This window comes from Microcebus murinus, chromosome 12 (assembly GCF_040939455.1).
Source record: "Microcebus murinus isolate Inina chromosome 12, M.murinus_Inina_mat1.0, whole genome shotgun sequence".
NCBI classification, from domain to species: domain Eukaryota; kingdom Metazoa; phylum Chordata; class Mammalia; order Primates; family Cheirogaleidae; genus Microcebus; species Microcebus murinus.
In genome coordinates, this window is record NC_134115.1 from 5256302 (window position 1) to 5328390 (window position 72089).

Sequence of the window (72089 nt, forward strand, 5' to 3'; positions counted from 1 at the left end):
TCTGTGTTGGGAAGCCGTGCTTTGATTCGCTTCCCACGCTGCACTGTGAGTCGGGTGACATGTTCCAAATAAGGGCTCATAACTCAGCAGAGTCTCCCCGGCTCCCGGCTTCACCTCCCGTGGCATCGCTCAGAGGCCTCTGAGGGAAAGCGCCAAGGCGCAGCGCCCCGAGCCAGTGCGCCCCCCGCGCCCACCGCACTCCAGGGTGGCTTCCCCAGCCGGCACACAGCGCCCCTCCAGGCTGCGAGAGACAAGGAAGTGGCTGGATACTGTCCTGGCTCCCGAGTGCTCACATTTCGAAGTTGATAAAAAGATGCCATGCACGGACTCACAGCACTGTGACCAAGTCAGTCACCACTAATGAGGCACATCCAGCCCTGGCCTCAGTTTCTCCAATTGTAAAGAGGAGATTCTAAGCTTATCTTCGCTATCTTCCTCCCTGGTTTCTCGTGAAACTCAAATAAGAGCACACATCTGGGCCGGCTTCATCCCCAGCGCCCTCCGTGCTCTGAGAGATGGAGCCACCTATTTGCAGGGGACTTGGAGCGAGCAGGCCAGCGGCGCAGGACGGCGGCGATCCCTTTTGTCCCATCCTTGCGCCGGCCCGGCTCTCCCGCAGGAGCCGGTCTCCAGGCCGGACAGCTCAGCGGCAGGTGGTTCCCGGTGGGCCGGTGGTAAGCGGGCTTTGCGGGCTGGAAAGGCGAGGCTGTCTCCGCGAGGGATGCGCATCAGCGCGTCCACAGCGAAGCCACTCGCTCCACAGCCACAGCGAGACGGGCTTCTGCTCGGAGTCCGCACGTCAGTGCCCGGCCCAGCAGCGAGAGCAGCCTCCCCGTGCTCAAGGCCGCCGTGTGGGGGCGCGGCTGATGGGAGGCTTGTCTGTGTCACCCATCAAAGCACCCTGAGGCCTCCAGTGCACCCTCAGCCCTCTCGCTACCAAAGCAAGACAAAATGTGAGGGTCCTTTCTCTGGAAACTGGCTGCTTGACTCTGTCGAGAGAAAGAAAGCCACCGGCCTCCCCTCATGGCGCCGCACCGCAGCCTGCCAGGCAGAGAGGCTGCGGCGGGTCGGCTGGGCGGCGAGGCCGTGTCACACGCAGCGATGCAGGCAACTGAGGGAGCTGCCCACGAACGGCGCCCTCTGAAGCCACTGGCCCGGCACAGCAGCTGCCTTCACCCATGCAGGTGCGTTTGGACGAGACTTGCTGAGGACTGACCCCCTTCCCAACTCCGTGTCTTTGGTCTCATGAAAGATCCTCTCTGAAGTGAACCTTGCCATTCTGCATCACACCTGCCCACAGCCTGAAATCCTGAGCTTATGTGTGAAAGGGAAAATAGCACTAAAGGGGTTGGCACATTCCCAGTTTGTCTCCAGATGGTGCGCAGGGGGATCTGGGCTCGCGTGTGGGGCGAGGGAGGGGACGTGAGAGGTGAACGAGCCTGTGGAAACGCGTGTGGGGAGAGATCAAGGAGGGGGTCCCAGTTTTTCCTCCCCTGGAGTAGATCCATAAATGTAATGTCACTTCATGATGTCTGAGATTTGTTTTAAAATATTGCAGAAGAAGGGGAAGAGATGAAGCAAGCGTGGCAAAATCGTGATTCATTTCTGAGTCTAGCCTGGTCTTGGTGTGAGTTCCCCAAAGCTGACTCTGACACAGGAATCAGGAGGTGACCCGGAAGCACATGAGGGAGGCAGGAAGTAAGGCAGAGCAGAAAAGGAAGCCAAATGTTGGGGCTAAGGAGTGGGCACCTGGATGCTCTGAGGGACTGTGGGACCGTGGGCCATCTCCTGAGTGGGAGGGAGCAGCAGTCTGCCAACTGCACGCCACTCCCTGCCTTGAGCTCAGGCTGCCCCCAGCGGGCGGGCCCCCGGCGTCTGAAAGGACTCTGCAGGGCACTCGGGAGACCCAGGGCTGGGCACTGTGGCCTCTGCTACAGCAGCAACACCCGCATCCATTGTGTCATCCTCTCTACTTCGGTATGTGACTGAAACTTCTCCAGACAGAGAAGCAAAGCAAGAACCACAGTGATAACACGTTTCTCTAGGGAATGGGCTAACACTGGTAGGAGGCAGCGGCTTTAATCCAAACCCATTTGCCACACTTACCCGTGCCATGTCCCAAGGTGCATTTGTCAGACTGCTGCTGTCTCTCCCATGTCAGCTGAGTTTTTCTTCCTAATCATTTATTCGCTTTTAAATAGAAACAAATGCTTATGAAGCTTCCCCATCATCCCAGTAGCTGGATTCATCAGAAGCCAGGATGGGTCTCCATCCCGCTGACAAGTGTGCACTGAGTGCCCCTGTGCTGCGAAACAACGTGGGGAGGCCAAGGTCCTTGCCCTGAAAGATCACCACTTTAGTTGGGGAAATAAGGGACCTACAGGGACAGCAAAAGGATCACAGAGTTTTTAGAATACAAATCTTTGTTCTAGTTCAACTCATTCATTCCATTTGTGAGAAAACACTGACATTGTCTCCTGGACCCAATTCTACTGGGACCCCCAAACCCTTTCTCAACTAGGCCTGACTTTTAGACTCCCGTTTTCATCTCGGCACTGTCCAGTTTTAGGAAGAATCTTGCTAAATTGGCTTTGCCAGAACCTCCCACTCTCAATCATCTGATCACCCACAACATCTGACCAAATCCCTCATCCCCCACCACGCCAGGCGCTGTCTGCTCACCCTGGCCCGGCTCCAGCAAGGACGCTGTAAGGTAGGTTGAGCCAGAAGCCTCCTCACTTCTGATGTTTCCTCTTCGTCATTTTCCTCCAGTGACCTCCCCTCCAGGCTTTGCTCCTTGGCTGCAGATTCCCACTTCTCCTTATTGTGTTTGGAGTTGGGCTCAATCTCTCCCCCCACTGCAAGACCCCATTGCCGTGATCCCTACTCCTACTGCGGCTGTCAAAGCCTGCCCCACCATGCTTCAGCAAGGAAAGGAATACCTTTTTCCTTGACAACACAGGCCCAATTATTTGCTAATATGAAGCTGGGTCTTGAGTCTAGAGCCCGCATGCTGTACACTGGCATGGGTAAGGTGATACAGAAAGGGATACAAAGTGGGGCACAGATTAGGAAAAATAGGTGCTTTATGACTTTTCTTGTGAGTTGTTTTGTCTTGGGATAGCAGGATGTCCAACCAGAGGGCATGGGTGGCTTATAGGCTATGAGAAGACCAAACCAGGTGGGGTGACAATTCCAGGTCAAGGACAGGATCTCACTGACCTCTTCCCCATCAGCTCCACCCCACCCTCTCAGCTGACCTTACAGCTGTCCCTGCTACCCTGCCACAGTCTTTTTGGGGTACTGTGAGTTGCCACCCTAGCTGACTGGAAGGGTTCAAAGGATTAATTAGGGACTTCCTGGGAAGCTTGCAGCCCTGTTTGTACAGTTCCCACAGCTTTATGAGCTCCTCAGTGTCATTCATTCATTCACTAGTCACAGATTCCCCCAGTCACCTCGGTGTGGCCAAGACTAAGGCAGAAGGACACTCAATGAGTCCCATATGGCTCTGCCCAGCCACAGAGAACACAGGACCAGCACAAACCAGGGAGGCCCCGGCATGCTTGTTGGCTCATGCTGTCATGTTTCCTGGGGAGGGGGCGCACCACGGTGACCAGGGAGGCCCCGTTCTCTCTCTGAGACTGTGTCTACCCAGTGGAATCAGTTGACTGAGTCAAATTTTTGACAGTCAAATTATGTTTTGTTTGGAGAAGGACTTGGAATTTGAATAAATTCTCTAGAGAACTCTTATCTAACAAAAGTGGCTTAAAATATAAAAGCACCCCTCTTTCTGTTCCTGTGAAAATCCAGCTTTGCGTGATCTGCTTTGCTTGGGGCAGGGGGCACCACTCATCAGCTCCTGCCGATTTTCCTCTGTAGGCAAATGATTTAGAGTACCTGGAAAGGCAAGTCATGTTCAGCCCAAGTGCTCGACTCAACTATCTTCAGCCTGACGTTGTGCTTTCGAGCCTCTTTGTCTTTCCTGATGTCTGTGTCACGTTTCTCTAAGTTAAAACCGTCACTTAACCATAGTTGTCTGTAACAGAAGAATGACAGACACATTAAAGGTTGCCCATTAAATTACCCATAAACATCTGATAACCATCATGATAATCCCAGCCCATATATCCCCACATCAGGGAATGACTATTTAAGAAGTTGGAATCTTAAACAATAGACTAAGGAGAATGTTTACAGTAAGTACAAAACAAAAATGTTCAATATGTTTATTATATGAAGATCACATCCTCTTTCATTAAAAAAAATCCATTCCTTTAACTTGAAAATTGTCTCAAGTAGTTAGCCCAGCCCAGGATATCCCTATGCAACCCCGATACATGAGACACCCAGAAATCTCAGGGTGAAGCATCTCATTAGTCCCCACAGTCCTCAATGTCCCCATGGTCCTCACTGGCTCCCATGATCCTCATTGGCCCCCATAGTCCTCATTGACGCCCATGATCTTCTCTGGCCCCCATGATCTTCATTGACTCCCATGATCCTCACTGGTCCCCATGATCCTCACTGGCTCCCATGGTCCTCATTGACTCCCATGATCCTCTCTGGCCCTATGGTCCTCAATGACTGCCTTACTCATCTCTTTCCCACCCAGCTCCAGATCTGGGATCCATTGCCTTTTTAGGGTGCCACTACTGCTGGGAACCTGACATTTGTATAAGACCTCTCTGGCTCCACAATCACCACTGGAGTTGGGAATTCTTCCTTTGCTTCGCAGAGACACCACTCAAGATAGAATCTCAGAGTATACTCTTGACTAGGTTTCCCTGATTCTCCACAAAAATGGGGGTGGAAAATGTTTCAGTGATTGATAACATATGATCAAAAGAGTGTTAAACCTTGAAAATGAGCTCAACATCATTAGTCATCTGGGAAATGCAATGAAAACCAAAATGAGATATTACTATACAGCACTAGGATGGCTAAAAGTAAAAGACTGATAATATAAAATGTTGGTGAGGATGTAGAGCTATCAGAGCCCCCCAAACATTGCCAGTGGAAGTGTAAAATGATTCAACCACTTTGAGGAAAGGTCTGGCAGCTTTATACAAAACTAAACATAAACCTATCATATGACAACAGCAATTTCAATCCTTGACATAAACCCAAGATATACAAAAAATATATATTCACAAAAAGATTTATGTAAGAATGTTCTTAGCAGCTGTATTCATAATAGACAAAAACAACCAGATATCCATGCATAGAATATAAATAAACTGTGATATATTCATACAATGAAATGTTTCTCGACTGTGAAACCGAACAAACAACTGATTCACACAACATGAATGGATTCCAAAAGCATTGTGCTGACTGAAAGAAGCAGACAGAAGAGAGCACATTCTCTGTGATTCCATATTTATGAATTTCCTGAACAAGCAAAAATAATCTATGGAGGAAAAATCAGATCACTGGTTGCTTGTGCTGGAATGAAACAGAGATTGACTAGAGAGGAGCAAGGGGGACTCTGGGTGACATAAACGCCCACTGACGAAGTTCAAGTCACTTGGGTAGATGCGCATGTCAAACTCCTTGACTGGTACACTTGGAGTAAAGCATTTTGTGACATGAAATTTCCCCCCAAAAAAGAGCTATAAATAAATATTCAATTCTAATTAATGATAGACATACTAAAGTACTTAGGGATAAGACTATTAATGTCTGCAATTCACTTCAAGATGCAGCAGAAAAGGCGGATTGACTGGGCAGAGGAACATATGGGTGGCTAGACAGATGAAGTGACTATAATACAACGTTAATGGTAGGGTCTAGATTGTTATGGGTGTTTACTATAAAATTTTCAAATTTCCTGTAGTTTGAAAATTTTTATAATGGAATATTGGATGGAGAAGAATCTAGTAAAAAGTTTAAAGAGCCTCCTGGTTTATGATTCCTTATTAGTAATTGATTTTTCTCTCTGTGTGCTGTGTCTATCCACATGGTCCCAGGAAGGACCAGAGGATGGGATGTAAGGAAGTCCTTTCAGAGAGTGGTGGGGAGAGGGGTCGAGAAGCAGGAGGCAGATGGCAAGGGTGCCAGGGTGCATATCAGTCAGGGTTCAGCCAGAAAAGCAGAACAAGAGGGATATGCATATTAAGAGATTTATCACAGGGAAGTGACTTACACCATCATGGGGGCTGGCTAGGCAGGTCCCAAATCCGCTGGGCAGGCATCGCAGAAGGGCAGGCTGGAGCTCTGGCGCCGGGCCCAGGCTGCTGTCCATGGGCAGAATCTCCCTTCTCAGGAAGCCTCTGCTCTGCTCTTGAGGCCTTTCCACTGTCTGAACCAGACCTGCCCGGGTCACATGGGATCATCCCCATTACTTAAGGTCAACTGACGATGGACTTTAACTGCACCTACAAAATCCCTTCCTGGCAACACCTATATCTAAGGTTGATTGGATAACTGGGGACTGTGATCTGTCAAGTTGACACACAAATCTGATCATCACGGTGAGGTTAAATGGAAGCTGAGTTCAAAGAGCTTTTGTGTCCGTTCCCATTTAAGACTCTAGAAGGCGACTGCACATTGAACATCAGAGAAAAACCATGGCCCAGCTGGGTGCCCCCGATACCTCAGTTGGCCTGTAGGGTGAGAGGCAGCGTGATCTCCCGTTACTCTCAGAGTGAGGGAGTGAGGGCTGACACGGACATGGCAAATGGTCAACACGGCGAGCACGTGGCAGAACAGGCTCTGTGGGGTGCAAACGGGCACAGCTCTTGCAGAAGCGGCTTGGTGACATGTGTGAAACACCAAGCCTCGGGGAAGGGTCCTGCCTTCTGGCCCATAGCTTCATGCACAAAGGTTTTGGCTGCACCATTATTGCTAGTAGCAGAAAATAGGTGGCATCCTGATCACCCGCCAAGGGAGAATAGTTAAGGAACTAGATATACGTGCAATGGAATATAAGAGAGAAGTAAAACAATAATCATAATGATGTATAAAAACATGAAAAAATGTACAATATGTTGTGAAGTAACAGAGTGCACATTTTATATTGTGTGAATATTTTCATGATCATATAAATACAAATATATATACACCTCTACATAATAGTCTTTTCATTTTTGTAAGAAGAACACTGAGTGTCCAATAAAATGCTAAAAGTTATATTGGGGGGAGCTATGAGTAACTATTGTCTGTTTTCCAAACATTCTGAGAGGCGGATTTTATTGCTTTTATAACATGGAAAAGAAATTTTGAGCCTGCCTAGCTCATTATAGCTTTGTGTGGTTTTGTGCCTGTTGGATCACTAAAGCCAAACTTCAGCTGAGGCCCATGAAATTCAAATTGCATTTTACATTAAGTGCAGGAAACCTTGAATGCATATTTGGTCTCAAATTCGGTCAAGAGGAACCAGATGCAAAGCTTCAATCAAGCTCTCATTGCCTAGTGGTCTGGTACCCATTTCTTCATTTGCTCACCGAGCTAAAAATATTTGATTCATCTGCATCTTTTTGTTCATTAATAGCTTGGCTACATTAGTAAGATATGCCTAAGATATTTTCTCCCTGTGTAGTAAAAATGAACTTGCACTCACTAACATGGGAACACAAGAAATGTCTGCTATTTTTTCTGAAAGCAAATGAAACCTGAGTCCGAATCCCCCTCCACTCTGCAGCTGTTTTGTTCAATCTCCAGCCTGATGGGAACCTCCTTCCAGCTCTCCACGGTCCTAGGGGCCTAGTGACAAGCAGAATATTCGGAAAGGTCTTCCATTTTCCTGTCCACACCCCTCACTGCAGGGACACACACCTTCCCAGCCAGGACAGGCCACGGGTGAACAGCCGCGCGGGAGTGTGAGCAAGCTGGACCCCCCAAGAGGGCTTCTCCCACTGGCCTGGCCTCCCTGTCCGAGGGAATGGCACCCCCTGCACAGTCACAGCTGCCTCCTCTGTCCCAAGATACCCGGCCCTCTGCCTGCAGCCTCTTTCCTGGGAGGGCCCGACAAATAATCCTCAACAAGTCTGGTGTAAAACATACACCCCCTCCACACACACACAGCCCATTCTATACACATGCCATACAACATGCACACACACACACACAACATACGCCACACACACCAGGAAGATAGAGCTCGGCAGCTCATTTCCATCTAGGCAATGGCCCTTAGGCAAAGCCTTTGGAGTTGGAAGGGCAACTATGAGCCCAAAGTAAAAATTACATTTTAACGAATTATCCAGTCATGCTAGTAGAATCATCTTTTTCTCACTAACACTGCAAACTTGTTCCTTGTGCACAATATTACCTGGTAGTTAATCCTCTTGGTGTTAATCCTCTTGGCATATTAGCCTTAGAAAAGTGACTTTTTCTCCTCAGGCCTCCATGTCTCACTGTAGTTCCCCTCCTAAGAATATGATAAGAGTTAAATGAATGATGCAGGGAGAGTACTGTGTCTAGTGCCTGGCACACAGTATGTGCTCAATAAATGGTAACATTATAAAAAAAGCCGCACAGCCAGCCATGGTCTCTCACACCAGTAATCCTAGCACTTTGGGAGGCCAAGGCAGGAAAATTACTTGAGCCCAGGAGATCAAGACCAGCCTGGGCAATACAGCAAGATCCCATCTCTAAAAATAAATAAATAATACACACACACACACACACACACACACACGCATGTGCCAGGCATGGTGGTGGCGCCTGTAATCCCAGCTACTCAGGAGGCTAAGGCAAGAGGATCACTTGGGCCCAAGAGTTCAAGGCTCAAGGCTGCAGTGAGCTATATGATTGTTCCACTGTGCTCCATCCTGGGTAACAGAATCAGACACTGTCTCTAATTAAAAAAAAAAAAAAAAAAAAAAAAAAAAGGCCAGGCGCGGTGGCTCACACCTGTAATCCTAGCTCTCTGGGAGGCCGAGGCAGGCGGATCGTTCGAGCTCAGGAGTTCGAAACCAACCTGAGCAAGAGCGAGACCCCGTCTCTACTATAAATACAAAGAAATTAGTTGGCCAACTAATATATATAGAAAAAATTAGCCAGGCATGCTGGCGCATGCCTGTAGTCCCAGCTACTCGGGAGGCTGAGGCAGGAGGATCACTTGAGCCCAGGAGTTTGAGGTTGCCGTGAGCCAGGCTGACGCCACGGCACTCACTCTAGCCTGGGCAACAGAGTGAGACTCTGTCTCAAAAAATAAATAAATAAATAAGATGGGAAGGAAGGAAGGAAGGAAGGAAGGAAGGAAGGAAGGAAGGGAGGGAGGGAGGGAGGGAGGGAGGGAGGGAGGGAGGGAGGGAGGGAGGGAGGGAGGAAGGAAGGAAGGAAGGAAAAAAGGAAGGAAAGGGCCACACAGTTCAGCCTTAAATAGCAAGTCCCACCACATGCCCATGAATAATTTTAATCTAGGAAAGAAAGTGCAGAAAGAATTGATATATTTTGTTAAAAATCATCCAGAGAACTGACAGACAACTCGTAGAAGGAATGCAAAGGGATGGTAGTAATCAGAGAAGGTAAATTAAAGCAATAGGATCATTATTCTTTGACTAGACTGACAAGAATGTAAAGGACATTAGTATCTAGTGTTGAGTGAGGGAAAGTGCTGGAGTACAAACTGAAACCTTTTACAGGGTAATTTTGCAATGATTTAACTCCAGGGACACATGGTTCAGGAATATCTGCACATGTTCTCCAGGCTGTAGACAGCAAATTGTTAATTGTCTATAAAGGCAGAAATATGGAGACAACTTTGATGTCTGTCCATGAGTCCTCTGTTTAATAAGGATTCAGTCATTCTGTGTGATGCTAGCAGCTCTAAAAGGAATGAGAGAAATAATGTCATGACAATGACATTATATTATCAATAAAGTGACAATATATACGGTTGAGTTTTTGAAAAAGTGAATTGAAAAACAATGTGCAGAGTTTCACTTTTGTAAAACATAAGCAAGGCACATGTTTGTGCATGCACGAGAATTGTTTGCATATGCATGCATATCTGTATAATTTGCATATCTGTATAGTTTGCATATGCATGCATATCTGTATAATTTGCATATCTGTATAGTTTGCATATGCATGCATATCTGTATAATATGCATATCTGTATAACAAAGAACAATTACAGGAGGAAATACATCTGCTTGTAATAGTTAGTCTAGGAATGTGGAAATCAGAGAAAGGAAATACAGGAAGTTTTTACTCTGTTTATCAACACTGCCGGGAGTTGCCCTCGTGCCCCCCACAGTTCCGGGGGCCTCATGCCGTGCATGGCAGCACAATCCATATATCGCATCGCCTTGCCGAGCCCACCCAGCCCCAGCACACCGCAGACCGGATGTGCTGGGGAATTCACATCTGAGAGCAATTCTCAATGAGTGACTGATGGAGGCTGGTGTGTAAATGCCCCAGCTCCCCAGCCCCTAGGGTCACACAACTCACTGTTTGTTTGCACCAGATCCCGGGGTCCACCTGCCCCCTATGGAATTTGGTTTGGGAACCCATCTTCACGGACTTCCTTCACTGCCTGCCTCACTTCCCCACTCCCCTGCCAACAAGGCCCGGGATCACATTCTCAGCAAACTCGTTCCTGGGGGTGCCTGTCTAGGGGAACCCAAACTAAAACTCAGTGCTTCTCCTTGTCTCAATCTTTATAATAATCTGCTTTGCGTTTAGTTTGTTTTTTTATCTTTGATAAGATTCATAGAGCTGCTGTAACCGTGCCCCTTAGTTCCTGGCACATGCTGTCAATGACTCCTGCAGGACTCGTCCTTGGTGCACCTGACCCATTACTTTCCCTCCATCTCACACCCAGGTCTGGCTCTGTCCTCTAGTGCACACCCCCATTTGTGTGTGAACACGTGTTCTCCCAACCCTCAGCCACCCTTTTATGTGGATGCAGACTCTTAGCAGAGATACAGAGTGTTGTTTTCATGTCTTAGTCTCATACTGTCTCTTCAGTGTATTTTGTTTGTTTATTGTGAGACAGAGTCTGGCTCTGTCACCTGGGCTCGAGAGCAGTGGCATCATCCTAGCTCACTGTAGCCTCAAACTCCTGGGCTCTGGAGATCCTCTCTGCTGGCATAAACAAGCCACCGTTAAAGTGACAAAACTGTGCCAATAGTTTAGGTGCGGACTCTGATTAATTGTATTGCTTCTTGTTTGAGATATAATAAACTAAACTTTTGATTAAAAAAAAAGCGATCCTCCCGCTGAGACTACAGACGTACCACCAAGCCTGGCTAATTTTTCTTTTTCTTTTTTCTTGTAGAAATGAGGTCTCACCAGGCACATAGTCTTCTGGCCACAAACCACATTTGTCACCTGTCTTGCAGCTAGGGGGGCCTGGCCTGAGTTGCGACCTTCCAAGCAAGATATGTTCCTTACTAAAGAAGCCAGTTTCCAAGCTCACTTCCCCTTCCTGGGGCCAGAGTGTGGACCAGGTGCTGAAGAACCCCTCTGACCATCTGGAGGAGGCCCATGGGGACAGAGGAGCAGCAAGGTGGAAGCAACCAGAGCCCAAGAAGGTGCAATGAAAAAAACACAATCACAGAGAACCCTCTTCTCTGGGGATGGTGCCGTCACAGAGAGGTCGTTTTTTAAACCACTGAATTTGAGAGTCATTTTTATAGGAGCTTTGCCCAAACCCTAATACATTTTTTCTATTGTATATGGTGAGAAGAATTGCATGCACATTAACGTTTCGCTTGATTTTCTCAGAAACAGCATTGCTGTGGCACGTTGCAGAAACTGCAGTGCAGGGCGTCACTCCTGCTCAAATGCCCACATCTTATGAACAGTCCTGGACTTCAAAATCAAAACAAGCTCGGCCGGGCGTGGTGGCTCACGCCTGTAATCCTAGCACTTTGGGAGGCCGAGGCGGGCGGATTGCTCAAGGTCAGGAGTTCGAAACCAGCCTGAGCGACACCCCGTCTCTACCAAAAATAGAAATAAATTAATTGACCAACTAAAAATATATATACAAAAAATTAGCTGGGCCTGGTGGCGCATGCCTGTAGTCCCAGCTACTCGGGAGGCTGAGGCAGTAGGATCGCTGAGCCCCGGAGTTTGAGGTTGCTGTGAGCCAGGCTGACGCCATGGCACTCACTCTAGCCTGGGCAACAAAGTGAGACTCTGTCTCAAAAAAAAAAAAAAAAAAAAAAATCAAAACAAGCTTTTTCTACTCTACAAGTGGATTCAAAGTTTTATTTATTAATTTGATGTTTTAATTTAGGATTTTTGTTTTTTACTGATGAAACTTTTTTTCTTCTTCCCAACAAAATTTAACATGGACCTCTGATAAAAAACATGTCAAACCAGTGAAGGAAAAGCCGTTCCATTTGAAGTTGGGGTGAGGCCCTAGAGACCCACCTACCCCCTTCTTCTCCACATGGCTGCTGCGATCTCTGCAGACCAGGCCTTGCCATCGAGGAGAAGCTACACAGTCACCAGCAGCACAGTCACCACAGGCCTGCACACAGCTCAGCCTGCACCTGGCGCAGTTTCATGGTTCACCTTTTGCCTTGAGATATGAAAGTCTCTGCTGCCAAATTGCTACCTGAGCTCTCCAGGAACTCACCAAGCGGGGATATTCTCTAAATGCGGCATCAGACTCTTTGAGTGAGTTGCACACAGTAAATGTTCCGCTGGACTCGGTAAGAGTGGTCATTTCTGAACGCCCTCTGGAGCCCCCACTCCCAAATACGGTGCCACCAATACGGGCTTCCTCTCATGGGACCACCTTCACAGCCAGTTTACAGGTCATGGATGAAATAACAGTCTTCTTGTTTTACTTTACTTTGATTATGCAGTTTCATGATTAGCCTTCTTATTAAGGTTTGATATATATGATGCTTGACTATTTTAAGACTCAAACTCGTCTTACAGAACAAAGGTGAACTGTCAGCCAATTCGAACCATCATGCAGATTCTGAAGGTAATTTCCAAAGCTGGTTCCAGGAGTGCTGTGGGCCATGCTAGCAGCTTTGGCGGGAGTGCTCAGCCTGCTTGGACAGCCGTGTGGGGGACAGGCATTTATTGGCAAGTGCAGGCTGTAGGATGCTTATCAAAAATCACTCATTTCTGTACAGGGGCAGCCGTGTAGAATGCCAATACCCCACCTCTCCTACACTAACACAATAATGGAAAAAGCAAATCAGTACAAAAGGATTTAAAGGTTATTTACATATCTTTTTTTCTCCAGAATTGATAAGCCAAATCAAATTGACAACCTTAATCTAGAATAAAAGATTGAATTATTGAAGAATCTGGAAAGACTTATCTCCTGTGTTTTATAACCCACCTGGGCGGTTTCTTTTAGTGCCTCAACTGAACTGTCCCTGATGGTTAGACCCCTCAGGTGCTGGTTCCAGATAGCAAGAAGGGATTTTTATGTAAAAGAACGTCAGGGCTCCTGGAGAATTGTCCCGTTTCCCGGGCTCACAGGCAGAGGTGACCGGTTGTGCTGACGGAAGCACGGCAGGGTTACCCCTTCACTGCTCTGAACTGACCTCGATGGTTGGTGTCCTGCCATATCCATCAAATGGAACCAAGAAGACGTAAACTCTTGACAAGCAATTCTCCTTTTCTATGGAATGATGTTGAGAGCTGGCCAGAAATGATTCTTTAATTTATGTACTGCATTTTTGCCATTGAACAGGCAGGTTCAGCGCAATAACTAAGTCCCCAGAGCACAGGACAAAATAGTTTCCTATCTCCAAGGCTGAGAAGTGTTTCCAAGATCGCTAATGAACATGTGCCCTTCTCCAAAAAAACAAGAAGTATTTGGAAATGTAACTGTGCTGCGCATATGTGGGGTTAGCACAGCAGCCTGACATTCATTTTAAAGGTGCACTAAAGAGGAAGAAACCAAAAGAGACAACTGCCACATTGAGGATATTACCAGACTAGCTCATCTATAACCCAATCACTTCCCTGGTTCATATGCAAGGGACGATGGTGACAGTGATGAGGCCGGTAGCTTCTGTGCGGCGACACAGACACGATTCTCCCAGGCAGTGCCTCTTGGGTGGCCAGAGGCTTGGAGGGCAAAGCAGTTCCTGAAACGTTCAACTCTGAGCCTTCAAGACTCACCACACACAAACGTTGCTATGGCCCACGTTCCTGTTTACTTTCCTACGCTGGAATCCCATTCAATCCGATCAGTATTAACTTAAAATGCTTAAACAATGGTGTTTGAGGAGCAATGACTTTTCTGCAAAACCACAAAGAAGAGAAATGCTTTTCTTAAGAGGAGGGAATTGATTTTCTTTTCTCAAAAACGTTTCTCATTTCCTTTAGCTACTATCAGTGGAAGGGGGTGCACATATATATATTTATACACATAGATGTATGTATATGATATACAAACTTTGGGTCTATATTGACAACTTAGTGCTTCGGGTCACCACCTGCCAGTGGTCACCTCCAGTGACAGTCGTCAATGGAGAGAGCTGGGACTATGCAAAGTCTGAGCATTGGCTGAATCTGAGCATTTGTACCACTATTGCCTAGTGTCTAGGCTCATGCTCAGTTGTTGTGTGGCTAATCATAGGCCCAGCTCAGAGCTAATCTGAGAAAGGGGACGTGTGTCCATCACCACACGGCACCCAGCACCTAGTAAGTGCCTCCTGTACAAGGGTTCACACGTTCAGTGTTTTCAAAGCCAATTGGCTCCTTGGAGCATCTCTATACTCCAGTGAGAAGATAAGCGGAATTTATACAGAATTTTGTTGTTGTTGCTGCTGCTGTTGTTTTTCAAAACAGGGTCTCACTGTCTTACCCAGGCTGGTCTGAAACTCCTAGGCTCAAGTGATCCTCCCACCTCAGCCTCCAGAGTAGCTGGCATGCGCCACCATCCCTGGCTCATACAGAATTATTCATATAAAAATTATTTCTCGGCCGGGCGCGGTGGCTCACGCCTGTAATCCTAGCTCTCTGGGAGGCCGAGCCGGGCGGATCGTTTGAGTTCAGGAGTTCGAAACCAACCTGAGCAAGAGCCAGACCCCGTCTCTACTATAAATAGAAAAATTAATTGGCCAACTAATATATATAGAAAAAATTAGCCGGGCATGGTGGCGCATGCCTGTAGTCCCAGCTACTCGGGAGGCTGAGGCAAGAGGATTGCTTGAGCCCAGGAGTTTGAGGTTGCTGTGAGCTAGGCTGATGCCACGGCACTCACTGTAGCCTGGGCAACAAAGCGAGACTCTGTCTCAAAAAAAAAAAAAAAAAAAAAAAATTATTTCTCATATCTGTTATTTCACCTTGCTTTTATCGATGACATGCCTGTTTTTAAAAACCTAGTGCTACAATGTTTTCCTTGGTTTACTGAGGCTACTGGTTCACTGGTTTATTGATACTCATGGATGTATCTGGAGAACAAATAGCTGGAAAGAAGCAAGTAGCTTTTATAGAGATTTTTTCAAAGTGTGAGTGCTTTACTAAGGGCTCTACATAAATCCCCTTGTTTAATCCTCACTATGAGTCTGTGAGGAAATCAGTAGCCATAGTAAGAAAAGCATGAAGGCATTTTCCTGGTTGGCCCTATTTGACATCACCACCTTTCGCGGCAGAAAGTCAATGCAAACATACTGCAGGTGAACACGCACCCACAAAGAAGAGCAAGTCACTGGGCGACTGGTGCAGGGTGTGACTCTAAAAGAGGGAAAGTCCTAAATCCATTCTCTATGCATTTTCTTCAATCCTGCATTTCATTTTAGGAAATTATAAACTCCTAAAGGAAAATAAATGTTTTGTGATGTTGTAACATTACTGAGAAATTCGACCATAGTAGTAATAAAAGACACTCAACACCAAAACCTTTTCCACTGTTGGGCCGGGGCTGTGTCAACGCTGCCCACACTCCCTCTGCACCAACGAGGTGCTGTGTGCTGCGTGCACTGCTGCGTGCGAGTGTTCGCCACACAGCAACATCTTCATGGGCACCGAGTTCAGTCCAGATGGCCACTTCTACAGTTTATTCTAAAAAACAATCAGGCAAATCTGAAAAAAATAGATAAAGTGATTTGCATTGCAGCATTGTTTTATAATAATCTTCAAAATGGGGAAAAGCCACACCTGGAAACTATCAACTTTTCTCTAAATCCAATTCCACCTTGTTGATCTAAGCCAGCATCATCCTCACCCGGTACACTCATAATGGTTCTCTCACTCTTGCCTCCTGGAACCCCTACCTTCCTTGCCACCAATAGCCGTTCAAGATCACTGAGAGCCTAACAAGCGCAAGCCCGGCCCGGCCCCCCTGTGTCTCCAGCACTGGGCTCTGGTCGTGCCAGCCTTTCCTCTGTTCTAAGAAACAGGCCACTCCCTCCCCGTGGCAGGGCTCTTTCTGTCCCTTCCCACTCCAGACCCGGCTAGTTCTCTTTCGGGCCTCTGTGACTATGGTCTCTACCAGGCCATTCATGAGGCCAAGGACCCTGTCTCCTTGTTTTACGTCCACATCCCTCACCAGGGCACAGTATGCATGCCACAAATACTTGTTGAAATATGGCTAAATCATAGACAGCAGGCTCCTTCTCTCTCCCTCTCTCCCTCTCAACTCTGCGCTTTTAGCAATAGCTGCGTTCCAAGCAGGAAGAAGGAGGTACAGGTTGAGTATCTCTTATCCAAAAATGCCTGGGACCAGAAGTCTTTCAGACTTCAGGTTTTTCCAGATTTTGGAATATTTGCATCATACTTACCAGCTCAGCATCCCTAATCCAAAGATCTGAAATGTTCCAATGAGCAATTCCTCTGAGCCTCACAGTGGTACTCAAAAAGTTTTGAATTTTGGGGCATTTCAGATTTCGGATTAAGGACGCCCGGCCTGTATGAGAAAAGGCTCAGCCAGAAGCCCCGTCCCTCCCTGCACTGAGCGCGGCCACGGCAGCTTCCACCTTTCCAGCCGCCGCAGCACAGAAAGGTGAGCCAAAGGGGTTGGACCCAAACCGAGACTTCTACGCCACCTTCCTCTATCCCATCGAAATGAAAACGCAAGTCCATGAGCATTTATTGCTGCATTGTTCCAAGTAGCAAAAAGCAGGAACTCAAGCAAACACCTACTGACAGAGGAATGCCTAATAAATCCTGATCCATCCAGACCACAGCTATGGAAAAGAACGAATTAGAGTCACACTGATGACTGTGGGAGATTTCCATGAGCGATTACAGAGTAAATAAAACCAAATGCAGAAAAATGCCTATTCTATTATCAGTTTTAAAACAATGAGGAAAAGCACTCCAACCTCTGTGCGCACACACGCAGGCCCGCGTGTGTAGGGGAAGTCACAGGCCACACGCTGGCATCACAAGCTACCTGTCCAGGAGGCAGGGAGGGCGTTTGGGAGGGCAACAAGGAGAAGACAAGCAAAAAACAAAACGAAATGTTTTAAAAGCAACATTATAATGTGATCCATTAATGTATTAATTTAAAAATATGTGTATTTATATTTAGAAAGGGAAAATTTATATGCTGTATCTTCCGTTAGGCTTCCAAGACAATGGCAAATTCCCACTCATTTGGATTCCTCAGAAAATGTTCTCTCTCCAAAAAGTGGATAGAAATTGGCAGGATATCATTTCATAAATGGACTTCTATATTCAAACACTCAATTGCCATTTGAATCTCATCAAATAAAATTTTAGTTTTTCTTTCTAGCTTGTGCTGTTTTTCCCTGGAGAAACAAGTCTATAAATGTTTAAAATTGGCACTACTTCTCATACTGAATAAAATATTGTTGCAAAGACAATTGGCTCCAGGAAATTAAAAATCAATACACTCTGAGAACTAAAATAGGATGGAAAAAGTTGCTTTGTCCACATGGCAATAGCCAGGCAATGCAAAACAAAAAGAATCACTATTATAAAAATAAAATGACAAGAGAGAGCATTTGTCATCCTTGTATGAGAAATACAATTGGGTGAATGAGAAAAATTACCCTTGCCTATTTTACTCAAGTGGCCGACTATGCAACTTATTGCTAATTTGCCTCCTTGGAATTCCTGGTGACAAAATCATTTGCTGGAAATGATCCCAGCCTTGCTTTTTCATAGTTTTCTAATTAATCCCTCACTACATGTTCTGACTTTGACTTCATTTCCAAGTTACTTTAGTTTTTAAAGCTTGATTCAATATCTTCAATCATATTTAAAGAATGTAAATATGTTTTATGTTTATGTTAATAACTATCCCAACTTAGGGATATTTTAAATAACAGTCAATAATATGGCTTTTACAAATTGTCAGGATGGTTGCTAATCTCTGGCTTTCATCTCCAAAGAGGACTTGGGAGGCTTTGGAAGACAGCTTGCCCGTCCAGCCCAGGGCTGGCGCCTAGCTGCGGATTCCAGGGCTGGGCAGGCTGCTGACGGGTGGATCGGCAGAAGCTGCCTTGTCTTCCAGTTCCATTCTCTCTCCACTCCAGGCCTTGGGGTTACTCTGGAAGACTCGGATTCCCATGTGCAAGCCTCAGTTAAAGGCCACTGAGCTCTTATCTGTGGAAATTTCAGAAATGGACTGTATAGGTGAGCCGTGCCTTGTTTATGGCTAAGGAATCTGGGGGAATCCAAACCTTGGATGACACGGTCTCCCATGGGTCATTTCCTTGCCACCTCCTGACACCCCAGTGACCAGCAGAGGCAGTCTATCTGTCTGTGTCGGAAACGCTGTGGCTTGTGCGACCTGGGAAAGCTTGCCCAGAGCCAGCCCCTGTGGGCGAGTCAGCCCTCTGCCTCCCTCATCAACTGTCTCATCCCAAATGTGACTCCGTTTAGGGGCAGGCAAAGCTGTGGGGATCCAGGCAGGAGAGGAGGGGCAGACACTCACCTGACACACAGATCTGCTCCAGATTTACCCAAACCGAGGAGACAGAGACGGAACAGAGCTTGAATCCTCTCCAGGCTGTTCACTGGAGACTCCCATTGGGATATGGCACTGGATTTGACTAGTGTTCTCCAAGAATGAACCAAAAGCGTCATCTGTCCCACTGTGCACTGAGAATTGTGGCATATTCTAGCTATGTCGAATTTATTTTCTTGTTATAAAAGCTTGTATACTCTCGTTTTGCATCTCCACTAATGCTTTACAAACATTCCTCATTCCAAGCCTCACCAAGACCCAAAAGAGGAAACAAAGCCACAGAGCAGTAAGCAACTTGCCCACTCACATCGCTAGAAACGGGCAGCTCTGTGTCAAGCCCAGCAAGTTGACCTCTTAGCTACACCGCCTCTAATGAACTAGCGGTTCTCAACTGTGTTCCCTGCACCAGCAACAGCCGCATCACTCAGGAACTTGACAGAAATGACAAATCCTGGGCTCCAACCTCGACTTCCCGCACCAGAAACTCTGGGAAGTGCACCCAGAAATCTGTGCTTGGACAAGCTTGTCAGGTGACTCTGATGCACATTAAAGTTTGAGGACTATCGAGCCAGGCCTTTGCAATGAGGTTTTTCATTACTGAATGTTTTAGGGAAATTCTTAGGCAAATATCAGAAGAGATTCACTAGAGTCCCTGCCAAGTACAAGGTAATGAATAGATTTCCTTTCTAAGGTACTATGTACAATGTTCAGATATCTGAGATAAAGTATATTTAAGAACATAGTAGTAAGAAATATATTCACTCTGAAAATAATATCCCCTAGAAAGGGGTCTGTGTGAACTTGGTGGTTGATCTGGCAGGGTACAGACAGGAAGGGGCAGCAGACACCCCACCTCACGTGTCTCAGGTCAGCCCACCTCTTTCCATCTCTGCTCCACTCCTGGCCCAAAACATGCACCTCTCTCACTCAGAGTTCTACAGTAGTTTCCTAACTTGTCTACCCTTCTATTCTGAAATTCATGCAAGCTGTTCTTTGCATTGAAGCCGCAATGGTTTTTCTGAAAATCTGAGCTTATTTAAAACCTTTAAAGGATTACTACTGCTTACAGGATAAGAACCAAAATGCCTACCAAAGCTCCTGAAGAAGGAAGGGCATGGCCTGCCCATGCCTTCACCCCAAAGACATATGATTCTCCATTTCATTATTTGTTCCAGTCACACCAACACTCTTTTATTTTCTCAAAAACATGAAGCCTAATATGCCACAGGACCTTTGCACATGCTGATCCTTCTTCTTAAATGCTTTTTCCCTCATTTTATTCTTTAATCCATATATATCCTTCAAAATTCAGTTGAGCCTCATTCAAGAAACTCTTTCCAGATTCAGCAGAGAATTGACTGGGCCTGGCATCCAATCAAAGATTACAAGGCATGGAAAGAAGCAGGGGAAAAAAAAAAACATAATGAAGAGAAATATCAACCAACTGAAACAGTCCCAGAACCGGCACAGGTGTCAGAATTAGCAGATGAGCACATTAAAACAATCGTTATAACTATATTCCATCAGTTCAAAAACTTAACTGAACACATATATTTTTTAAAAGACCCAAATTGAACTTCTAATATGAAAACTCAGTGTCTATGATGAAAAATACACTGGATTGGATTAAGAGCAATTGTGTATTATAGAAGAAAAGATCACTGGACCAGAAGACTTAGCAATAGAAACTATTCAAAATGAAAAAGAGAGGAAAAGAATTAAAAAGAAAAACATAGGAAGAGCATCAGGACAGTTTAAAGTGACTTTCATGTTACTTGCACTAGGGGTTCAATAGGCTTCTTTGATCTGTGGGGTTATCATTTCATCAGATTTGAAAATTTTTCAGTCATTATTTCTTCAAATATTTGTTTTTGCCCTCCCTATAGTTTCTCTTCTTCGGGGACTCTAGTTATATATACACAATAAGATATGTCAAAGGAAGTCTTCCAAGCAGAAGGAAAATGACATCAGATAAAAGGGAATAAGCTGTACCAAAAAAGACAACTGCACTGGTAAATATATGATACTTAAGCAAGACTAACACTAATGCCTTAGGGGTTTATAGCATATAAAGCAGTCAAGTGCATGGACACTTACCTGGCTCTACCACTTACCAACTGTTGAGACCCGGACTCGTGCTTCACCAGTGTCTTCCGCTGTAAATCAGGACTGATGACACCTCATCACGTTTGTGTGATGACAAACAGAGATGATATATTGAGGAGCTTATGTGAGTGGCACACAGGGAGATGCTGCCCTGGGGCTGTCCAGCCTTCCAGTCTTCCCCACCGTGTGTCCAGAGCAGAGCTCTGCAAGGCAACCCCACTTGGTGAACGACAATGGCACGAATGAGATCAGGGGAGGCAAGAAACCATTTTGGTTGGGTTTACAATGCAAGAAGTTACAGAAGCCAGACCCTCCAAACTAAGAATGTGCTAGCTGCATGAGTATACCAGGGTCCTCCCTGGGACTTAGCCAGGATTCAAACTGTCAAGGACAATCAGGTGAGCAGGGGGGATGGTCGAGTGATTCCATCTATGTGAATAAACTTGTGAGATGGTACCTACTTGTCCAGAGCACTGAGTGGTGCTGGGAGCATTGTGATGTGGAAACCCTAGGTGTCACCCCTGACATCAGTTTTCTCCCAGAAGACAGCCACGCCCTCTGAGGGCTTCTCAGAGGGCAGAGCTCAGCCCGTAGGAGGACAATCCATGATCCCAGGCTGGCCTCCCTCTGGGGTGGGCATGCACTAGCAGAAAGGAGACATTCTGCATTATGTGGGTGCGTACAAAAGCCAAAGAAAACATCTGCCATAAGCACTCTGACCTCGTTGGAACCCACAGGCTAGAGACGCCAGGAAGTTAAGGCTGCAAAAGCATAAAGGAACATAAGGGCTGTGTTCTCTCGCCCTGGGGCAGCGCTTTCCCCACACTCCGTGCTGACTTCTCCGGGCGGCTGCGAGAGCCGGGCGATTTCCCGGTGAGACGCTGCAGTTGCGCACGCGCGCTCGCCCTCGCCAAGGGCTGACTCCCCGCGGCCCTCGTCCCCGCAGGCTCGCGTCCGGGACGGAGGGGCCCGGCGAGACGGGGGCCAGAGCTCGTGTTTGCCTTGGCGACGAGGAGGCACAGCCTCATCTTCCCTCTGAATGGGCACCGATGCGTGCCCCGTCCCGAGGTTACTTTACACGGACCGAGCCCGCCTAACATGGCCGCGCTGCGGTGGCGCGGCTCTCGGCACCGCCGCCTCCCGGCCTGGCGGGGGCGCTGTGCGGGCGCGGGCGCGGCCACCCGCGGGCCTCGCCGCCCGCCGCGCCTTCCCTGCCGCCGCTCCGGCGCCGCCGCTCCGCCCTGCGTTTTCTGCCGCTGCCTTTTTCTTTGCTTTTGTTCTGTTTCCAGTTCGAATCACTTTCATAACGAGCACGTGCCCTGAGCCGAGCGTAGCCCACTGCTCCACGCCCCTTGTCTGGCAGCAGGCTGCCATCTCAGGGGCACTGCGGACACTTCACAGACTGCCGCTCTCTAAATCTCTTCAGAGAATTGTTCGAGCAAGGCTAACGCCAGTGCCTCATGGGGTTGCTGCTAGTCACCGCCGACTCTCACCCGCCCAACTTCATTATCCCTCAGCAGCGCTGGCTTCTCCCCAGAAACAGCCACTAATATCAATTATAAAATATTAAAATTAACACCAATTAACTGCCTTGTATTTGCAACATGAATGAATTGAGCGATCATCTTATAATTTTCAAGGAGGCAAAAAGCAAAATAAAATGCCCAATAAAATGAAAGATATTTTCTAGTAATTCCTTAATTTAGAATCGTCAGTGGGCAGACAGAAAGACTACGTTTCCCAGACTCCATTGTAGTTAGGCTGAGACCATGTGACTGAGTTCTGGCAAATGGAAAGTAGGTGAAAATCATGGACTTTCAGATGTGACCTTTAGAAAACATCTTTCTTAGGCTTTTCTTGCTCCATCTAGTGACGTGATGTAGGAGAATTGCCCAATCCGTGCTGTATTGTGATGTAAACAATATATAATTTTTATGTTGATTTACCGAGATTTCAGGGTTTGTTACTGCAAAACAGTGTAACTTATCCTGACTCATACAATGGAAAATTACAATAAATCTAGTAAAACTTTCATAAGAAAACAAAGGGGTAAAGCATAAGAAAACAAAGAGGTAACCTTTTTCTTCTTTCATAAGAAAACAAAGGGGTAACCTTGGATTTGGCACTGGATTCTTAGATATGACACCAAAGCAACTGCAACAAAAGAAAAAAAGTGGACTTCATCAAAATTAAAGACTTTTGTGCGTTAAGACTTATTATCAAAGAAATGAAAAGACAATCTACAGAATGGGAAAAAATATTTGCAAATCATATCTCTAAAAGGGGTTTAATATCTAGATTTTATTTATATTTTTCCTCGCTATTTACTTGTTGAAGAAATGAGATTATTTGAGACCTGATTGGGAAATAGGACTATATAAAGCAACCCAATCAAAACATAGTCAAAAGACTTGAATAGACAATACTCCGAAGAAGATATATGAGTGACCAATAAGCACATGAAAATATGCTCAACATCACTAATCATTGGGGAAATGCAAATCAAAACCGCCCTGGGATACTACTTCATACCTATTATCTGACTAAGAAAAAAAATAACTGTTGGTAAAGATGTACAGAAACCAGAACCCTCAGACATTGCTGGTGGGAAAATACAATGGTACAGCAGGGTAGAAAATAGTTTGGTAGTTTTTCAAAAGGTAAACAGAATTGCCATATGACCCAGCAATTCTGCTCTTAGGAATGTACCCAAAAGATATAAAAGCAGAGACTCAAAGAGATACTTTTATGCCAGTGTTCACTGCAGCATTATTCACAACAGCCAAAAAGGGGAAATAATCCAAGTGTCCATCAACAGATGAATGGATAAACAAAATGTTGTTATGCATACAACAGAATATTTATTATGCATCCATAAAAAGAAATGAAGTTCTGATCCATGCTATAACATGAATGAACCTGGAAAACATCATGCTAAGTGAAATAAGCCAGACACGAAAGGACAAGCACTATATGATTCCACTTACATGAAATGTCCAGAACAGATAAATTCAAAGAGATGAAAAGTAGATTAGAGGTTACCAGGGACTGAAATGGGGAAATGGGAAATTATCTCTTAATGGGTACAAACTTTCTGTTTGGCATGATGAAAAATTTGGAAATAGATAGTGGTGATGGTGGTCCAACGTTATGAATTTAATCCCACTAATTATACACTTAAAATGGTTTAAATGGCAATTTCTATACTATATATAGTTTACCACTCTAAAAAACTGTGAAAAAAGTTGAATTTAAATTTGAAGTAGCAGTATGGATTCATGATGTATTTAATCTTTGCATTTTATTTTTGTATTTCGTAGCTGTGTCTACTGAAAAGGCTGAATAACAAAAACCAACACAACAGTAGTGAGCATCCCTAGGGCTTAAAAATCTCTAAATATCATTTCTCAAAAAAAGAAACTAGGGCCTCTTAACAAAATGGTCATTTCAAGATCCCAGCCAAAGCCAGGCGCAGTGGCTCACGCCTGTAATCCTAACTCTCTGGGAGGCCGAGGCGGGCGGATTGCTCGAGGTCAGGAGTTCGAAACCGGCCTGAGCAAGAGCGAGACCCCGTCTCTACTATAAATAGAAAGAAATTAATTGGGCAAATAATATATATAGAAAAAATTAGCTGGGCATGGTGGCCCATGCCTGTAGTCCCAGCCACTTGGGAGGCTGAGGCAGAAGGATTGCTTGAGCCCAGGAGTTTGAGGTTGCTGTGAGCTAGGCTGACACCACGGCACTCATTCTAGCCTAGGCAACAAAGCGAGACTCTGTCTCAAAAAAAAAAAAAAAAAGATCCCAGCCAAAAAAACGTACAGAATGAACCTGGAACATCATGCTCTAGAAAGAGAAAAGCCTCTCACAGGTTCTACTAGAATCATGCCAAATGAGTTCAGGAGGCAACTTGTTAATCTCCCTTTTACCAAAGATGAGACAATTTGAACAGCTGTATAAATAATTGCAATAATTTGAAGAACAGAAAATGTGTATATTTCCATGAGTTCATAATAATACTTTTTAAAAAACTCCTTTGTCACATGTTGAAAATACTAAGAAATCAACTAATTTTGAAAATAGAAAATAAAGAGAAAGAATCAAACATTTTTATCCTGCCTTTGCTGTACAAGTGGGACCTTAAAATAACCAAAACTTGGTAAGGGAGGTTCCCCCTTATAGAGTTATTCCAGATTTAAAAATGAAGACAAAGATGAAGAAGAACTGATAGACAGACATGAACTGTGACAGACACAAATTTCTCCACGGAGGCCTCACTGCTCTCACCAGAGAATGGCAGAAGGCGGGACCTGGATGCTCTGGCTCACCCTCCCTGTGACGCGTCGGGTTTCCCACAGCCATGTGTGCCACTCCCGCCCCTCCCTCTCAGGCTCTCTGTCCCCTCCCAGCATACCCCCCTCTTCTGCGCTCCAGGTCTGATGGCAAAACCAACGCTCACATCTTATGTGCAAGATGAGCCTGGAGTGCCACATATTCCCCCAAATAAGGAAGTATTCATATCAAAAGAGGATGGAGGGACTGGGCGCGGTGGCTCATGCCTGTAACCCTAGCACTCCGGAAGGTAGAGGTGGGAGGATTGCTTAAGGTCAGGAGTTCAAGACCAACCTGAGCAAGAGTGATACTCTCATCTCTACTAAATACAGAAAAATTAGCCAGGTGTGGTGGCACATGCCTATAGTCACAGATACTGGGGGAGGCTGAGGCAGGAGGATCACCTGAGCCCAGGAGTTTGAGATTGTAGTGAGCTATGATGATGCCACTACACTCTAACTGGGGCGACAGAGTGAAACTCTGTCTCAAAAAAAAAAAAAAAAAAAAAAAAAAAGAGAGATGGCAACATATCAAAAGGATCCAGGAGGCTGGGCGCGGTGGCTCACGCCTGTAATCCTAGCACTCTGGGAGGCCGAGGCAGACGGATTGCTCAAGGTCAGAAGTTCGAAACCAGCCTGAGCAAGAGCGAGACCCCGTCTCTACTATAAATAGAAAGAAATTTATTGGCCAACTAACATATATAGAGAAAAAATTAGCCGGGCATGGTGGCGCATGCCTGTAGTCCCAGCTACTCTGGAGGCTGAGGCAGCAGGATGGCTTGAGCCCAGAAGTTTGAGGTTGCTGTGAGCTAGGCTGACGCCATGGCACTCACTCTAGCCTGGGCAACAAAGTGAGACTCTGTCTCAAAAAAAAAAAAAGGGACCTGGGAGCCAACTGCAAAAGGCACCCACTGGTGACATCTGGATCCTTTCCTGAGCTGGGCGCACTAAGAGGAGAAGCAGGAGGAGGGCGTGGGTGCTGTGAGGGATGGCATTAGTCTTCTCAAGCTGCCATAACAAAGTGCCGCAGCCTGGGCGGCTAGAACCACAGAAATCTACCGTCTCACAGTCCAGAAGCTAGAAGCCCAAGACCAAGGTGTCAACAGGGCTGGTTTCTCCTGAGGCCTCTCTCCTGCTGTGTAGTTAGCTGTCTTCTCCGTGTCCTCCCACGGCCGTCCTTCTCTGCGTCTGCGTCCTCATGTACTTGCAATACCCCAGTCAGATTGGATTAGGGCCTCCCGCGGGGCTTCATTTTACCTCGGTCACCTTTTTAAAGGCCTCCTCTCCAAATACACCACGCTCTGAGTTACTGAGGGTTAGGATGTCAACATATGAGTTTTGGACACACAGTTAAGCCCACAACAAGGACATGCTTCCTTTAAGATCCGAGTGGAAACACTCAGCCACCTGCTGCGCAGTCAGGCCCTGTGCACAGAAGAGGGAACTGTGCTGAGAGGGGACAGAGAGGCTGAGAGGGAAGGGGAGTGGGTGGCACAGGTGACTGTGGGGAACCCCACCCGTGACCAGGGAGGGTGAGCCAGAGCACCCAGGTCCTGCCTTCTCCTGCCATTCTTCGGTGACAGGAGTGAGGGCCCCTTGGAGAAATGTCTGCCCCAGGGCTAGGGCAGGGAAAGCGTAAGATGAGCCTGGAGTATCAGGCAGTACCAGAAAGTAAAGAAGTATTAAAAGAGGATGGAGACATATCCAAAGGACCCAGGAGCCACCCAGAAAAGGCACCCACTGGTGAAATTTGGGCAACTAAATAGTAACGGTAAATGTTTACAAGCCATAGCATAGATTAGGAATCTGTGTGCCCACACAGATATGGTAAATAAGTAGGGGAGAAGGGCCAGCTCTTTCTTGCAAAAGGAATAATAGAATTAGAAAATCACTACTTGGCACCCACCACTGTAATGACTGGTTTTGGCAAGAATCATCAATAGATGCTAAAATTAATTGCAAAAGTATGGTGAGAATCAGGATATTTGCATGGTCTCAAAGTGCCACCTCACAAGATTCTTATTAATGACAAAGGGGGAAATAAGAACTTTACGATGGAGAAACCTGGCAGACACCACCAAGACACCAAGTAATCAACATTCTCATCACCAGGACAGCACACATCAATAGGACAAATCAGTATCATGTGTCTCCTGACCTGATAGGCACCACTTCTGTTGTATCTCTGCCAAAAATGCATGACCTGTATCTAAGCCTGCAGAAACATCAGACAAACCCCTTTTGAGGGATATTCAACAAAATAACTGAATACTATTCTTTGCAAGTGTCAAGGCCATGGGACATTTAGTAAAAGGCCAAGGAACTAGGCCTTTTGGACTTTAAAGGAGACCAAGGAGACATGATGACTGAATGCAGCATGAGATCCTGGATCAGAAAAGTAACATTAGTGGGACACCCAGATGCGGTTATCCTGCCGACTACGCCAAACTGCAGGGGGAGAGTAGTTGAGGCAGGCCTGAGAGGAGATCAGCTGCTTCTCCCCACGGAGCCAGGTCCCTAAGATAGGGGTCGCCACAGAGGATAAGGAAATTGTAGGCAACTGAGAGAAATAAAAGAATACACAGAGACTAAAGTACAGTTTATAGTTTTATATATATATATATATATATATATATATATATATATATAGAGAGAGAGAGAGAGAGAGAGAGAGAGAGAGAGAGAGAGAGAGAGATAGAAAGATCAGATATAACACAGCGGGAAGTTCCTAGGGGACTGGCATATCTCCATAACCGCCATCAATATGGTTAGATTCACACAGGTTTTTATAATCACAGACATCAATTACCAGTTGTCAGAGTAACATATTTGCACATCAGGGAATGCAGTTGCTAGGGGATACAGGTAGTGGGTTAGCGTCAACAGTCCTCTCAAGGGGCTTCTAATCTATCTAGGTGAACAAACAGGTACAAAGTCTTTCAGGGGCTAACTTCTAAAGAGGTAGTTGTCAGTTAACAAAGGTATAACAAAAGAGGTATAGTGACTCTATATTTCTTTGATTAGTTATGGTGGACTTAAAGGTAGACAGACAGGAGAGAGCAGGAAACCCATCTCTAATAAACAGGTTGTTTATAACCACGGGGGCACATCTCTGGGCAAAGTGCACTCACTGTCTCTGGCTCCCATCCTGTGGGCCATGTTTGTCTTGCCTTGTCTTTCAAGACACAGGGAAGCTCACAGATTTTGAGATACCGGGAAGCCTTCCTGGAAAACATCCCTACCGGAGATCTGAGAGCTCTCCCATAATAGCAGCCTCTGAGAAGTGAACAATTGAGTTCACACATTCCTTCAGGGCAAAACCCTGCAAACTCCTGTTTCTGCCTTTAATATAGTAATGTTGGGTTATACAATAAAATAATGATCTTATGAGCCACATCATATGAGCCACATCTCATTAATTCCTCAATCATATTTTCCCAACACCCAGAAATATTTGAGTAAAGTCTGTAGGTTAGACAATAGAACTGTGTTGACATTAATTTCCTGGTTTTGATATTGCACAATAATTATAAAAGAGAATATGCTTGGATTTCAGATATGCACAGTAAAATGCTTAGCTAAGAGAGCATCATGTCTGCAACCTAGTCTCAAACACTTAGGAAAAAACTACCTGCACACAAAAGCACATGGGCGTTGGGGCATGTACACACACACACACACACACACACACAGGAGTGTGCAAGATAATCAAACATGGTAATATTGTTGTATTATTTTTTGCAACTTTTGGTAAATATAAAATTATTTCAAAACAAGAAATTTTTTAGAAGAAAAGAAGCAACAGTGAAACAGAGTGGGGTGTGTAGAGGTACCCCGGTGAGCACCTGTATTGCTCTACCTCTCAACCTAGGGCAGCTTATCGTATGGATGGAGCTGTGATTAAACAATGAATTTAAACAGAATTTCCTTTATGTCATTAAAAGGCAGGCATCTGGTGGGCTTTCTTTTCCTGGAATATTATTCAAAAACCCAAACCGTTTCTCACTGGTCTGAAAAGTGAGCCGACAGCAGAAGCTTCCAGAGCCGCAGTGTGGGAGGGTTCAGTTTCCAGACAGCAGCTTTCCTTTCCCTTCAAAGCAGCCAATTAGTCTCCGCCACGTGCCCCTCTGGGCACGCAGAGAGGCCAGTGATTAGCCAACTAGGAGTGATGACATTTTCCTAACCCCTCCTTCTCCATGGTCCTGCTGGGTCAGGGCAAGTAGTTTGCAGTCTTGTGAATATGACCAAGACAGCCCAGAAACCAAGTTCCCTTCTTCGGGCAAAAAATTGAAAAGAGTTTGCAAAGGTGAATTAGAAGATTGCTTTTATCCTCCTCTCGCCTTAGGCTGCTTAGGTAAGAAGTTAACAAGCTGGTTAATAATTAGCAAAAAAAAAAAAGGGGGGGGATTTGTAGAATCTCAAGGCTCCCGGAACAAGAGGCCTTCACGCGATCCCGCCGTCTCATCCTGCAGATGAAGAAGCCGGAAGCCCACTGGCACCAAACAGCCCATCAGAGTCGAGAGCTCACAGGGCGGGACCAAGGCCAGACCGGTCAGGGGCCATAGCGCACACAAAAGGGACAGGAGATCCTGATTAGGGGTAAGTAGAAAATAGTCCCTGGAGAAACAAGACAGCAAGACAGAGCCCTGGGGGAGCTCCTTGAAGGGGAGCAGAGGCGAGCTGGGGAGATGGGCGGGCAGCGCAGGCCGGGAGAGCAAGGCAGGCTGAGGGGCTCCAGCGCCGGGTGTAGCCCGAGGGTGGCTGAACTTGCAGAGGATCCACAGAGCCTGGGAGGAGCCAGGACTCCCCTCTCACCTTTGCTCTGCTCCTGCAGTGTCCTGCGTCCTTGCTCCTGTCCCCACCAGGGCTCAGGGCCCTTTGACACCAGCCCCGCGGCGTGGCGGCACGGGGCCTGCGGCCGGCTCTGGCCCCCGAGCTGTCGCCTCGCCCTGACTCCGGGTCTGTGCCTCCTGCCGGATGCGCTGCCAGTGCTGGGCCTTGGGCGGCCGCCCCGCACTGCCAGCTCCTGAATGCCAGTTTTTCATCGCGTCACACGCGTACACACAGCACACATCTCACACACACCACACACACGTCACACACACCACATACACGCACCGCACACACATCTCACACACACCACACACACCTCACACACACCACACACACCACACACACCACACACACACCACACACACCACACACACACCACACAACACACACACATCACATACACACCACACACACACCACACACACCACACACACATCACATACACACACCACACACACCACACACACATCACATACACACACCACACACATCTCACACACACCACACACACCACACACATCACATGCACACACATCACATGCACACACACCACACACCACACACACCACACACATCATATACACACACACCACACACACACTACACATAGATCACACACATACCACACACACCACACACATCACACACACACCACACATATATCACATACACGCACACCACATATACACCACACAGCACACATCTCACACACACCACACACACACCACACATACATCACACACACACACCACACACATCACATACACACACCATACACATCACATACATGCACACAACACACACAGAACACATCTCACACGCACCACACATACATCACACACATGCCATACACACACATCACACACGCACCATACACGCCACGCACACATCACACACGCACACCACATATAGCCCACACACACACATTTTCTCAGTCACACACTCTCTCTTCCTCTGTCGCATTTTTCGCTTCCTCCTCCCTACGGGTCTCCTGACTTTCCTGGCGCTGCTACCGGGCGGGCGCTGCCCCGAGGCGCTTCCCCCGCTCAGCCCCGCGCCTTCCCGCCCAGTCCGCGCCCTCCGCGCCCCTCCACGTCCGAGGCTGCGCCCGGCCCGGCCACGCAGCGCCAACAGCTGGGGAGGGCGCGCGCCGCCCTCCTCCTGGGCGAGAACCGCCGAAGCCCAGCGTCCCACGTCCCCCTCACCGGTGCCCCTCACTGACACATTGGGACTCAAAGCCACGCTGCCACCGGCCCCATCGGCTGTCTCTGCGGGGAGAGTCTCACAGGCTGTGCGCGCGGAGCAACACTAGGGTCGCTCCAGCCCAGATCCGCGCACACGGACGCGCCAGCTCCTCCTCTCAAGGGAAACTCCAGTTCTCTGAGATATTCAAAATGATGCCCTTGGTTCGTCAAGACTTTGATTTAATACTCCACTTTGCTTGAAAGCTATGTATACGCACGCGTGTGTACACTGTATACACAGATAGGGCTAGACAGATGATTGGAAGGACAGATACTAAATGGTAAGATCATTTGGTTTTACATTTTCCTGGTAAACACAGCAGAGATGGTCCAGAGGCACTGAAAGTGCATAAATGTCCGTCATGAGCTCACTTCTCCCACCCAGGAATTCCTGTATCACCAGCTGTAACTTGGGAAATGCATGGAAACTGGTGCTGCGGCCCAGTGACTGCCCTGGGCGACCTCCGCCGAGCCGCACACGTTACCCCAGAGCTCGCCCCTTCCCGCAAATGGGTCTGGGAGTCTGAAGACAGACCAGACGCTTGCCGCGAGACATTCTCTCTCTCCTGTCTTCCTGTCCCTGTACTGCCTCTAGCCATTTTTCCTACCAATTCTTTTATCTCCTACTACTATTAGTATCTTCAAAGACAAAATGAATAGACTATTGCTTGAATTTTTGGAATTGTAGGAAGAAATATCTGAATTACTCAAATAGGCCATTAGCATGTTGCTTGGACTTAAATTATTCAGATCATTGCCCCAAAGCTTCACTTGTGGCTAGCCATTGGCTTTGTAGCTCTTTCTTCTCAGAAGTTTGGAACTACCACTTCCAATCTGTACTTTTCCTCCCAGTGCTGCACCAAAATTAGAGAACAATGCTTTCTTTGTTTGGCAATACAGTGGTTCTCAAAGTGTGGTCTGGGGACCCCTGGAGGTCTCTTAAGATCCTTTCAAGGGACATGAAATCAAAGTTATTTTCATGGTGACGCTGAGACACTATTCATCTTTTTCACTTTTGTCTTCTCTTGAGTCTATGATAGAATTTTCCAGAGGCTACATGCTGTGTGATCACAACAGATTGAGTACAGAACCAGATATGAGAATCCAGCTGTCTTCTGTTAAGGTAGGCATCAAAGGCATTTTAAAAACATAAAACGATGTCATTCTTCTCACTAAATAGTCTTTATTTTAGAAAATATAGTTAAATTTATTAAAATGTCACTTATATTAACATGCAATGGTTAGTGTTATTTTTAAATCAATAAGTTACATTGTTTACATTTATTTGTTTTAATTTCTAAAACGATACATATCAATAGCTAAAATTCACATAAACAAAAGAAGAATGTAAAAGAGGCCTGAGACAAATTGAGTACTGCTGTTCTAGCACAATTAAAAACAATTTTTTAATGGGCTTATTTTGCTTTGGCCTGTCAGGCACACGCCGTCGGGGCGAGGCGGCGGCCCTGTGAGGTGCGCCCTGGCCGGCCTTCCCCGGAGCCGCCCGGACGCGCCTCCCGCCCCTCTGACGCCTGGGCCGCCGTGCTGGGAGCCCAGCTCGCGAGGACGCGCCGTCTCGGGCAGAGGGGCGGGAACGGGCCGCGTCCTCGCCTGTCCTGGCGGGCTCCAGCTGCGGGGTGCAGCCGCCACTGCTCCCCTCTTCGCGTCCACGCTTCTCTCCAGCCGCCTCCCTGGGCTGCGAGCCCCAGCAGCACGCAGAAGGGCAGCTGCCTCCCAGCCCTGCCGCGGGCCGTGTGCGGGCTGGGCCCGCGGGGCGCGTGCACAGGGACGGGCCGTGTGCGGGCTGGGCCCGCGGGGCGCGTGCACAGGGACGGGCCGTGTGCGGGCTGGGCCCGCGGGGCGCGTGCACAGGGACGGGCAGTGTGCGGGCTGGGCCCGCGGGGCGCGTGCACAGGGACGGGCAGTGTGCGGGCTGGGCCCGCGGGGCGCGTGCACAGGGACGGGCAGTGTGCGGGCTGGGCCCGCGGGGCGCGTGCACAGGGACGGGCAGTGTGCGGGCTGGGCCCGCGGGGCGCGTGCACAGGGACGGGCAGTGTGCGGGCTGGGCCCGCGGGGCGCGTGCACAGGGACGGGCAGTGTGCGGGCTGGGCCCGCGGGGCGCGTGCACAGGGACGGGCAGTGTGCGGGCTGGGCCCGCGGGGCGCGTGCACAGGGACGGGCAGTGTGCGGGCTGGGCCCGCGGGGCGCGTGCACAGGGACGGGTAGTGTGCGGGCTGGGACCGCGGGGCGCGTGCACTGGGACGGGCAGTGTGCGGGCTGAGACCGCGGGGCGCGTGCACAGGGACGGGCAGTGTGCGGGCTGAGACCGCGGGGCGCGTGCACAGGGACGGGCCGTATGAGGGCTGGGACCGCGGGGCGCGTGCACAGGGACGGGCCGTATGAGGGCTGGGACCGCGGGGCGCGTGCACAGGGACGGGCCGTGTGCGGGCTGGGACCGCGGGGCGCGTGCACAGGGACGGGCCGTGTGCGGGCTGGGACCGCGGGGCGCGTGCACAGGGACGGGCCGTGTGCGGGCTGGGACCGCGGGGCGCGTGCACAGGGACGGGCCGTGTGCGGGCTGGGACCGCGGGGCGCGTGCACAGGGACGGGCAGTGTGCGGGCTGGGACCGCGGGGCGCGTGCACTGAGGCAGAGCCCGGCACAGCTCATGGCTAACGCTAACGCAGTGCCCGCCGCATCCTCACGCTGAGCTGACTGCCGGCTTTCAGAGCTGGGCTTCTGAAATTCGTCACTCCGGAAAGCTGCGGGAACAGAGGGCACCCAGAGAACTGCATCCACACCGGGAGGCGGACTGACTGCGGGACGGTTTCACGGGGATGTCCTTATCTCCAAGTCATCAAGTTGCATGCATTAATTATATAGAGCCCTTTGTGTTTCAATTATACCTCAATAACGCGGCGAATGTAGAAAGAAGAGGGGTTGGGAGGAACGAAGGTCCACGGCGAGCCCCAGGCCAACCCCAGCTGTCCGTCATCCGCTGGGGCTGCCCGGGGTCTCAGGGTCCGAGGAGCTGCTCACGGTGGGCAGCGGCGACGGCGGAGGTATATGGGACAGGCTGCTCATCAACTCCCCGTGTCATTCCAGAAGAATCTCCACTCCGCGAACAGTTGCATAGAGAGGACCCCCCACTGGACAAAGTACTGGCTTTTCTCCCACAGGTGGCAATGACAAGCTAAGGAAGGAGATGGCAGCTGCGCCGCCTGGGCGTTTCAATGGAGAAGACATTGCTGGGCTCTCGGAAGGAGCGTACAAGTGGAGGTGGCCTTGTTTGAGCTGGACCAGTCGGATTCCGAAGAAAAGGGCGCTTGGGAGGAGAGTGCACCAGGCAGCCCAGAGAACAGCTTAGAACCATACAGAACACACCCAGCTTCCTGATTGATCCTCAAGGCGGAAAAGGCAAGGTTGATGTTTTGGACAGTCCAGCAAGTAAATAAAAAAAATAGTGAAATAAATTACCTGAAAAACTAAATAAATAAAATTTTAAAAAGAGAGAGGGAAGGCAGAGCTTATTTGAAACAATGGCTCAGGTTGAAACGGCCATCCTAGGGTTAACGGGAATCACGAGCCAGGCTTTAAGCAGAATTACAGGAATAGTCAGGCATTAACCAGAGTGCGCTGGTGGCTTTGACCCATTTCCCTGCAGCTGATAACTGACTGAGAGTCACACGGTGTGCTGACCACCTGCGTCTCCATCGTTCCTATAGACAGGCTCCCTGTTGCTAGAACAACCACACCTTTGACCAAACATTGCGTAAGTTGCTTTTCACATCCTGAATTCCATTGCAAGGGCAGACACCAGCCTAGTCTAAGACCCCCAAGGAAAGCAACTTAGCACAAGAATGCAGTTCCTTCATCTCTCTGCCCCTCACTTCTCGACCAATCAGCGATCCCCACACTTCACCCCCCCCATCTTGGCATCTCTCCAGATCCCCTAAGACCTCTGTCCCCAAACCTCTCAGAGAGGTGAATCTGAGGTATCCTCCCATCTCCTGGTTTGGCTGCCCTGAGATTTTTAGATTCTTTCCCTGCTACCTCCCAGTGTCTCAGTGTATTGAGCTGCTGTACAACCGGCAAACGAACCTATTGCGGTTACAACGTTGTCACGCCAGGAAGCACATTTGTTATCGGCCCTGAAAGTTGCAGGAAAGACCTTCGTGGTGGTATTCCAGCCAACTGTGCAAAGCAGCCAACCTCCCAAGAGGGCCTAGTGCCACTCGCCCTCCACACGTCCTGCTTTCCTGCTGCTCTTCCTTTTCTCACTCCTGTTTTTGAAGCATTTGTTGAACTGAGTCTCCTCCATGTCACCAACACTGGGTTGGATTCATGGGTAAATATATATTTTTGTACTTGAGGAATACATTAGTTACTTACTGCTGCATAACAAATCATCCAAAACTTAGCCGCTGAAACAATAAACATTTATTAACTCATGAAGTTCCTGAGAGTCAGAAATCTTGGAGTGACTTATCTGGGTCCTTCTGACTCAGAATCTCTTATGAGGCTTCAGTCAAATTGGTGGCCAGCGCTGCGGTCACCTGAAAGCTTGACAAGGGCTGGAAGCTTTGCTGCTGTGAAGGCCACTTCAAGCTGATCGCACGCTGTTGGCAAGAGGCCTAGTTCCTCGTCACATGGGTTCTCCAGAGGATTGCCAGCGAAATGGCAGCTGGCTTCTCCCTGGGCAGGTGATAAAAAACAGGGGAAGTACAAGCAAGACAGAGGCATCCCACCTCCTGGTCTGCCTGTCCTATCATCATTAAATCCTTTCTCTGCTACGTCCCCAGTATCACAGAGTACCGACTTGCTGCACATCAGGCAAAGGAATCCATCACAGCTACAAGCAGGAACATGCCCCCCCTCACCACTCCTGTTCAATACGGTACTGAATGTCCTTGCTAACACAGTAGGACAAGAAAGAGAAATAAAGTGGATACATATTGGAAAGGAAAGAATAAAACTATTTGTTCACAGATGACATGACTGTCTAAGTAGAAAATTCCAAATAGTCAACAGAAAAACTTGTGGAACTCAAAGGCAATTATAGAAAGGTTGCAAGATATGAGGTAACAATAAAACTTAAAATTTAATTGCTTTCTTACATAGCAACAATGAAACACTAGAATTTGAAATGTAAAACATGATATAATTTTTATTATCACCAAAAAACTAAATCCTTACATATAAATCTATAACAGGAATGCACAGCAAAGCTTGCTGTTTCTAGGCACCAGGAGTAGAGCTCTGCGGTCAGATGGCTCAAGCCAGTGGCCAGAGATAAGAACTTAGAGGCATAGCTCCTGCCGGGTAAACTGGGCTCCTCATTTTTCCTGCTGCTTCCTTTAAATAGACCATTCAGGCCTTTTCCCACAAACTTAAAGTGACTCACACCCTGTTCCCTTATATATGCCGCTAGTCATCATGCTCCCTCTCTTTCTCTCTCTGCCTGACCTTTCATTCCTGCATGACCGGGGATAGAGAACTACCCTCCCAACTGACTGTGCCCTCCCTGCCTGGTGTCTGTAAGTAATAAAGTTTGAACTTATTTCCTATTGTGATATGGTGTTGAATTGCGTCTCGCATCTCAAGAACCAGGGGCTGCCCCAGCTGGGTTTCCCTGGGACACTGGGGAGAACACAAGGCTGGGCTTCCACACCAGAGCAATGATCAGGCAGGCAACAACTGGACACGGGTCAAACAAAAGCCACAAAGGCATTTGCCAATATAAACAAATTTCCTGTGTGAGGAACCACTGGTCACAGGTCAGAAAACTAAGCATTAGGCTATCCACCAGGTAAAATAATTATCCCAGAAAAAACACACTATAACAACCTATACCTGATTCCCCTTTATTTCCCATTAGGGTAGGGTTGCTAGCCTCTTTGGTACTGGAACCCCAATATAGCTGAGGGCTCTCATAACAAAATATGTACAGGACCTACATAAGAAAAAATGCAAAACTATGATGAAAGAAATCAAAGAATTTCTAAATAAATGAAGAGATAGCTTATGTACATAAATAGAAAGATTCAATATTGTCAAGATGTTAGCTCTTCCCAAGTTGATCTATAGATTCAACATAATTTCAATCAAAATCTCAGCAAGCTGTTCTGTGGATAAGAACAAAAAGATTCTAAAGTTTCTATGGAGAATCAAAAGACCCAGAATAGTCAATAAAATATTGCAGGACAGCAAAGTCAGAGGACTGACACTAACCAGTTTCAAGACTTACTAGAAAGCTAAAGTATTAAAGATAATGGGATATTGGCAAAAGAATAAACAAATAGATGAATGAAACAGAATGGAGATCCTAGAAATAGACCAACATACATAGTCAACTGATCTTTAACAAAGGAACAAAAATGTTTCAACAAAGAAAGGATAGTGTTTTCAACAAATTGTACTGAAACAATGAAAGATCCACATTCAAAAAAAAGTATCTAGACACAGTTCTTACGCCTTTCACAAAAATTAACTAAAAATGAGTCATAGACCTAAATATAAAATGCAAAATTATAAAATTCATAGAAGATAACATGGAAGAAAATCTAGGTGCTTTAGGTTTAGCTTTTTGGATACTGCACCAAAAACACAATCCACGAAAGAACATTGCTAAGTTGGACTTTAGTAAAATTTAAAATGTATACTCCAGGCCGGGCGCTGTGGCTCACGCCTGTAATCCTAGCTCTTGGGAGGCCGAGGCAGGCGGATTGCTCAAGGTCAGGAGTTCAAAACCAGCCTGAGCAAGAGCGAGACCCCGTCTCTACTATAAATAGAAAGAAATTAATTGGCCAACTGATATATATATAAAAAATTAGCCGGGCATGGTGGCGCATGCCTGTAGTCCCAGCTACTCGGGAGGCTGAGGCAGAAGGATCACTCGAGCCCAGGAGTTTGAGGTTGCTGTGAGCTAGGCTGACGCCACGGCACTCACTCTAGCCTGGACAACAAAGCGAGACTCTGTCTCAAAATAAATAAATAAATAAATAAATAAATAAAAATAAAATGTATACTCTGCAAAATACATTTTTATGAAAATGAAAATATAACAAATAGACTGGGAAAAATTGTAAAACACAGGTCCATTAAAGTTCTAGTACACAGAATTATACAAAGAACCCTTAAAATTCAATAATAAAACAATAAAGAACTCAATTTTAAAATAGGCCAAGCCCAGAGACCAGCGGGAAGGGTAGGTGGATTTTCCCTTTCCCCTCCCCTGCATTCAGGACTGCTGGTGGGCTCCCCAGAGGGTGGAGAGACCTGCGGACACCAGCCCAGAGACAGCGGCCGCCAGCTAGCGGTGAGCCTGTAGCAGACGTGGCACCAGGCTCCCAACTCCCTCTGGGCACCTCTGTGTGCACAGACCCAAGCCACGCAGAGGCACCATATTGCCTCCTCCTCCCCTCCACTGACCCTACCCGCGGCTGCCCAAAGAGACAATACAGCCACCAGCCGGAGGCAGGGAATGGGACCTTCCCTTTTGGGGCCCTACAGCTGACTAAGGGGAACTCAGACTGTGAGCTCCCTACCCGCCAGCCCTCCCAGGTGCTGCTGGCACGGTGTTCCCAGAAGAACGGTGCCGACTCAGAGGCTGAGAGACATCGACCCAGCTTGGGTTCCCTGTGGGTGAATTGGGACCGGAACTCCTATCCCTGGTGGGGATACAGTTTGAACTCTGGGACCCAGAGGTCAGACCTGCAGGCCAGATCCCCTGCACCAAGGTCTAGCATTTCCCGGGACACAGAAGGGATATACATGAACAGCCTACTGAGGTGTGTGTGCCTCCAGGGGCAAATCAGCATCCTAGAGGGCAACATGCCCAGCCCAGGTGGCGTTCCTGCGCAGGGAAACTCCCCGCCGGCATCACAATCCGGGAAGGCCTGGTGGCTTGTGGTCTGGCCTGCTGGCAGAGGCCCAGGAGTAGCTGCGGAGTTGGGGAGGGTGGAAAGAAGCGAGGCTCGCTCCAGACTGGAGATCTCAGACAGCACCACCCCCACAAACAGACTTTCTGGCTGAGCGGGACAATTCCAGCCCCTCGCTGACAGCTTTTCCTGGAAGCAGAGAACAAAACTTTGACCCCTGCTAATGGCATTGGTGGTGCCTGAGGGCAGGCTTACCTAACCCAGCACCGCCAAGAACAGGAGCTGATAACAGGACACAAAAACAACAGCATAGCCTGTTCCTCCAAGCAAGCGCCACCTACTGACAGGGACGGCATCCTGCACAGCCTTTTCACGGCACCCACTGACTCATTATACAGGGAGTGGTCGAATATCACCCACAGACACCACCTAACGGCTCAGACACTAAACAAGGTGTGTGAATACCCAAACAAAAACCTAAAGGAAAGAAACAACAACTGATTGACATGGGAAGAAATCAGCGAAGGAACTCAGGAAATATGATGAACCAAATGGAAAACACACCGCCAAAGAGGAGCAACAGTCCCCTAGAAACGGACACCAACCCAAATCAGGCAACCAAAATGACAGAAGAGGAATTTTGTATGTGGATCATAAGAACACTCACCGACCTGCAACAACTCAATAACCAACACAAAGAAACCACAAAAAGCCTCCAGGACCTAGAAGAAAAGTTCACTAAAAAAATAGACACAATGAAGAAAAGTTTAACCGAACTCCTGGAAATGAAGAATCAATTCAGGGAACTACAAAATACAGTGCAAAGTCTCAAGAACAGGGTAGATCTACCAGAAGAAAGAATCTCAGAGATTGAAGATAACACCCTCCAACTAAATAAAACCGTCACAGAGGTAGAGCAGAGAAACAAGAGAAAAGAGCAAAGCCTACAAGAGATGTGGGATTATGTGAAGAAACCTAATGTGAGGGTCATAGGGTTACCAGAAGGGGAAGAGGACAACACTCAAGGGTTGGACAAGCTATTTGAAGATATAATAGAGGAAAATTTCCCAGGCCTTGCTCAAAATCTCGATATACAAGTTGAAGAAGCTCAGAGGACCCCTGGAAGATTCAATGCAAAGAGGAAGACGTCACGACATGCAGTCATCAGACTGACCAAAGTATCAACTAAAGAGGCCCTTCTAAGAGCTGTAAGAAGAAAGAAGAAAGTGACATACAACGAAAAGCCAATTCGAATAACACCAGACTTGTCTAATGAGACTTTACAAGCAAGGAGAGACTGGGGCCCCATTCTCACTCTTCTGAAACAAAACAATGCCCAGCCTAGAATCTTATTCCCTGCAAAACTAAGCTTCATCTATGAAGGAGAAATAAAGACATTCTCAGACAAGCAAAGTCTCAGAGAATTCACCAAGACAAGACCAGCCCTACAAGAAGTACTCAAAACAGTGTTACACACAGAACACCATAATAAAAACTCACGAATATAAAAACAACCAAAACACAAAGATTAAAGGCCAGATAAAAAAATGGCTCAAGAGACAAATCAAAGCAACAACATCCAACCCAACAGAATGAACAGTAATCTACCTTACCTATCAGTTCTCTCAATAAATGTGAATGGCTTAAACTCTCCACTCAAGAGACATAGGCTGGCTGAATGGATAAGAAAACACAGGCCAAGTATATGCTGTCTTCAGGAAACACATCTAACCTGCAAGGATGCATATACACTAAAAGTAAAAGGGTGGAGATCAGTATTCCAGGCAAGTGGAAGCCAAAAGAAGGCTGGCGTGGCAGTTCTAATTTCAGACAATTTAGTTTTTAAAGCAACAAAACTATTGAAAGACGAAGAGGGTCATTATATAATGGTGAAGGGCACACTTCCTCACAAGAGAGATAACAATTTTAAATATATATGCACCCAACTTAGGTGCACCCAGTTTCATAAAGCAAACCTTCCTGGATCTAAGCAAATGGATTAATAGCAACTCCATAATCACTGGAGATTTCAACACCCCACTGACGGCACAAGACAGATCCTCCAAATAGAAAATTAATAAAGAAATAATGGACTTAAACAAAACCCTGGAACAATTGGGTCTGACTGACATCTACAGGACATTCTACCCAAAATCCACTGAATATACGTTCTTCTCATCAGCTCATGGGACATTCTCTAAGATTGACCATATCCTAGGACACAAAGTAAATCTCAAGACATTTAAAAAAGTAGAAATCATACCATATACCTTCTCTGATCACAGTGGAATAAAACTAGAAATCAACCCTAACAGAAACTCACATTTCTACACAAAAACGTGGAAATTAAGCAACTTCCTACTAAATGATTACTTCATAAATGAAGAAATCAAGATGGAAATTTAAAAATTCTATGAAGAAAACGACAATGGAGAGACAAGTTATCAAATCCTCTGGGACACAGCTAAAGCAGTTCTGAGAGGAAAGTTTATCTCCATAAATGCCTATAACCAAAAGACAAAAGGATCACAAATAGACACTCTAACGAAACGACTCAAAGAGCTGGAAAAAGAAGAACAGACCAACCGCAAACCCAGCAGAAGAAGTGAAATCAACAAGATCAAATCATAACTAAACGAAATTGAAAACAGGGAAGCTATTCAGGAGATTAATAAAACAAAAAGTTGGTTCTTTGAAAAAATAAACAAAATAGACACACCATTGGCTAAGCTAACAAAAAGCAGAAAAGAGAAATCTCTAATAAGCTCCATCAGGAACAAAAAAGGAGATATCACAACTGATCCCAAAGAGATACAAGATATAATTTATGAATATTACAAAAATCTTTATGCACACAAACTGGAAAATGTGGAGGAAATGGACAAATTTCTACAAACACAGAGCCTCCCTAGGCTCAACCAGGAAGAAATAGATTCCCTGAGCAGACCAATCTCAAGAGCTGGAATAGAAACAGCAATTAAAAATCTCCCTAAAAAGAAAAGTCTCAGTCCAGATGGTTTCACACCCGAGTTTTACCACACTTACAAAGAAGAACTAGTACCTATCTTACAGAAACTATTCCACAACATCGAGAAGAATGGAAACCTCCCAGACACCTTTTATGAAGCGAATATTACTCTGATACCAAAACCAGGAAAGGATGCAACAAAAAAAGAAAACTACAGACCAATATCCCTAATGAATATAGATGCAAAAATCTTCAACAAAATCTTAGCTAACCGAATCCAGACGCTTATCAAAAAAATAATCCATCACGACCAAGTGGGCTTCATCCCAGGGATGCAGGGATGGTTCAACATATGTAAATCTATAAATGCAATTCACCACATAAACAGAAGCAAAAACAAAGACCACATGATTCTTTCAATAGATGCAGAAAAAGCTTTTGACAAAATTCAACACCCTTTCATGATACGAACACTTAAGAAAATAGGCATAGAAGGGACATACCTAAAAATGATACAAGCCATATATGACAGACCCATAGCCAACATCATACTGAATGGGGAAAAATGGAAATCATTCCCACTTAGAACTGGAACCAGACAAGGCTGCCCACTATCTCCACTTCTGTTCAACATAGTGCTGGAAGTCTTGGCTACAGCAATGGAACTGATCAATGAATTTAGTAAAGTCTCAGGATACAAAATCAATACACAGAAATCAGAGGCATTCATATACACCAACAACAATCAAATTGAGAACCAAATTAAAGACTCAATACCCTTCACAATAGCAACAAAGAAATTAAAGTACCTAGGAATATACTTAACCAAGGAGGTAAAAGACCTCTACAGGGAGAACTATGAAACACTGAGGAAGGAAATAGCAGAGGATGTAAACAGATGGAAAGCCATACCATGCTCGTGGATCGGCAGACTCAATATCATCAAAAAGTCTATACTACCCAAACTGACCTACAGATTTAATGCAATACCTATTAAAATCCCATCAGCATTCTTCACAGAAATAGAGAAAATAATTTTACGCTTCGCATGGAATCAAAGAAGATCCCGAATATCAAGAGCAATTCTAGGCAACAAAAACAAAATGGGAGGCATTAATATGCCAGATATCAAACTATACTACAAAGCTGTAGTAATTAAATCAATCTGGTATTGGCACAAAAATAGGAATATTGACCAGTGGAACAGATGTGAGAATCCTGATATAAAACCATCCTCATATAGCCATCTAATCTTTGACAAAGCAGACAAAAATATACGCTGGGGAAAAGAATCCCTTTTCAATAAATGATGCTGGGAAAACTGGATAGCCACCTGTAGGCTAAAACAGGACCTACACCTTTCACCTCTCACAAAAATCAACTCACGCTGAATAACAGACTTAAACCTAAGGTATGAAACTATTAGAATTCTAGAGAAAAAAGTTGGAAACACTCTCCTAGACATCAGCCTGGGCAAAGAGTTTATGAAGAAGTCCCCAAAGGCAATCACAGCAGCAACAAAAATAAATAAATGGGACATGATCAAACTACAAAGCTTCTGCACAGCCAAAGAAATAGTCATGAAAGTAAACAGAAAACCTACAGAATGGGAGAAAATTTTTGCATCCTATGCATCCGATAAGGGACTGATAACTAGAATATACTTAGAACTCACAAAAATCAGCAAGAAAAAATCAAATAACCCTATTAAAACGTGGGCAAAGGACTTGAACAGAAACTTTTCTAAAGAAGACAGAAGAATGGCCAACAAACATATGAAAAAATATTCAACATCTCTAATCATCAGGGAAATGCAAATCAAAACCACAATGAGATATCACTTAACTCCAGTGAGAATGGCCTTTATCAAAAAGTCTCCAAACAATAAATGCTGGCGTGGATGCGAAGAGAGAGGAACACTCCTACACTGCTGGTGGGACTGCAAACTAGTTCAACCTCTGTGGAAAGCAATATGGAGATACCTTAAAGCGATATAAGTGAATCTACCATTTTATCCAGCAATCCCATTGCTGGGCATCTACCCAAAAGATCCAATGACACTCTACAAAAAACACCTGCACTCGAATGTTTATAGCAGCACAATTCATAATTGCAAGGCTGTGGAAACAGCCCAAGTGCCCATCAATCCAAGAATGGATTAATAAAATGTGATATATGTATACCATGGAGTACTATTCAGCTCTAAGAAACAATGGTGATATAGCACATCTTATATTTTCCTGGTTAGAGCTGGAACCCATACTATTAAGTGAAGTTTCCCAAGAATGGAAAAGCAAGCACCACATATACTCACCAGCAAATTGGTATTAACTGAACAGCACCTAAGTGATCACATAGGTACTACAGTAATAGGGTATTAGGCAGGTGGGAGGGGCGAGGGGGGGCGGGTATATACATATATAATGAGTGAGATGTGCACCATCTGGGGGATGGTCATGCTGGAGACTCAGACTTGTGGGGGGAGGGGGGAAATGGGCATTTATTGAAACCTTAAAATCTGTACCCCCATAATATGCCGAAATAAAAAATAAAAATATAAAATAAAATAAGCCAAAGACACTTTACTAAAGAAAATACACAGACAGCAATTAAGCATATAAAAAGATGTTCAATATTACATGTTTTGGGAAAGTAAAACAGTCATTAAAGCAACAATGAAATAATATACCACTTCATGACTATTAGAATGGCTAAAATCCAAAACACTGAAGATATTAGTGACATCAGCAAGATGGCAGCTTTAGTACTCCTCACAGAAACCCCAGCTAGTAACTACCTACAGGCAAGAACATCATTGTGAAAATCCTAGAACCTAGGAGTGAAGTTGAGACACCCCACCCAACTGTGGAGTCAAACCAGTGGCATCACATTGCCAAGCAGCACAGGCTTCAACCCTGTAATCAGAGGCAATTGTGGAGCCCAGTCAGTGGCACCACCCAACCAGGGAACCCAGCCAGCAGTCTGCCTGAGCTCAGAGCCCAGCCAGTATCCTTGCTTAACTGCAAGTCAAGCTAGCAGATGCGCCTGAATTCAGAGTTCATCCAGCAGCCCTACCAAAGCTCAGAGCATACATAGTCATCCTTCCCAACTGGGGAACTTGACAGCAAGCCCCACCTGCCTATGGATACTACCAACTGATCTATTCAGTACCCCAGGCTAAACAGAATGGTTAAGATCTATTCCTGCCAAAGTGAACCTATAAAGGCTAGAAGAGGTGGCCACTTTCTCAAATGTACAGAAACCAACACAAGGATCATGAAGAATTGGATAAACATGACACCATAAAAGGAAACTAATAAAACTCCAATAATTGGCCCTAAAGAAATGGAGGCTCTGTGACCTTACTGACAAAGAATTCAGAATAATCTTCTTATAGAAGTTCAGTGAACTACAAGAAAACATGAATAGACAAACAATATTAGGAAAACAATACATGAAGAAAATGAGAAGTTCAACAAAGTAACAGAAACCATAAATTGAAAAAAAAACACTAGAAATTCTAGAGATAAAGAGTACAATGACTAAACTAAAAAAAGTCAACAGAGAATTTCAACAGCAGACTCAATCAAGCAGAATAAAGTGTCAGTGAACTTGAAGATAGGTCATTTGAAATTATATGGGAGAGAGCAAAAAGAAAAATAATGAAAAAGAGTGAAGAAAGTCTACAAGTTTTGTAGGACACTAACAAGCAAAACAAATACACATTATAGAAATTCCAGGAGAAGAATGAGAGAGAAAAGAAAATAATCTATATTTAAAGAAATAATAATGGCTGAAAACTTCTGAAATTCTGAAAGAGAAATTAACATCTAGACTCATGAGGCCCAAAATTTCCTAAATAGATTGAACCCAGAAAGGTCCATACAAAGGCACATTATAATTAAATTGTCAAAAGTCAAAGACAAAGAGAAAATTTTGAAAGCAGCAAGAGAAAAGCAATTCATCACATGCAAGGAAGTCCAATCATACTGTTAAGTATGATTTCTTAACAGAAACCTTGCAGACAAGGATGGTATATTCAAAATATGGAGAGAAAAATATTGCCAACCAAGAATACTACACTGTCCTTCAGAAATAAAAGAGAGATAAAGACTTTCCCCCCCAAAAAAATCTGAGGGCTTTCATCCCCACTAGACCTGCCTTACAAGAAATACTAAAGGGATTTCTTCTAGCTGAAATAAAAGAGCACTAATCAATAACATAAAAATATATCAATGTATAAACCTCTCCAGTAAAGGTAAACATGTAGTAAAAGGCAAAATTGCCTGTAATTGTAATGCTGGTGCATAAACTACTTTCAATTCTGGTGTAAAAGTTAAAAAACAAGCATATTAAAAAATAACTGTAACTACAATATCTGTTATTGGATACACAATAAGAAATACAAAAATTGTAATATCAATAATCTAAACTATGAATTGGGAAAAGCAAAAGTATTGAGTCTTGTATGCAATCAAATTAGGTTGTTTCGAGCTTAAAATAGTATAGTGAATCTAGTTAACAATATGGTAATCTGTGCTAAATGTACTAAAAGAGTAGATCTTAAATCTACTACATGTAAATGTTCTTCTACCACAAAAAATGATAACTAGACAAGTTGAGAGATTTACTAACTTGATTATGGTAATCATTTGACTATATATGCATATCAAATCATCATGCCATACACCTTAAATTTATATAACATTATTTGTCAATTATACCTCAATAAACCTGGAGGGAAAAACACATACTGGCAAAGATGTGTTGCAATGAATAACAGGAAGTCTCATTCATTGCTGATGAGAATGCAAAATGGTACAATCACTTTGAAAGACAGAATGGAAGTTTTATACAAAACTAATCATACTCTTACCATATGGTTCAGCAATCACATTCCTTGGACTTTACCCAAATGAGTGGAAAATTGACTACACACAAACCTCCTCAAAAACATTCATAGCAGCTTTATTTGTAATTACCAAAACTTGGAAATATTCAATAGGTGAATAAATAACTACAGCATCTTCATACAATGAGATATTATTTACCAATAAAGTGGAATAAACCATCAAGTTCTGAAAAGACATGGAGTAACCTTAAATATAAATTATATAGCCAGTCCTGCTCTTTAACCAGGAGATAGAAATATGGTCTCAAAAAAGCAGTGCCCCAATTACTAAGTAAAAGAAGTCAATTTTAAAAGGTTACATACTGGCCGGGCGCTGTGGCTCACGCCTGTAATCCTAGCTCTTGGGAGGCCGAGGCGGGCGGATTGCTCGAGGTCAGGAGTTCAAAACCAGCCTGAGCAAGAGCGAGACCCCGTCTCTACTATAAATAGAAAGAAATTAATTGGCCAACTGATATATATATAAAAAAAAAAATTAGCCAGGCATGGTGGCGCATGTCTGTAGTCCCAGCTACCCGGGAGGCTGAGGCAGAAGGATCACTCGAGCCCAGGAGTTTGAGGTTGCTGTGAGCTAGGCTGACGCCACGGCACTCACTCTAGCCTGGGCAACAAAGCGAGACTCTGTCTCAAAAAAAAATAAATAAATAAATAAAAAAAAGGTTACATACTGTATGATTTCAACTATATGACATTCTGAGCAAAGCTGTGAAGAAGTATAAAGTTCAGCAGTTGCTAGGGTTTGGGGAAGAAAGGTAGTGATAAATAGTTAGAGCACAGAGCATTTTTAAGGCAGTGAAACTATTCTGTATGATACATACAATTATACATATCTCAAAACCCATAGAATATAAAACATAAAGAATGAACCCTAATGTGTAAACTACTGGCTTTAGTTAATAATAATGTGTCAGTATTAGCTCATCAATTGTAGCAAATGTGCCACAGTAATCCAAATTGTTAATAATAGGAGACCTTGGAATGAGGGGGTAAGGAGGTAAATAGAAAATATCTGTACTTTTCACTCAATTTTTCTGCAGGCCTAAAACTGCTCAAAAAATAAAGTCTAGTAATTTTTTAAATGAGAGAGAAATTAAAACATCCTGATATACAAAAACTGAGAGTTTGGCACTGGCAGACCTATCTTACAAGACATTCTAAAGGATCTTTAAGGCTAAAACAAAATTACACCACACAGTAACTTAAATATTTATGAAGAAATAAAGAGCATCAATAAAGGTAACTTGCATAGATAAATATAAAACAGTATTAATGTATTACTTGTTTGCAACCTCTCTTTTCCTACATAATTTGAAAGACAACTGCATAAAGCAATAATTATAAATATGTTGTTGGGCACACAATGTATAAAGATGTAATCTGTGAGAATAACATTAAAGAACAAGTAATGGAGTTATGTAAGAGTTCAGTTTTATATAATATTGAAATTAAGTTGTTCTTAATTTAAACTAAAATTATTATACATTAAAATGCAATTCCCAAAAAACTAAGAAAATAAATTAAAAATACATAGTAAAATTTACTAGGGAATTAAAATGATACACTAGAAAATATATATTTAATACAAAAGAACAAAATAGTGGAGGAATTGAGGAACCAATAAGATATAAATGGCTGGGTACAGTGACTTATGCCTATAATCCCAGCACTTTGTGAGGCAGAGGTGGGAGGATTGTTTGAAGCTAGGAGTTTGAGATCAGCCTGGGCAGCATAGTGAGACCCCATCTCTAAAAAAAGTTTTAATAATTAGTCAGGATTGGTGGCATGTACCTGTAGTCCCAGCCACTCAGGAGGCTGAAGCAGAAGAATTATTTCAGCCCAGGAGTTGGAGACTGTAATGAACTATGATTAAGCCAATGCACTCCAGCCTGGGCAACAGAAAGAGACACCCTGTCCCTTAAAAAAAAAAAAAAAAAAGATATAAGATATAGAAAACAAATAGCAAAATGGCACAAGTCTTTCCTTATCAGTAATTCTATTAAAGATAAATAGATCAAACTTTCCAATAAATGGCATAGATTGGCACAATAGATTTTTTTAAAAAACATGTTCTAACTATATTCTGTCTACAAGAGATCACATTATATTTAAAGAAACAAGTAGGTTGAAAGTAAAATGTTGGAGGAAAAAGATATCCAATGCAAACAGTAATCAAATGAGCTAGAAAGACTATACTCAGACAAAATAGACTTCAAGAAAAAAACTGCGAAAGAGACAAAAAGGACATTATATTAATCATAAAAGGATGAATTCATCAAAAAGGCCTAACACTTATAAACATATACAAACCTAACAGCAGAACTCCAAAATACATAAAGAAAAAATTGAGAGAATTTAAGGCAAAAATAAATAGTTTGATAATAATAGTTGAAGACTTGAATACCTACTTTCAGTAACAACTAGAACAACTAGACAGATCAATGAAGAAATAGAGAACTTGACCAACACTATAAACCATCAAGATCTAACAGACATCTATAGAACACTCTACCAAATAACAAATGAATACATTCTTCTCAAGTGAATAGTTCTCCAGAACTTACCATATGTTAGTCCGCAAAACAAGTCTCAATAGATTTAAAAATATAAAAATCATGCAAAGTAAAGTATGTTCTCCAAAAACAATAGAATGAAAAATTAGAAATTATTAACAGAAGAAAAATTGGAAAATTCACAAATAGTGAAAATTAAACACTCCTAAATAACAAATGAGTCAAAGAAGACATCACAAGATAAATTAAAATATATGGAATGCAGCAAAAGCCATGCTCAGAGGTAATTTATAACCACAAATGGCTACATCATAAATGAAAGATCTCAAATCAATAACCTGATCATCTACCTGAAGACACTAGAAAAAGAAGAGCAAACTAAGAACAAAGCAAGAAGGAGGAAGGAAATAAACATTACGGGGGAGATAAATGATGTAGAGAACAGAAAGATAATAGAAAAAAAAATCAATAAAACCCAAAATTGGTTTTTGAAAGGATAAAAAAAATTGAGAAAACTTTAGCCAGACTGACCAGGAAAAGAAAAAGTAGACTTAAACTACTCAACTCAGGAATCATGGAGATAGTTACTTAGCATACAGAAATAAAAGGTACTACAAAAGAATACTGTGAGCAATTGTATGCCAAAAAATTAGATAATCTTCTAGATAAAATGGACACATTTTTAGAGAAATACAATCTACCAAAATTGCTCAGGAAGAAAAGATAATCTGAATAGAAACATAACAAATAAATAGATTGAGTTGGCCATCTAAAAATTTCCAACAAAGAAAAGCCCATGTCCAGATGATTTCACTAATGAATTCTACCAAATGTTTAAAGAATTAATAGAAACCTTTCTTAGACCCTTTCAGAAAAACACACACACACACACACAACAGAAGAAGAAACACTAACTCCTTCCATGAGATTGGCATTACCATGATACCAAAACCATATAAAGACATCACCAGGAAAAAAAAACACCTACAGACCAAAATCCTTATGAGTACAGATCAAAAAGAAAAATCTACAAAATACTAGCAAACAGAATCCAGGAGCATATTTAAAGGATTATACATTGTAACCAGGTGATATCAATTCCAGGAATGCAAGAGTGGTTCAAGATACAAAAATCAATCAAGGTAATTCACCATATGAGTATCGAATAAGGGAAGAAATTCATTCCTCAGTGTATTGCATTCTGGCTTGAGTGCTTTCCACGCTGGCAATAAACTGCACTGAGATCACCTGTCACATGTTCATTGCAGAGTCTTTTTCTCATTGATCCCTTGGGGACCTGAGGCCCATTGACCACATACTTCTGGTTCTCCTCTTGCCATCCAAGCATTTCTTCCCAGTCTCCTTTGGGAGCTTTCCCACCTACCCTCTTAGAAGTAACCTTCTTCTGTTCACATTTTCTCCCTGAACACAACTGTCCTCTCCTTGGCTTAACTACCACCACCTGCCTTGCATTTCTATCCAGGGCTTAACTACCACCACCTGCCTTGCATTTCTATCCGGGGCTTAACTACCACCACCTGCCTTGCATTTCTATCTGAGGCTTCTCCCTTGCCCTCCAGAACCATGTATCTTTTTTCCCACTGGATAATGAAAACTGGATACTTCAGGTTGTTCAAGTTCACGTGGCTAAAATTGAACACCTTATCTTCCACCCCAAACTTCTACTCTGCCTAAATTTAATGATATATTTAACAGGATAACTGCTAGCCTATTATTAAACAGTTCAACCCAGTCATCTAAAGCACAACCTTGGAAGTCACTACTGACCTTTCAACATCCAAGGGGTCACTCATTCCTGCAGACTCTTCTGACATAACTGCCCAGATCTTTACCCTCTCTTTCCTAGACTATTACTTTAGTCTCCTAAATGAATTTTCCTCTTTATTTTCCTTTAAATTCATTCTCTACATTGCAGCCAAAGTGATCTTTCCAAAACTAATCTGATCTCATCACTTCAAATGTTACTCAAGACACGCATATGCACATGCATAGGCATATGCACACACACACACACACACACAAATAATAGTAAAATCATTATTTCAATGCTTAAGCATTTCTGAATACTGGTGGGCTAAAAATGGGTTATTCTATTTATCTGCCAGAAGTGCCTTCTTTTAGATCCAGCTAAAACATCCAGCTTTTGGTAAAAACTTCCCTTAAAATTTCTCTTCAAGCCCCATAGACATGATTACACGCTCTTGTGCTCCAACCTCTGTCCCCAACACATGTATATCCAATGCTCCATACCTAACTATGGTCAACCACTCAATACCCATCTCTCCTCCATGACTTCAAGGTCCTGAAAGGCCAGACTGTATCGTTATTCATTTTTGTATCCTCACTGTATATATCAGTGTCTGACATGTTATGCATGAAGAGCTCAAGATATATTTTTATATAATTGATGAATTATAATACTATCCAAGACAGTATTAGCTAGAGTCTTCTACTCATTCTGAGACTAGTGTAGGACACCATAATTTAATCTATACATGGAAAAAGAGGAGAAAGTATGATGAAAGCATGTAAAGTTTGGAAAACTATTCTTATTGAGAAAAGCTAACGATCATCTTAACTTGACAAATGGAGGCTGAGGAGGGATTTAAATGTATCTTCAAATAAAGCCATTGTGGTAGAAAAGAAATGCTCTTGAGGCCCTGACGACCAGGGCTTTACTCTAGCTGTGGGAGCTCACTCTTTCTGGGCCCAAGCTTCTGTTTCTGTTAAATTCTAAGGCTAAGCTCCAAGGCCCTTACAGCAGCAGTGCTCTGTGAATCTAAAGCCATACGTGAAGAGAATAAAGGAAAATACACAGATGTCAGCACAAGGGACTTTCCTAGACCCACGAAAGCGTCTCTCCAGAACAGAACTGATTTCAGAGTGGAGGGACTCTGGACTCTGTGCAGGCTGTGCAGACTTGCTTGCTGCAGGCCCCAAGCAGCAGAGTCACCCTGGAGGACTGACTTGTTCTTCTTAGAGGAGGTAGAGGGCCTAGAGGGAGAGTTTGAGCCAGGTCACCCAAGCCTAGACCTCTCTGAAATTTTGATAAACACTACATGTCTGAGAAGGTCTTTCTTTCGAGAAAGATTGCACCAGTTCCTCTGGGCATGTACAGAAACGTCCACAAGAGTCATCAGTAATGCTTCATGTCATCAGAACAATCACGAATAATAATGTCATAAAGGGGGTCATGTTATGGGTATGTGGGGGCAGGGAGACGTTTTGTAAAAAGGTAGTATTTTGTCCTAAAACTCTAGAGATCCAAATATAACTAGGGACATATTCTCATAGCAGTTTGAGCTTCCCTCTAGGAATCAGTGGCAGACAGCCCCTTGCTTGATCTCAAGGAAGCTGAATGCTGGATGAATTCACTGCTTTCCGAAAAGACATGAAAAATCCAGATGGCAGCTTACAGTCCCTATGGAGGTTCTGACATGACTCCTCTCCAAGTCTATATTTAGCAGATCTGATTGAGTAAGATCACATGCTCAGAGTACACTCAGCCCAGAATATCAGCCATGATTTACTTCCAGCATCAGTAATAAATCTCCGTTGGAATTTTATTTAGTTGCTGCTGGCTAGGTTCTTTATTCATTTGTATCATGCCCCAAAATGGACAAGGGATATCTATATTTATATCTGTATCCATGTATACATTTATTTCTTTCTATCTGCTTCACTGCTTGCATCCTGCACACGATTATCCCTTTAAGATAGTATTAATTATGGTCATTTGTTCAAGGATTCATACACTGGGGGTAAAAACAGCTACCAGTAACCACATACTTCACTGTGGATTTCCCACTGAGAAAAATAAATACTGAATTGCTCTCAGCTACTGAAAATGGCAATTCCACCACAGCTGTGTAAAAATAACCCTAGTAGGTAAAAATATATGAGCCAAGTTAGACTTTGGGAATATAGTGACCTGGTCTTGAGATGAAGCCAGGAAAATTAGCTCCCTGTCCATTTATGGGAACTGAATTTGAGCTGGGGGAGGAGGGTGTGGGCACATCTTGGGAGTGATAAGCTTAATGTTTGCATTCCAGTGATCATAGCCCAACCCACCCTAGGGTGTAGATGTGCAGCTCTCTTCCCAAGACAACCCTGGGTCTTCTGCTGGCCTAAGTGAGCATTTCTACTCAGTGAGTCAGGAAGGGCTGGTTATAAAAGGGGCATATCCAGGAGGTCAAGCCATTTCAGTCAGCTCATGGGGTTCAGGTTTTGTGCCCATTCAAATATAGCCAGGTATTTCTTCCCAGACAAAGGAGAAGACCCCACATCTGTCTTGTGTATTCCCACCATAAACCCAGTTAAGTTGGAAACCACAATGGATCCTTCTAAACAGTGATTCCTGGTAGAATAAAAACCCAATCCAGTAAGCAGCCAACATATATGATAAATTAGCTTATCTTCTCTCCATCTACAATGGTACTAACTAACCATGTTGCATTCTTGGAAGACCAAAGAATTAGTCACTGAAACCACTTGTTTGTAGGATAATTCTCTTTTGGAACCCTGATTGAAAAAATGTGTAATTAGAAAACTGTGGGGATGGGATCAAGCCTTCTGAGACTTCTGGACCAGATCTCTGGACTCCAGTTCAGAGCATAGTTGGAGACTGTGTTTTTCTAGATATTGTCCAGTCTTGGAATGGAGTGCGTGTCTTTTGCCCCACATGGGGCCTGCCAAGATTTCATAGCAACTGCTGGCCTTGCTCTTCCAATTCAGAGCCATCACCATATTACTCCTGGTGACTGGGATAACCACTCATATTTGTTCGTCTTGGTTTCTATCCTGTATCTAAGAATTCAGAGTGAGTTCCACGGTAGCACAAGGGGACTGAAAATCTTGGTCAAGGGCAAGCATTTATAGAGATTTACTTATACCATTTCTCTTTTTGTAGAAATACACTCTCATTGGCTTTATGCTGTGTGTAAGGTTATAGGTATTGGTCCTTGAAACCAACAGAGCTGAGTCTGGTATCTTGTAAGCTTTGGCTTCTCAGAAAGTTACTTAACCTCTGTATACAACTTACAGCATAAGTCCTCCAGTTGCCCCAGCTACCCAACCTGAGAAAGCCACCAGGCTGCTGGGCAGAGAATAAGAACCCAGTGGATGCCTCTGTGTCTTTGGATACAAAGTTGAGAGTCCTAGCAGATGACGGCATCTCACATTCACAGGACAGAATGCCAGAGAGAGGACAGCTACATAAGAGAATTCTGGAGATTTTCAGAGGGTCACCATAATAACTCAGCAAGTATTTATCATCTAGGTAGGAGGACTCTAATCAAGGCAAACTAGAAAATTAGAGTATTAGAGAGAATATACCCAGTGTTCACACAGAGTCAGGACTATGGTACATTTCCACCAGCCAGACTGAGAACCTCATGAATCATAGGTTCACAGGTAGAAAACTCAGAGAAACCCTGCCTCAGTAACAGAGAATAATTAACCCTAGACTAAAGATTGCTGTGGTGTGACTAACAAATCTTCAAAGGACTCAAAACATCAAACTGTAACTGCAGAATTTAACTGTTCCCCAAACAAAGCTGAAAAGCATATTTACAGGAATATAAAAATATCCAGCACTCAGCAAGGTTAAATTCACAATGTTGTATCCAATCAAAGAACACTAAGTCTGCAAAGAAGCTTGAAAATACAACCTACAACCACAAGAAAAACCAATCAGTTAAAACCAGCTCAGAACTAACATGGATGGGAACATTGACAGAAAAGGACATAAAAAGTTATTATAAATGTATTCTATGTGATTTAAGAGTTAAGTAGAGACATGGAAATCTTTTTAAAATACCTAAATCAAACATTTAGAGATGAAAACTATAATGTCTGAAGGGAAAAAAACCTAGATGATATTAACAGCAGATTAGACATTACAGAGGAAAAACTCCAAAAAGTGAAATAGTGTCAGTAAATTGTAAGCCTAATACACATTTAATTGGAGTCTCGGAAGAATGAAGAAGTGAGGAGAGGCCAGGCATGGTGGCTCACGCCTGTAATTCTAGCACTCTGGGAAGCCTAGGCGGGAGGATCGTTTGAGCTCAGAAGTTTGAGACCAGCCTGAGCAAGAGTGAGACCCCATCTCTACTAAAAATAAAAAGAAATTAATTGGCCAACTAAAAATATATACAAAAAATTAGCCGGGCATGGTGGCACATGCCTGTAGTCCCAGGTACTCGGGAGGCTGAGGCAGGAGGATGGCTTGAGCAGAGGAGTTTGAGGTTGCTGTGAGCTAAATTGATGCCATGGCACTCTACCCCAGGCAACAGAAGTGAGACTTTGTCTCAAAAAATAATAATAATAATAATAAAGTAAAGAGGACAGAAAAAATATTTTAAGAAATGATGGAAAAAAATTTCCAAATTTAATGAAAACCAAAAGATGCAAGAAACACAATGAATTCCAAGCACAAGACACATGAGGGAAATCACACCAAGGCACATCATAATCAAATTGTTCAAAACCAGTGCTGAATATAAAATCTTAAAAGAAGTCAGAGAAAAAAGAAAGACGTACATAAGAAAGAAAATAGCAAATTTCTCATCCAAAACTATGCAAATGAGTTAACAGTGAAGTAACATTGTTAAAACAGTGAAAGAAAAAAATGGTTAACTTAGAACTCAATACCCAGAAAAAATATCCATGGTTTTAAAATGGTAAAATTCAAAACTATTTCAGACTTACAAAAATTGAAGAATTAATCACCAAAAGAGGCACACTTCAAGAGATGCTAAAGAAAGCCCTTCAAGCAGGACAATGACACCACATGGAAATATGAATACAACCAAGACATGAAAAGGACCAGAAATAGTTATGAGTAAATATATGCGGTTTTTCTTATTATTTAAATTTTAAGAGGATAATTGTTTCAACAAAATAATAGTGATATATTTTGAGATTTATAACATATGTATTAAAAAATGTACAATAACAACCACATATGGGCTGGGAGGGGAGAAACGAAAGCACACTACTGACACATTCTTGTACCAAAGCTGGAGCATTTCCATATCACTGGAAAGGAGATTCTGACGAGCACACCACAGACCCTAAAGCAACCACTAGAACAAAAACACAAGGAATTATCACTTCTTATCCAACAAAAAAAGAAGACACAAATTACCAATATTGGGAATAAGAGAAGAGACATTACTACAGATTCTACATATATTAAATGGTAGGAGGCCTAGGGACAAGACGGTGAACTAGAAGAGCCCACACAATGTCACTCTTGCGGAGAAGATCCAAAGTGGAGAGTAGATATTCACCTTTGGATGAGTCATCTAAGAGAGAGCACTAGGCATCCACAGAGAGGAGGTGAGAGTGGAGTGAAGAGGAGAGAAGTGGGACTGCCTGCTCAGCAGGACTGCAGGCACTTGGGGAAGGGACGAAGGAGAGAACCCTGGGCTCACTGCTTCACCTGAAGACATTGCAACCAGACGGGCAGGTGAGCCCCTGACACAGATACAGACTGATACAGAGGCCTGACTGCAGGCTGTACAGCTGCACTGCTCTGGAAAGAAGGCCTAGCTGGCTTGCGAGCCCTGGGTGCTGTGGCTGGTGCAACTGTGACATCCCAGCCCCAGAGCACTACTCCTACCCAGGGGTCAAATCCATACTTCCAAGTATGGAGGGAGTGGGGACTTCCTGCCCTATGGGTGGATGACATGTAGCCCACCCCACCACCACCAGAGGACCTAGGCAGCAGACCACAGACCTGGCTCCCACTGCTATGTTCAGGGTGATCCCACTCAACCACACCTCCCACAAGACCCAGGCAGAGCACGTGGTTATAGTCCTTAGCACCTACTCCCACTGTTAAGGCAGCTAGACCACCACCTGAGTGGGACAAAACCCAGCACAACTGCTGCTTTTGGACCTGAGTGGATAGCCCACTGCAGGTCTACATTGTCCTGCACAGATACACCCACCATGGGCCTGTGTTGTCCATGCAGGTGCCCCACCCATGGGCCCTCTTCATCCAGGAGCCCCACTCCAACCTACAAGCCTGCTCCACTTGCACATGCACCAGCACCACACCTCCTCAGCCTATACACACACTCTGTCCTGTGGAACAGCCCCACCCCATGTGTGCACCTTGCACCATGGGCCTGCCTGCCTCAGAGGCCCTGTAACAACCACAGAGGAGTGTGGAAGATGCATCAGAGCAGCATTGTTAAAGGCCCACAGTGCATCTGACTCTCTTCTGCCTTATCAAGCTTCCAGAGTAGGACTAAAGCATGCCATCCAGGAACCCACCCCTATCTTCACAAAACAACAGAGGTCTTAGCAGAGGAGAACATGTTTAGTGTACCTACTATCTATTTTGAGCTGAGAGAAGAGGTCTCAGATGAGAGGGAACCAACATAAGAACTCTGGCAACATAAAAAACAGGCTGTCTAGACACCCCCAAAGGATCACAATAGCTCTCCAGTAATGAAGGCCAACCAAAAGGAAATTGTTGAAATGACAGATATGGGATACAGATTATGGATGGCAAACAAAGTGAATGGGATTGAGGATAAGATAGAAAAACAACACAAAGAAACAAAAAAAAAGTTCAGGACATGAGCTAAAAATTCACTAAAGAAATAGATAATATAAAAAAAGAGACAACATAACTTATAGAAATGAAAGAGTCATTTACAGAATTTCAAAATACAGCAAAAAGTTTTAACAATAGACTAGAACAAGCAGAAGAAAGACTTTCAGAACTTGATGACAAGGTGTTTGAATTAACCCAGTCAGTCAAAAATATAGAAAAAATAATGAAGAAGAATGAATAATCACTGCAAGAAATATGGGATTATGCAAAGTAAGCTAATATAAGAGTCATATGTATACCTAAGGGAGAAGAAGAAAAAACAAAAACATGGAAAACCTACTTAAGGGAATAATTGAAGAAAACTTCCCTGGTATTGCTACAGATTTAGATATCCAGATACAAGATGATCATTGAACACCTGGAAGATTCATATGAAATAGGACAACCAAGAGACATAGTCCTCAGCCTAGCCAAAGTTAAAGTGAAGGAGAAAATCCTGCAAGCTGCAAGAAGAAAGCAACAAGTTACTTACAAAGGAAATCCCATCAGACTAACAGCAGACCTCTCAGCAGAGACCTTATAAGCCAGAAGGGATTGGAGTGCCATTTTTAGTCGTCTTAAACAGTATGACTGCCAGCCAAGAATTTTGAATCCTGAAAAACTAAGTTTCATACATGGAACAGAAATAGTCTTTCTCAGACAAGCAAACACTAAGTGAATTTGTCACCGCTAGATTTGCCCACAGGAAATGCTTTAAAGTGCTCTATACATGGAATGGAATAATCAATACCCACCAGTGTAAAAATATCCAAAAGTTAAAGCTCACAACTTTATAAAACAGTAACAAAAGAGAGAAAACAAAGCAACCAGGTATAATTCAACATGATGAACAGAACAGTATCTCACATACTAATACCAACAATGAACATAAGCAGTCTTAATACTCTGCTTAAAAGATATAGACTAGCTAAATGATTAAAAATCACAGGCCGGGCGTGGTGGCTCACGCCTGTAATCCTAGCTCTCTGGGAGGCCGAGGCAGGCGGATTGCTCGAGGTCAGGAGTTCAAAACCAGCCTGAGCAAGAGCGAGACCCCGTCTCTACTATAAATAGAAAGAAATTAATTGGCCAACTGATATGTATATAAAAAATTAGCCGGGCATGGTGGCGCATGCCTGTAGTCCCAGCTACTCGGGAGGCTGAGGCAGAAGGATCGCTCAAGCCCAGGAGTTTGAGGTTGCTGTGAGCTAGCCTGACGCCACGGCACTCACTCTAGCCTGGACAACAAAGCGAGACTCTGTCTCAAAAAAAAAAAAAATCACAACCCAAATATATTCTGACTTCAAGAAACCCTACTAACTAGCAAAGAAGATTCTATAGACTCAAGATAAAGGGATGGAAAAAAATACTTCATGCAAATGGAAACCAAAATAAACATGAGTAGCTATTCTCATATCAGATCAAATAGACTTTAAATCAACAATGGTAAAAAAAAAAAATAGACAAAAATGGTCATTAAATAATGATAAAGGGAGCAATTCAGCCAGAAGATATAAGAATCCTAACTATATATGCACCTAATAGAGGAGTTCCCAGATTTATAAAACAAATTCTACTAGAGCTAAAGAAAGAAATAAATGGCAGCATCATTATAGCCAGGGAGTTCAACACTCCACTGACAGGACTGGACAGATGATCAAAACATAAGATCAGGCCGGGAGTGGTGGCTCACGCCTGTAATCCTAGCACTCTGGGAGGCTGAGGTGGGCAGATTGCTCGAGGTCAGGAGTTCGAAACCAGGCTGAGCAAGAGCGAGACCCAGTCTCTACTACAAATAGAAAGAAATTAATTGGCCAACTAATATATATATAGAAAAAATTAGCCGGGCATGGTGGTGCGTGCCTGTAGTCCCAGCTACTAGGGAGGCTGAGGCAGGAGGATTGCTTGAGCCCAGGAGTTTGAGGTTTCTGTGAGCTAGGCTGATGCCACGGCACTCACTCTAGCCTGGGCAACAAAGCAAGACTCTGTCTCAAAAACAAACAAACAAACAAAAACAACAACAACCACAAAAAACATAAGATCAACAAAGAAACATTGGACATAAAAAGGATTCTAGACCAAATAGATCTAACAAACATTTAAAGAGCATTCCACCCCAAAACTGCAGAATATATATTCTTCTTATCAGTACACAGGACATTTTCCAAGATAGGTCATGTTAGCCCACAAAACAAGTCTTAGCAAATTCAGAAAAGTTCAAATACACTTAATCTTAGCCAAAAGGCTTAGAAGTGATAGAAAAGTTCAAATAATACCATGTATCTTCTTGGATCACAGTGGAATAAAACTAGAAAGCAATCCCAAGAGGAACTCTCAAATTTACACAAAGTGATGAAAATTAAACAATCTGATGCTGAACAATCTTTGGGCCAGTGATGAAATTAAGATGGAAATCAAACGATTTTTTAAACTGAAGGACAAATATGACACAAGCATCCAAAAATGTATGGGATACAGAAAAAGCAATTTTAAGGAGAAAGTCATAGCCTTAAATGCTTACATCAAAAAGACAGAGATCACAAATTAATAATCTAATCTCATACTTCAAGGAACTAGAAAAAGAAGAATAATCCAAACTTAAAGCTAGCAGAAAAAAAGTAATAAAGAAAGCTCAGAGCAGAATCAAATGAAATGGAAACCTAAAAAAATACAAAGGATTAATGACACAACATTGGTTATTTTAAAATATAAACAAAATTGATAGACCACTAGCTATATTAACTAGAAACAGAAGACAAAGCACTCACATAAGCTCAATCAGAAATAAAAAAGAAGACATAGACTGATATCACTGAAACACAAAATATCATGTGTGACTACTATGGCAATCTCTTCACACACAAACTAGAAAATCTAGAGGAAATAGATAAATTTTGGAAACACACAACCTCACAATCTTGAATCAGGAAGAAATAGAAATCCTGAACAGACCAATAATGAGTAGCAAGATTGAAACAGTAATGAAAACTCTCCAAACAAAAAAATGTCCCAGATCAGACAGATTTACAGCTGATTTCTACCAGACCTACAAAGAACTGTCACCTATTCTACTGAAACTGTTCCATAACATCAAGAAGGAGGGAATCTTCCATAACTTATTCTACAAAGCCAATATCAACCTGATACCAAAGCCAAGGAAGGACACAACAAAAGAGAAAACTATAGACCAATACCCTTTATAACATAGATTCAAAAATTTTCAACAAAATGCTAGCCAACTGAATTCAACAGCACATCAAAAATATAAGTCACCATAATCAAGTGTCTTTCATCTTAAGGATGCAAGGATGGTTTGATATATGCAAATCCATAAATGTGATTCATTAGGCAAAAAATTAATGAAGAAAACCCCAAAGGCAATCACAGCAGCAATGAAAATAAATAAATGGGACCTGATCAAATTTAAAAGCTTTTGCACAGCCAAAGAAACAGTCATGAAAGCAAACAGACAACCTACAGAATGGGAGAAAATTTTTGTATCCTACACATCTGATAAGGGGCTGATAACTAGAATCTACTTAGAACTCATGAAAATCAGGAAGAAAAAAATCAAACAACCCTATCAAAAAGAAGGCAAAGGACATGAACAGAAACTCTTCAAAAGAAGACAGAATAATGGCTAACAAATAAAAAAAATGCTCAACATCTCTAATCATCAGGGAAATGCAAATCAAAACTGCAATGAGATATCACTTATCTCCAGTAAGAATGGCCTTTATCAACAAGTCCCAAAACAATAAATGTTGGTGTGGATGCAGAGAAATAGGAACACTCCTACACTGCTGGTGGGACTGCAAACTAGTTCAACCTCTTTGGAAAGCAATATGGAGATACCTTAAAGCTATACAAGTAGATCTACCATTTGATACAGCAATCCTGCTACTGGGAATCTACCCAAAAGAACAAAGGACAATCTACAATAAAAAAACCTGCACTTGAATGTTTACAGCAGCACAATTCACAATTGCAAAGCTGTGGAAACAACCCAAGAGCCCATCAATACACGAGTGGATTAATAAAATGTGGTATACATATACCATGGAGTACTATTCAGTTCTAAGAAACAATGATGATATAGCACATCTTATATTTTCCTGGATAGAGCTGGAACCCATACTACTAAGTGAAGTATCCCAAGAATGGAAAAACAAGCACCAAATATACTCACCAGCAAATTGGTATTAACTGATCAGCACCTACATGGACACATAGGAATTACATTTATCAGGTATTGGGCAGGTGGGGGGGGGCGTATATATACATACATAAGGAGTGAGATGTGCACCATCTGGGGGGTGTTCACGCTTGAAGTTCAAACTAGAGGGGGAAGGGGGGCAAGAGCATTATACATAACCTTAAAATTTGCACCCCCATAATATGCTGAAATAAAATAAATAAATAAATGTGATTCATGACATAAACAGAGTTAAAAGTAAAGACCATGTGATCATCTCAATAGGTGCAGAAAAGGCATTCAATAGAATCCAGTATGCCTTCATGATAAAAACCCTCAACAAATTAGGCATAGAAGGAACATACCTCAAAATAATAAAAGCTATAAATGACAAACCCACAGCCAACATTATACTGAATGGGGAAAAGTTGAAGACAAGGATACCCACTGTCATCACTTCTATTCAACATAGTACTGGAAGTCCTAGCCAGAGTATTCAGGCAAGAGAAAGAAATAAAGGGCATCCAAATCGGGAAAGAGGAGGTCAAACTATCCATTTGCCAATGATATGATCTTATAACTAGAAAACTCTAAAGACTCTACCAAAAGGCTCCTAGAATTGATAAATTCAATAACGCCTCGGGTTACAAAATTAATGCACACAAATCAATAGCATTTCTACATACTAATAACAGTCAAGCTGAGAGTCAAATCAAGAACCCAATACCATTTATAATAGCTACAAAGAAAATAAAATACCTAGGAATATACTTAACCAAAGAGGTGAAAGATTTCTACAATGAGGAACTATAAAACCCTGATGAGAGAAATCACAGATGACACAAACAAATGGAAAAACATCCCATGTTAATGGATTGGAAGAATCAACATTTTTAAAATGTCCATACTGTCCAAAGTGATTTACAGAGTCAACACAATTCCCATCAAAATGCCAATGTCATTTGTTACAGCTCTAGAAAAAATAATCTTAAAGTTCATATGGAACAACAAAGAAAAAAATCCTGAATAGCCAAGGCTATCCTAAGCAAAAAGAACAAATCCAGAGGCATCACATTACCTGACTTCAAATGATATACTACAAGGCTTTAGTAACCAAAACAGCAACGTAATGATATAAAGGTAGACACATAGACCAGTGGAACGGAATAGAGAACTCAGAAATAAAACCATATTGTTATGACCAACAATGTTATGATTTTCAACAAAGCAGACAGAAACATACACTGGGTAAAAGATACCCTATCCAATAAATGCTGCTGGGAAAAGTGGATAGACAAATGCAGAAGAATGAAACTGAATCCCTGTCTCTCACCATATACAACAATTCAAAATGGATCAAAGACTTAAATGTAAGACCTGAAACCATAAAAATTTTAGAAGAAAACATAGGAAAAAGTCTTCTGGACATAAGCCTAAGCAAAGAATTTATGAGTAAGACCCCAAAAGTGAATACAGCAACAACAAAAATAAATAAATGGGACTTAATTAAACTTAAAAAGTTTCTACATATCAAAGGATCTCCAACAGAGAAATCCTTTACTCTATAGCCAACAGAATAAATAGATAGCTTGCAGAATGGGAAAAAATATTTATATACTGTACATCCAACAAAGGGATAATATCCAGAATCTACTAAGAATTCAAACAAATTGGCAAGAAAAAAAACAAATAACCCTATCAAAAAGTACACAAAAGATATGAACAGATTTTTCTCAAAAGAAGATAGACAACTGGATAACAAATATATGGGAAAATGTTCATCACTAATCATAAGGGAAATGCAAATTAAAACCACAATGATATACCACCTTATCCCTGTCAGAGGTGCCATTATTAAAAAGCCAAAAAGCAATAGATCTCTGTGCAGATGCTGGGAAAAGAGAATGCCTATACACTGCTGATGGGAATGTAAACTAGTACAACCTCTATGGAAAGTAGTATGCAGATTCCTCAAAGAACTAAAAGTAGACCTACCATTCAATCCAGCAATCCAACTAGTGGGATTTTTCCCAAAAGAAAAAAAGTTATTCCATCAAAAAGACACTGGCAACTCAAATGTTGATCACAACACAATTCACAATTGCAAAGATATTGGACCAACCTAAGTGGCCACCAACTGATGAGTAGATAAAGAAAACATGGTGTATACATATACCAAACAGTACTGCTCAGGCATAAAAAGGAATGAAATAATGTCTTTTGCGACAACTTGAATGGAACTAGAGACCATTATCCTAAGTAAAGTATCTCAGGAATGAAAAAACAAAAATGACATATTTTTATTTTTATATGTGGGAGCTAAATGGGGGGTATATATGGTCATAAAAAGGTGTAATGGACATTGGAAAGTAAGAAGAGGGGAAAGTGGGAGAAGAGTGAGGGATAAAAACTCTACCTGTTGGATATAATGTATACCATTCTGGTAACTGATACACTGAAAGTCCTGACTTCAGCATGATATAATTCTTCCATGTAATAAAAAGCACTTGAACCCCTTAAATTTTTTGAAATAAAAATGATAACATGGAGCCAGGCGCGGTGGCTCACGCCTGTAATCCTAGCACTCTGGGAGGCCGAGGCGGGCGGATTGCTCGAGGTTGGGAGTTCGAAACCATCCTGAGCGAGACCCCGTCTCTACTAAAAATAGAAAGAAATTAATTGACCAACTAAAAATATATATACAAAAAATTAGCCGGACATGGTGGTGCATGCCTGTAGTCCCAGCTACTTGGGAGGCTGAGGCAGGAGGATTGCTTGAGCCAGGAGTTTGAGGTTGCTGTGAGCTAGGCTGATGCCACGGCACTCACTCTAGCCAGGGCAACAAAAGTGAGACTCTGTCTCAAAAAAAAAAAAAAAAAGATAACATGGAAAAACTACAAGCAACTTTGTGCTTAAAAAAACTTGAAATTTAGATGAAATAGACAAATTCCCTCAAACTCACAAGCTACCCAAGATTACTCAAGAAAGAAGAGAGAATCTGATAGAAATAAAAGCAACATAGTCAAAACAAATAAAACTCAACTCTTTGAGTAGATTCAAAGAGATTCTGTGTTTCCCCAGAAAATCAGAATGTGACGAGTGTCTTCTGCATTAGCTTACTTTTAATTTAAATCTCATTGCTATAAACGTTGACCATAAAGAAATGAATTTGTGATTAAAACTGTTTCCACAAAGGAAATTCTGAAAAATTTAAGAGGAGAGAATATGTCCCAACCTATCTATAAGGCCAGCATTAACCTGGTACCAAAACCAGATAAAGATATTGCAAGGAAAGAAAAGACCAATATTCCACAAGATCAGAGATGCAAAGTTTCTAAACAAAGTATTAGCAAATTGAAGACAATAATGTAATAAAAGGATACGATATTATGAAAAAGTAGGGTTCACTAGGAATACAAGGTTGGTTTAACATTTGAAATTCAATGCAATTGAACATAGTATTAAGTGTTAAAATGTAAAAACTTAAAAATAAAAGCTATATGATCATTTCAATAGATACAGGAAAAGCATTTGACAAAATCCTACATTCATGATTTTTAAAAAAATAATTCTTAGAAAATTAGGACTAGAAAGTCCTCAATCCAATTCAAAAAAAAAAAAAATAGAAAACATTATTATGGTGAATGTGTCCTTCCCAATTTCATGTGTTGAAAAATAACCTCAATGTGATGATGTCTGGAGGTGGGACACACAGGAGGTGATTAGGTCATAAGAGTGGAGCCCTCGTGAACAGAATTAGTGCCATTATAAAAGAGGCCCAGAGAGAGCCCTCACCCCTCCCCCATGCGAGCACACAGCAGTAAGACAGCAGTCTAGGAAGTCTCACGAAGATGGGCCTTGACCTCGGACTGTAAGCCTTCAGAACTATGAGAAATAAATTTAGTTTATAAGCCACCCAGTTTATGGTATTTTGTTATAGCAGCCTGAATGGTCTAAGGCAGATATCTGCAGAAAACCTACAGCTAATATAATACTTAGTGGTGAAAGACTGAATGCATGTCCCCTAAGATCAAAAACATGACAGGGATACCTGCTCTCTTAACTTCTATTCAGCAGTGAACTGGAGGCTCTGGCCACTGTAAGCAATCAAGAGAAAGAGTTTAAAGATATCCAGACTGAAAAGGAAGAAGTAAAATGTTATATTATGACATTATCATCTATGTATAAACAAAAAAGCTACTAGGACTAGAAAGTGAGTGTAGTAAGTTTGCAGCATTTGAAGTCAACATACAACTGTCAACTCTGTTTCTCCATACTAGCAATTAGCAGAAATTTAAATTAGTAAAACAATACCGTTTACAATAGCATCAAAAATATAAAACCTTTAGAGATAAATATAAAAAATTGTATAAGACCTGTACAGTGAAAAACTATAAAATATTGATGAAAGAAACTAAAGAAGACCTAAATAAATGGAGACAGAGAGACTGTTCATGGGTCAGAAGACTCAATATTATTAATATGTCAGTTTTCTCCCATTTGATCTATAAATTCCAACCAATTGCAATCACTCTCACAAACTTTTTTTTGTAAGAAATTGACAAGCTAATTCTAAAATTTACATGGAAATGCAAAGTTCCTAGAATAGCCAAAACAGCTTTAAGATAAGACAAAGTTGGAAGGCCAATACTACTTGATTTCAAATTTTTTATTAGGTTGTAGTAATTTGACATCATAAGACAATGTGAAATTGATGTAAAGATAGAAAAATAGATCAATGAACACAACAGCAAACCCAGAAATAAACTCATGTATATACGAACAACTGACTTTTACAATGATACAAAGGCAATTCAGTGGTAACAGGATAGTCTTTTCAATGATTGGTACTTAAATAATTGGATATCTATATATAAAAAATATAAATTGTGATGCGTACCTCACACCATATACAAAAATTAACTCTCAATGGATCACAGACCTCAATGTAAATGTATGTTCTAGAACCTCAACTGGGATGCAGATATTTGACAAAGAGGTAATTCAGCAGTAGTGCATCTCAGGCAAATAAATTATCCATAATTTTTAAAAATTTTCCCATCATGAACTGAAAGATATCAGACCAGTAGATTGTAGGCTCAGTAAATAATATTGACAGGATTTCTGTTCCCCCCTAGTTTCCAAAGAAGAAAAAGCACAAAAAGACAAACAATCCACTATCAAGGAAAACCATTTCTCAAAAACAAATGAATAAATTGACATTTTACTGCAATACATTTTTTTCTGTAAAACAATCTAGTAATGTACCTCCAGAATTTTAAACAAAATTTTTCCATGCTGTAACCTCAAGAAACTCAAGCAATATAGTCAAAATGTAGTAATAATAAAATTCACTGTTGCACCTGATTTTGGAACCTGAAGTTTGTCTGAAAAGTCAGCATGTCATGACCGGATTCTGCTTTAACTTTCAATTTAATTTAATTCTTGAAAGCAATCCCATCATTGTGGAGGCCAGCCACGGCACGCACATGAAATGTCCTCAGCAGGCAGCTGGCCCAGGAAGGAGCAGCTTTTGCACTGCCTACGAGCTACTGCAGGTGTCCTCACCGGTCTCTTCTCCCTTGCCCATCTTGATGTGTGTAGTTTGGGTTAGTAGAGGGTGGGGCGCTGTCCAAAGAAGAGCAGCTTGCTGAAGCAGGTGCCCCAAGGGCCCTGCCACCTCTCTTGGACATCCTTTTCTGGCCTCTTGGTCAGCAGAGCACTGATGGTCTTCCAGAGATATGGCCAAAAACATACTTTTATCTTTGTTCTTTATCAAAATGGACTCAGCCCACATCAACAACTCCATGTTCTTATAGCATCTACAAGTTCATGTGGCAATAGCTGTTACTTTTAGCCTTTGGGGGAGAGAGAGCCACCGTTCTAGATATTAATTTCAACACTGAGAGGCAGATGAGAGAATCCTAACAGGGAATACAGGCAGCTGAAGCAGACAACTGCCTGACAACTTTGGAAAACCTCCCTACAACTCAAAAGTTCCCCACAATGTAAGTCTTTCCAAAAAAGAATCCAGACTTTTTCAGAATGTCTTGCTCCACCTTCTTTGCAGCTAGGATTTGAGCACGTGACTAACTGCCACCCATCGGATGCAGACTTGAGAGATTCTCCTGCACAGCCCGTCACCTGCAACCCATCCAGGAGCACTGGCAGCCGCCCTCTCCTCTCCTCTTCAACAACACCAACATGGTGTATGGCAGTGAGGGGTGTGGAATGTTCCAGTTGAAGAACACTAAAAGGAAGTGTCAACCGAATGCAAATATGCTCCAGGTGGAATTCCACATCTATGAGGAAGCTTAGGGGACAACGTGTGATATTTGACTGTGATCTCTGGATTAAATGATAGTATTCTATCAATGTTGTTTTTCTGATTTTAATAACTGTGTAATGGCTGTATAAGAAAACATCCTTATTTAGGAAATACACACTGAAACATTAAGGGTTAAGAGGATATCAGGTCTGCATCTTATTCCTAAATGGTTGAGAAAAATATAGGGGTGTGTATGTGTGTGTTACAGTGGGGTATATATTTGACCTTTTCCCCTGGTTCCTGACAAAAAACTCACAAATCCCTTGTAATTTCCTAAGTGATAGGAGCATCCTTTGTTTTAATGTGGCAACTCTTGGTGGACCCCTAGTAGCTTTAGGATGGGGGCTGGTAGTCAAAAAGACCAAGCCCTCATTAGAAGCCTGAAACTTTGGACCCCACCCCTGACCTCCAGGGAGGGAAGTGAGGCAGGAGGTTGAGTTAATCACTAATGGCCAGTTATTTAATCAATCATACCTACGAACCTCCATAAAAACCCCTAAATTATGAGGCTAGGAAAGCTTCAAGATTGGTGAATGCTTGGCAATGCCAGGAGGGTAGGGTGCCCAGACAGGCAGGGAAGCCCCCACCCTGCCCCGAGCACCCAGTCACATGCTTCTCTTCTGAGTTGTAACCTTTCTATTAATGATAAACTGGTAACCATATGTGAAGCGCTCTTCTGAGTCCTGTGAGTTGCTCTAGCAAACTGCTGAACCCGAGGAGGACTGTGGGAGCCCCGAAGTCACAGACGAGTCAGACAAACCTGTGGGTCTGCGCTACATCCACACAGCTTATCTGAGAATAGGATTGAATTATTGGACCCCCAGTTTGTGTTTGGAGAGGTGGAGAAAGCCCCACACTCTGGTGTCGGAAGTGCCACAAGAACAGACCTGTGTATGTACGCGCTTGTCTATAATTATGTCTACGTCTACCAGGAAAGAAGGAATGGTAAGACACACGTGGTAAACGTGAAAACCCGGTGATCTGTCTAAAGGCGTCAGGAGCTCTGCGTGGCTTGCAATCCTGCAGAATGCTGTGTCGTCGGTCCTCTGCGCCTTGCGACCTGCTGCTCCCTCTGCCTAGGAGGGCCTCCTGCTCCCACCGCGCCTGCTCACCGGCGATGCCTGCGTGTCCTTCAAATTCAATTTAGACATGGGTTGCCAGTACACAAGCACGCAGTTGTAATAGCTTTCCATGCTGTCTAACAAACTGTCACACACTTAGGGCTTAAAACAAAACCGTTGATCAGGCCGGGCGCGGTGGCTCATGCCTGTAATCCTAGCACTCTGGGAGGCCGAGGCAGGCAGATTGCTTGAGGTCAGGAGTTCGAAACCAGCCTGAGCAAGAGCGAGACCCTGTCTCTACTATAAATAGAAAGAAATTAATTGGCCAACTAATATATATACAAAAAATTAGCCGGGCATGGTGGCGCATGCCTGTAGTCCCAGCTACTTGGGAGGCTGAGGCAGCAGGATTGCTTGAGCCAGGAGTTTGAGGTTGCTGTGAGCCAGGCTGACGCCATGGCCATGGCACTCACTCTAGCCTGGGCAACAAAGCGAGACTCTGTCTCAAAAAAAAAAAAAACAAAAAACCGTTGATCAGCTCAGAGTTCAGCAGCTCAGAACCCCGCCCGACGTGGCTGGGTTCTCTGCTCAGGACTTCATGAGGCTGAAATCACGGCATCCACCAGGCGGAGGCCTCATCTGCAGGCTCTAGGGAAATACTCACTGCCCAGCTCGTTATTCTTGTTGTCAGAACACAGTTCCCGTAGCCGGGGTCTGAGGTGCCACCTCCTCACTGATCAGCGCGCCGTGCTGCGTTCCGGCCAGCTGAGGCGGAGAAGGGCCCGTGTGGTGAGGTTAGCCCACCAGACATCCTCTGTCTTAAGGTCAGCTGTGCCATCTGACGCATCCTAATCACAAGAGTAAAATACAGTCCGAGGATGTGCATAATCTTCAAGGATGTCTTATGATTCTGCCCACCACAGCAGTTTTGTAGATAAGAACTTAACATATTTTAAAATCGTGAACCAAAAATGTAATGAATTAGTCAATATAGTCTGCTAGAAAAGTTATCGATCTCATTGGGTGAAAAAAATCAGTTTTGCAGCCTAATGTCATAGCATATATTAAGGTAAATGTTGGATGAATCAAAGCTTTAAATATAAAACTGGAAACATGAAAGTATTAGGAAAAATATAGGAGAATAGTTATCTTCCATTTGCACAGGGGTAGAGAGGTTTGCATAAAAAACAGCAAAAAATGAATAGAACTGAAATTGCCATGAACGAAGTTAAATATGCAATAAGCTGAGGGGAACTGTTTGCATCAACTGTGAGGAAGGTTAATATCCACAGTATTTTAAGAGCTCACAAATTGAGAAAAATCTAATTGAAAAATAACAAGGGACAAGACCTTCAAAAAGGAAGAGACACAAATGTGTGAATAATTGTCTATGTAAATGTTTGCATTCACAGTCATTAAGAAGCGCAGATTTGAAGCACTTCAGAATGGCACTGTTTACACACCACACAGTAAACACTGAAAATGCTAACAGTCTATGGTGCCATGGATGCCGTGGAAAGCCCACCTGCTCACTCTAGTACTGCTGAAATTGTGAATTAGAATAATGTGTCTGGAAATCAGAATTTTACAATGTATGAAAAACATTAAAAATTCTAGGCCGAGTGAGGTGGCTCACACCTATAATCGTAGCACTCTTGGGAGGCCAAGGTGGGAGGATTGCTTGAGGTCAGGAGTTTGAGACCAGCCTGAGCAAGATCGAGACCCCATCTCTACTAAAAATAGAAAAAATTAACTGGGTATGGTGGCCCATGTCTGTAGTCCCAGCTACTTGGGAGGCTAAGGCAAGAGGATTGCTTGAGCCCAGGAGTTTGAGGTTGCTGTGAGCTAGGCTAACTGCATGGCACTCTAGCCTGGGCAACAAAGCAAGATTGTCTCAAAAAACAAAAACAAAAATTTTAATTCTAAAATCTTAGCCCACATTTCACCACTATACAATAACAAAATTCAACTTATAGCCCTTAAATAGATTTAAATTTTAAAAAAAGGAGCCAGATATGGTGACTCACGCCTGTAATCTTAGCACTTTGGGAGGCCACAGCAGGAGGATCACTTGAAGCCAGGAGTTCAAGACCAAACTGGGCAACAGAGCAAGACCCCATCTCTACAAAAAATAAAAAATTAGCCAGGCATGATGGGGTGCACCTGTAGTCCCAACTCCTCTGGAGGCTGAGGCAGGAGGATCCCTTGAGACCAGGAGTTTGAGGCTGCAGTGAGCTGTGATGGCACCACTGCACTCCATTCTGGGCAACAGAGTGAGATCCTGT

At 43.4% G+C, this 72089-nt stretch overlaps 1 long non-coding RNA gene across 1 annotated transcript; it reads right to left on the reverse strand.

Moving 5' to 3' along the window:
- Positions 1-1902: 1902 nt before the first annotated feature.
- Positions 1903-22065, reverse strand: LOC105876158 (uncharacterized). Its single transcript, XR_012922055.1, has 4 exons — positions 15778-22065; positions 8273-8371; positions 6146-6312; positions 1903-4036 (listed from the first exon to the last, which is right to left on the reverse strand). It is a non-coding gene; the product is annotated as an uncharacterized LOC105876158 (long non-coding RNA).
- Between the last annotated feature and the right edge of the window lie 50024 nt (positions 22066-72089).